This window comes from Salmo salar, chromosome ssa09, assembly GCF_905237065.1.
Source record: "Salmo salar chromosome ssa09, Ssal_v3.1, whole genome shotgun sequence".
NCBI classification, from domain to species: domain Eukaryota; kingdom Metazoa; phylum Chordata; class Actinopteri; order Salmoniformes; family Salmonidae; genus Salmo; species Salmo salar.
The window spans coordinates 21,385,847-21,457,935 of NC_059450.1; the positions used below are offsets into that span (position 1 = coordinate 21,385,847).

At 43.3% G+C, this 72,089-nt stretch overlaps 1 protein-coding gene across 1 annotated transcript; it reads left to right on the top strand.

The window, feature by feature from the left end:
- Positions 1-1,678: 1,678 nt before the first annotated feature.
- On the top strand, positions 1,679-15,630 carry LOC106611047 (transforming growth factor beta-3 proprotein). The gene is made up of 7 exons (XM_014210876.1): positions 1,679-2,482; positions 10,734-10,897; positions 12,164-12,293; positions 12,441-12,548; positions 13,369-13,540; positions 14,006-14,159; positions 14,492-15,630. The coding sequence occupies exons 1-7, from the start codon at positions 2,137-2,139 to the stop codon at positions 14,648-14,650; spliced, it is 1,233 nt and encodes a 410-aa protein (XP_014066351.1). The 5' UTR covers positions 1,679-2,136; the 3' UTR covers positions 14,651-15,630.
- Positions 15,631-72,089: the final 56,459 nt, after the last annotated feature.

A 72,089-nucleotide genomic window follows, 5' to 3' on the forward strand; every position in this document is an offset into this window, starting at 1 on the left:
CACATTACACTAGCTCGACTGGTTATTTGGTGTGCTAGCCAAATGTAACATCACCAGAGCAAACGGGAAATAAACGTTGTCTGATTATTTTGTTTAGTGGATCTGATAGCAATAAGTCAATGTGTGTATATAATTAATGTGTGAATTGTTTTGGTTGGATCAAGAAATAGGAATTTATAAATGTGTTCTAGCTAACCAACCAACCAACCAACTAACTAGCTAGTTAGAAATGATGGCGCTGCAGCACATGATGTAGACTGGGGAACCTGGTTGCGCGTGCCTATAGAACGTGTTATTGTTTCGACCGTTGAAAAGGTTTATAAACACTAGCTAAGGTTACCTAGCAACAATAAAATGGCGGAATGAATGCTATGTAGCTAGCTAGCGCCCAAATTAAATGTAACGTTAGGTAGATAAAGTCAGGCAATTAGCCCAGAAACAATATGGAAACATGCTATGTAGGCTTACATTGTCTTTTTCGTCGTCATAATTTGAGCCAATTATCAGTCAGGAAAAGAGCCCGTATTAACTTTGTTATCCATAGCCTTATATGCCCTGTAGTCTGGCATCGCTGTAAAAGTTTTGGTATAACTTATATGAGTTCATGGCATCTGAACCGCAGTTTATTTTTGTTAGTCAATGGACAGTTGGGCGTATGCCAGCAACTGGAGGTTCAGTATTATTTACTAGATTATTTCCAGTAAATGTTGATTTAAGCCCTTTGGAGTTCCATATATAGAGATACTGATATGGAATCTCTCCCTGCAACTACACCAGTGACTTCATACCACTATATATGTTCATGTCATTCATGACCTAAAAAGAATCATGCTGCGTCTCAATACATTTTAGTGGTAGAGATTTCTGCAATGTAAAATATCCTATCATGCAGTCCCTAGGGAAGCTTGCTGAGTATAGTTTTACATCAAAAGCGACATTGCTGACATTAGATTGTATTAATAATTCGACAAACAACTTTAGCAAAGTTGAAGGACATAGGCACTTGTTGGACATTATGTCTCAGACCCAATAACTCAAACTTTTATTTTATTTACCCTTTATTTATACAGAGAATCCCATTTGAGACCAGGATCTATTTTTCAATGGTGCCCTGTGTTATAACAAACAACAATCCAAACAGAGATAAAACTACATAAAGTTAAAATGATATAGGCCTACAGAGAAACATGATTAGATTTTCAATCACCAACCAATACTGTCAGCATACAGGCTAATTATAAAGGTATGACAGAAGTACGCCTATTCTATCAGTAAATGATATGAAAATCAAGTAATATGCAGTGGTTTGGTTTTCCCCCTCATGTTTTCCACATTAGCTTCACATATCCACTAGGGGGCATACTCTCACTTCTTGAAAATGTACGCTGCTCTTGTGTGACCCGAAACTATTTCATGACCTGAAGTGACAGCGTAGGCTAGTATTTGTATAAATTGAATAAATACTACAAAGTCCAATCGCAAACAAAATACGTTGTTTATTTATCTGTAATACTTGGCACATGGCCTCCAGATAGGCAGACATAATCATAGTGTGAAATGCTTCTCCCCGAAATGTACTTGTGCAATTATGATCTGCAGCCCCTCCTTCCCAAACGTCACAAATACCGTTTACTATAAAATATCAGTGAAAGGACTGCGCGCCCATTGAGTACGAGACTCTGGTTGTGCAAAACGGGCAGGAGCGCGAGGGAGACCGGCACTGACTTAACACCAGCAACAGTTGATGAAAAATAAAAAGCAATGGAGAAAGTTAATTTTGTCATGATGAACTAATGAAGAGAGAAAACGGAAGATGTCAAGGTTGTGACAGAACATATGAAGAACAGAAAGACAACAGGTTGAATGAAAAGGGGTCTCAGATAAGATACAATTTCAAGAATGATCTGGACTATTCTTGGAATGCATAGCGGGTTAGCACCCAGATGACACTAGCCCTATCTTGACAAGATGGGATTCCTCGGGGGAAAACTCGTTGACCACTTTAATGCAAAGATAGAGGGTAACATTTCTCCTGGAATCTAGTCCATATTATTTGGTGTATTTTTCTGTTTCCCGTTTACCATACTTTTAAAAACATTTCATCATATTATTAGCTAAGCAAGGGCAGATAGAAATATGCATTTGGGCAAAGCACTTCTGTTTTTCCTCCTGTTGAACTGTGTGACAATGACTTTGTCACTATCCACTTGCACCACTGTGGACATAGACCACATAAAGAAAAAGAGAGTAGAGGCAATCCGAGGACAGATTCTTAGTAAACTTCGAATGACCAGCCCGCCGCAGACAGTGGGTCCGAATCAGGTACCGTTTCAGGTGCTGGCGCTCTATAACAGTACGAAGGAGCTGATCGAGGAGTTGGGGAGAGACAGACAGCAAAGTTGTGGACAGGATAACACGGAGACTGAATATTACGCCAAAGAGATTTACAAGTTCAATATGATTAATGGACCACCAGAAAACAGTAAGTAATGTTCATGTATCTATTTACGCGTTTTACCCATGCAGGCCATTTTTCTATCATGATCCTACCAAACAGCTGATCGTGTTGCCACCGTGGCTTCTATTATGTTAGGTATCCTACTGATCAAAAGCCTGATTGTTAAATGTAAATAGCCCATTGTTCCATGGTGAAAGTCTAAGCAGTCCAGGTCTGATGATGCGTCATTTCTTAACCTGAATGCCACAGCTGGTGAGCAGCGCATGCATGTAATATCAGTTTAGAGTGACAATTTGTGAAAATAATCGAGAAGCATACCTTTCCAATAAAGAAACAAGACAACTTTTTATGATTTCCCGAAGAAGCCAATTCAGCCATTTTTTTTTTATTCCGCTTTAAAATATAATTCTTCTGACTCCCCTCCAGAGTACAGAGATGTGTGCAATGCAATTTGTCTGTGTTTTATTTATAGAATTTGTCATTGTCTCCCTTTAACTGGTCATATGTTAATTACAGCGGAATGAAATTATAAAAGCACCCGTAGATCTGCAGCATAGGCGAAATACTGCAAACACGTAGAGGAAATGTTATTAACAAATTATACTAAAGAACGCAAGAACACCTTCGCTTGGGGTGTGTTCCATCCGCCTGAGATGAATTGGCCAACACAATTTAAACGCACACTGTAAGCGCCATTCCTCCCTCATATCTCACTCAAAAGCCATGGGAACTCCCAATAGCGCACACTAGATAGCGCACAATAGATGCCATTGGAACAATTTTTTTCTAGGACTCCATCGATTTTAGCTTTCCTCCAACCACTGTTCCAATTACCCTTTCTTTCCCTAGTCCAAATATGCATTTATCTAAAACCTTTTTTGATCAATTGTTTGATTATGTATTGTGTACACTACAGCAAAAAATAAGATATTGGCTCTATTGAAACGTTAAAACACAGCTAATTCAGCTGCAAATTGGCTTGTGCACTAGAGCAAAATTGCTCATCCCAGTTGGCGTTACCTGTATATACCACCCACAACTGATTGTTCCAGTCTAATCAGAGTGAGAGGTTTATTGGAAGCTTGCCTCTATTGCAGTGAGTTTTCTCAGGAAGGGAATTGTTTACTAAGTGGAAGACTTGGAAGCAGGCCTATTCGCTGTTCAGGGGCTGGATCATTGCATCATGTTACTACTTTAAGATCAAGATGGCAGGTGTTTCATGCTATTCAAAGACCGAGCAGAGCTTCTTCTGGCAACAGCTCAGGCCCCTGTGTCAAATCTGTTTCCTGGGTCCCATTAGTGTATCTGACTCTCAAAATAATAACTACTACAACCACCTTGGTCTAGGGGTGTAGGGACTGGTGCTCTTTACTTGTCAATGTTCCAAACAAGACATTATTGGTATTTTTATCTAAACAAGCAAACACCATCAGATCAAATTCATAGCAAGCAATTCACTGTGTTAGTCAGATTTGATGAAATATAACAGAACAGATGACCTGGAATGACATTCACTCTCACCGAATGGGTTGCCAAAAAAAACTAACAAAGCCACACCCCCAATAAGCCACAAATATGACTTAATTGAGGCATATGTCACAGTGCGTCTATGGCTATATACATCATACCACTGCCTATTTCATTTGTTCATTTAGTAAACAAGACAGCTCATAATCCTGTGACTTTATCACAGTCAACACACCTATATTTTGTCTTTAATTAGCTTTAAAAAAGCAACATTTTCTCTCAGCCTCATTGCAAAATGTGTAGAGAATAGCATGAGATTAGCAATAAAGCTGCACATTTTTCTATGTGCCCCATGGCAAAATGTGTACAAAGTTGGCTGCTTTTTAGGGTCCACCCAAATTTCTGCAGTCCCACCCACCAACTAATTTATGGCTACGCCACTGCCTTAGAGTCCGCAAAACAAACAGAGGTCTGATGTGTGAGCTGTGGGCTGCACCAGTCATGGTCAGGAGCCCAAGTCACGTCACCCTGTCAATCATGATCAAAGTAAATAAACAGGGCCTATAGGCTACAGTTGTCACTCATTGGCTATGGAGCTAGACTAATTCTTTTTCATACACTTATGTAAATGTAGCCTACAATGCACTTTTTTGTCCCTGTTTTTTGTTTGTTTAATCGTTTTATTTGTTAATATCCAGATACAGTCTACTCTGGAGGGTGTAAGGGAGGGAGAGAGTTTATCCTCTCATTAACAAGGCCTGCAGTTTGGACGAATAACCACTTTTCTCTTCCCTTCACTTTCCATTATGTCATTTTCATAAGAAGTATCAGTGAGTGTAATGTCTGTCACCAAAATCTAATGTTATTGGTTGCGTACACATATTTTACAGACGTTATCGTGGGTGTAGCGAACTGCTTATGTCCCTAGCTCCATCAGTGCATTAATACCTAACAATACAAAACAATACACAGAAATCTATGCATAGTCACTTCACCCCCACCTACATGTACAAATTACCTCAACTATCCTGTAGCCCCGCACACTGACTCGGTACCGGTACCCCCTGTATATAGCCTCGTTATTGTTACTGTGTTACTTTTTATTAAAACTTTTTATTTTGGTCTTGGTAAATATTTTCTTAACTCTTGTTGAACTGCACTGTTGTTTAAGGGCTTGTAAGGAAGCATTTCACGGTAAAGTCTACACTTGTTGTATTCGGCACATGTGACAAAAAGTTTGATTTGATTTTGAAATCCCCAAAATAAAAAGAAAGGAATTAAGAAATATAGAAATCTTAGAACGAGCAACCACAGTAATACAGTAAGGCATATTTTAAATCCATTTCCATAATATAATGGGTTATACATACACTCTCTTTGGAAAGTGGGAATGTCTTGGATTATTGTCAGTGGTGCTTTTTCACTCTTTTTATTATTCATATACAGGGCTGTGTAAGATGAAGCAGAGATTTTTCCTCCCAGACTCATATGCTTTAATAGCTAGAATAATTTGCCAAAATACTCATTGTACCACTAGTTAGGTATCTCTGAATATAAACAGTGTTTATAAACAGTAAAGCTGTGGATATGACAAGTGCAGATGGGAGCCATTTGGCAAACACTGGTAGAGGAGCCAAACTAACGACACAAGGGCCAAGCATCTCCATAATCCACAGCACCCAGTCCTAGGTTTGGTTTGGGTACTGAACTCCAGTTGTACTGACTCCTCCACATATATTAGCACTCATTCACTGTCTTTATGTTTGCCTTAACATAGTAAGACTGTCCAAAGACAACCATTGAACCATCTAAGAAAACCACCTGTTGGCTCTCATAGCTGAAAATTAGGCAGAGACAGGTTTCTTTAGAAGAAAAGCTTGTAATGAGTGGTCGGTCTGGCATATGGCAATCATTGATTCATCGTTGGGAGGATAGGAGAAGGATGTGGACCGGAGCTGAGGACAGCAGTGTTTCTGATATATGGAATAGTAGAAAAGTGATGTCATCCCAGGCAAACAGACACAGAGTTCTCTGGTCCATTCCGAAAGACGCCGCCCCCCCCCCCAGCCATTTTTCCCTCTTCATCCTTGATCAAGTGGAAAAAAGCTGTCTTACTTCAGCAGAGAACTCCATCACATTATCTCATCTAACGCAGTCAGCCACAGGCTCCATGTGTAGAGACTTACTCAGGACAGGAGGGCCTGGTCCACACTAAAGCATTGTGTTTAACCCTTGTGTAGTCTTAATATTCTGTATACTCCCCTTGTCCTAAGGGTAAAAAATGACTCGCCTTCACTAAACCCCTAAAATAAAGCAGCTTAATTGAATTTTAAACCCCAAATCTATTTTTCATGAAGAAACAACCTGTCATTCATCAAACTTTGTGAATATCTGGGTTTTCCCTCTTCACAACACAGAAAGACTGCATTTAGTCAGTGGACAACCACTCGTTTTTATTACAACACACCTGTCATAATTGTGTTCTTTACTAAAGTAGAGGTTTATTATTATTGCTAAAGGTACTGCATAGGTGTAAACAATGTTTTTAGCAAGAGATAGCACTTGTATAGCCTAAGAAAGTAGCAGAAATGTGCATAAAGTAGTTTTGAATGCATTTTATTGAAGGGAAACAATAAGTCTTGAACTTTTTTGGCAACATAGTGATATATTATTATATACTGTACAATGAGGAATTCAACTACAAAATACTAGTCTTCTCCCATTTTTTTAAACCATTGCCCCACCCACAAGGTGTATAAGCAACAGCAATAAGAATAAAATAGATACAAAAACGTGAAGAACATAAATCAGTCAACTCTAATTAGCACATATAGGACAGTATGCAAGTGTGTGTGCATGGATTTTGCAGATGTATTTCTCACATGTGCAGCACAAAGTATTTGTCCTTTGGGGGAAGAATTGGCATCTCCTCCTCTTGCCTGCCCCAGCTGCAGCCTCGGGTGGATCAGGACAAGATTCAGCCCCCTGAACAGTTTTCACAAGCGCTGCAGAGGCTGCTGTGCGGGGGAGGTGCTCCCTTTGAATGTGTGGGGTTACAAGTGCCTTTCCCAGCTGCTCCAGGAACAACCTCCACTTGTTCCGCTTATCAGTCATCCAGGTAGGGTTGATCTTGTTCCATATCACGAAGGCATTGTATGAGGACACATCAATGATGTTATGGAAGATGACCAGGGGCCAGTGGGCAGTCATCCTCCTGCAGCTGGAAGTTTCAATCACCTTGTCCAGGTTGTCCATGCCTCCTTTTGTTGTGGTTGTAGTCCAGGATGATGGCTGGCTTCCTGTCCTCATGATCACTGATCTCAGCTGTTTTGTGCAGTGTGCTCAGGAGGACCACATTCTTGTTCCTCTTTGGGAGGTAAGAAACTAGAGTGGTGGTGGGGGTGAAGGCAAACTTTGATGAGAAGGTCTCTCTTCCCCCTTGTTGCGAGGAGTGCAGTGGGGAGCTCATGCTTGTTCTTTCTAACTGTGCCAACCATGGTGATCTTCCTCTTCAGGAGCTGCTGGCTGAGTTCAATCAGTAGCACACAATCTCAATTTCTCTTTTTGTGTGTGTGTTGTGTAAATGATTTTAACTGCCGGGTCAAAAATGACCCTAAGACAATCTTTGTACCCTGGTGGTGTTCATATTTCCATGAAAGCTATACAAAGGCGATGTTTCACTTTTTCTAATGTTGGGGTCACTCTAGGAAAAGTCATAAAATTTCAAGTTGAAGAAATATAATTTAGGGGGTTTTCTCTGCCGTTAAACATAGTGGCGGGTCATGTTTTACCCTTAAGACAACACAAGGGTTAAATGATAGTACCACACACAGGTGAGCAAACCTTTGACAGTATATTTCTATGAGCAGGATCAGTACTTCAGTTGCAAGAATTTGGAATTTACTGTTCAGGTTATTACATTTAGTCATCTGGAGTTAGCTATATTATTTTATTGACAGATTAGAAAGCATGATTGGTTACTTATTTTTTTAAGATGGAAACGTTAGTTGAAAAACATTAATATTTATGGCCTTCTGGATAAGCCAGATAAGTCTTATAAGATTAGTTTGATAGGTAATTTAAATGCATTATAATACCAGTTTTTGCAGCGCCGTTGCCATTTTTCACTGATAAACAAGGTCCAGACTCCTCAGCAGCTGACCAGCACCTGCTTTCCATGCTTCCCATTTCCTTTGTTTACCTTCACATAGCTTTGGAGAGACTGACATCATAGCACTGGGAACAGGCTGATTGCTGGGAGCTTCTATGTGATGTCACCTGCCAGGGTAGGGAGGAGCTAGTGTGATGGGGCATCCCAGACACAGGAAGCAGAGGGTGGAGGGGGGCGCAGGGGGAGCAGTGTCTGTCTGGGGTGGAAGCTTTATGAGAAGCTTTAGAGCAGAGATATTTGAAGTCTGTCCCTAGGCCTTCCTATGTGGAGGGTTTCACTACTGTTGCAACCCTTACCTAAGACTCTTCTATTGACCATGTTATTGACCTAGAACCCTCAAACTCAACTCTGGACCTCTAAGCCAGTTCCACTGCATTTCTTCATTGTTCCCCCCTAATCAGGGACTGATTTAAACCTGGGACACCAGGTGTGTGCAATTCATTATCATGTGGATAGAAAACCAGCAGGCTCCGGACTTCGTAGGTTAAGAGTTGAGTACATAAATATATCTGGTCAACTGCTCAACATTTTGACTACATCACACTTCTGTCAAGGTGTTAGTGGATGGTTTCCAACTGGTCCTCAGAAGTCAGCTTTCTCAGCTCCACAGTCCAGACTCCATGGAAGTCATTGCCAACATACTGCCAAAAAAAGAGAGAGGTTACAAAAAGCAGGACCTCAGTTCCAGTCCCTTGGGGAAAGTGGGAGAGGTGTTTGTACCACTTCATGTTAAGTGCCATGAAAACCATGTAGTTACATAGGCAGGTGATTAGTGTAATTACAGTGTAGATATACAATTCTAAATAGTACTTTGTTTGTAGTATGTAACTGTGATACCTGTTTACGGTTTGTTATTACACACACAAAAAACAGTTACTATTTTCACAATGACTCTCGAAAGAACAGTGCACAACCTTGAGAAATGGGGAGGGCTACAATGTAATAAAAGTTTGTCGCATTGATAAATAATCTATTTTGAGGGCCCAGAGAAGCTCTTTGGGGCATGTTTTGGTTGTTCCAGATAGAGTTCAGGTCCAGATTCTGCTGATATCAGCATCCTCACACTGCTGGCCTTAGAACCAGATCTGATAATGGAGAGGAGAGAGACTGTCAATTATCCTGCTGTGTATTTCACTCTAATTATACTAGCTCTCCCCTGCACTCACAGCCATGGAACAAATTACCTTCAGACCCTTGGCAAAAATAAGCCTTAATGCGAAATCCACCTAAAACCATTGCAATGGGAAAAATGAGGTCATCCAAAAGGAAACTAAAGACTTGATTAGAATTTCAAATCTCCTCTCAAAGTGGGGCTTTCCACCTTCTGTGGGGGAGGCAGAGGGACACAGGAGACGAGAGAGAAAGGGTGTGTGGGACAGGCCAAGGGAGTACTGAGCCCTTATAGATTGTGAGGAAGCACAGGACAGATATTTGGCTAGGGGTGAAGAGTCAAGACTGAAAAGGTCACTTGAAAAAAGTGGGGGGGGAAAAAACATTCAATGGAAATATCGGATAATGGCAAAGCCGCAGTGAAATAGGATTACAGGTCATAGGAAGTTTAGGTAGACGTATAAGCTCACAATCCATTATACACAAACATCCTTCTCCATTGTTATAAACAAATCTAGATGTCAACCAAAGGTGCAATGTCCTTGTTAAACACCACAGAGAATCACAGGGTCTCTATTAAAGCTCAGGCTTGGGGTAATAAATTAGCGATGGCTTGGCTGTAAATTAGTGTTTCCACTTTGCTCGTAAAACGCTTGCCGTGTTCTTGTTTTGCTCAACACTGCATGCGCTCGGCCTGTTAAAATAATAAACGATTCAATGGTATTAGGGTTGGGAAAAAAATAAACGCTTCCTTGACTGGCAGTGCAACAGGAAGTATTTCAGAAGAGGGCCATCGAGAAGTGTTCTGTGGCTGTTACTGTAACTACTGTACTACTGAAGCAGAGTTCACTGTCTGCCTTACACAACCACACCACACAGGTTGACAGGACTTGTTCCCCTTCATTACTCAATTGATGGCTAAGAAAACCTTAAGGCGCAACTCTCAGTTATACACTCAGCCCCCCTGACAAACAGTCACCGGAGGACTGTCTATCTCCCTTACAAACAACACATTGATTGAACTCGTGTTCTGTATCTACATGCATGTGATTGCATATGTGCGCTGAGCTGCTTGGTTGGTTGGTTGGTCCAGAGAATGCTTGGCTTCTGTCCTAGCTTTCTGAGCACCTGTTGAGCACCCTGCCATCTTAGACCAGCCTATTCAGTTCCACCAACGCATAGGACATTTGGTTTTCATTTCAGGACTTCAACTTGTTGCTAACTCACACTGCACGAAGTATAAGCAGATGGCCCAAGGCTTAGTTTTATTCACAGGCAATGGTTGAAGAATGGTTAACTGTATTTTTTCTGTTGTGAAGAACATTTGTTTATAGTGTCAAACACTACGAAATGCAGAAGATAGATAAAAGATTGACAAATCATTTTATTTCAAAACAGATTTTAGGCTGTGTACAGAGTGATGACTTTAGTCACAGTCCTGCTGTGTGTAAGCAGGGAGGATTGCATAATTAGAGTGTTTTAAGGTGGCTCACCTTGTCTGTGACACAAGTGTGTTCTGCTCTTCAGATGACCTTCCCTACTGCCCCAAGGGCATCACCTCCAAGGTGTTCCGCTTCAATGTCTCGGCCATGGAGAAGAACTCCACCAACCTCTTCAGAGCCGAGTTCCGAGCCCTTCGTGTCCCCAACTCTAGCGCCAAAAGGAACGAGCAGAGGATTGAGCTCTACCAGGTGTGTGAATGTACTATTTCATTCCCACTGTACTCAAGCATGCAGGGGGGGTCGTGATCCAATTCTCCCACATGGCTCAATGCACATGGGACAGTGTTGGTCTACATGTAGTGTTGGTCTACACCTATTTATACAGGTCCCCTAATTCCTCTCTCCTCTTTTTAAGTGATGATCATTATTCCATGTGCCTCAAGTCAAATGGATTCTGCATAAGTCCATTTGTAAAACTTTAAGAGTGTGCTACAGCAGACTCTGAGAAACTCAAGATTACCATTTTGCTATCTCTCCTTTCACAGCTGTCAATCTCCAAGCTTTTGTCCAACCACCCTTTCTTCAAGTTCCGTTAGATGTTTTCAACAGGGGATTCAGACATCTGCACCTGGATTTGTGTGTTTAAATGATGTGTGTTTGTCCTGGGATTGTGGGGTGTATGTGGGGTGGCAGGGATGGGTCTTTGCTCAGTTTCCTCATTAATCTCCAGTGAGAGACTAGGAGCCATGATCAGGTGCCAACATTTCCTGCCAGGGAGACAAGCATCTCCAGCCCGCATACTGCCTGAGGCGAGCTCTGCTCTGGCCAGGGCCGAGCTCAGCTCAGATTGACTGGGGGAGTAAACGGAGCGGCGCCCCCACACATAGCTTGAAGCTGATTGGCAGGGGCTGGCACTCTCTCGCTGGGTCTCCTGTTCCCACAGGAAGCCAGATTAGATGCTGACAATGTTCAGGAACCTGGTTATCCAGCCTGCTGTGGGACTAGGCGCTGCTGTGGCGCCAAGCCCCCAACTTCACTGGCCTCTCCCTGTTCACAGAAACCTTAGGTGTTGTTTAAAGTGTGGATCTCTACATCCTATGCCTCAGTCCTGCAATTTGAGACGTAGAGTAAAGTACACTTTCATGCTGGTATACAGCACATACTCAGAGATGCTCAGAGATCTGAATCAATGGCGTCTCTAGCACCATATGCAGTGCCTCATCCAGACTAGACCAGTGTAAGGAAACCCAAAATGTTGAGAGCCCAATTGTTTGAAGTGCAGATGGGAGGGACAGCCAGGTTCTCATTGGCAGTAGGGCTACACACAGGCATTAACTTGCAAAATGGGGATATCAACACAGGGAGTCACATTTTCCATGAGGAGAAGACGTTTGGCCCAGGGCATCCTGGAGCGTCTGGCTCAGGCAGAGCTGGCTGGGTTGCCGTCTGGTGTGTGTGTGTGGGAGAGAGAGTGAGCATATGCAGCTGGGTCACTCTCTTACCTCTGGCATGCAGATCCTGCGGCCAGACGACCACATAGCCAAGCAGCGCTACATTGGGGGCAAGAACGCCCTGACCAAAGGAATGCCAGAGTGGGTCTCCTTCGATGTCACAGACACAGTCAGGGAATGGCTCATGTACCGAGGTGAGTGGACTAAAGCCCCAATGTTCCCTGTCTCATACCATATGTTGCATATCAAAGCATGAGCAAAGGGTATTTGGAAACTCAAGTTCATTTGGACAAAGACAAATGGCCTCAAAGTTAAATACCACCTCCTCTTCTTCCCCTCAGAGACCAACCTGGGCCTGGAGATCAGTGTGCACTGCCCCTGCCACACCTTCAACCCCAATGGTGACATCATCGAAAACATCAACGAGGTGCTAGATGTCAAGTTCAAAGGTCAGATGACACGAGATGCCTCATTTTGTATGAAAATCCTTTTGGCTTTTCCACTGCTCTTCACAGCCCCCCTTTCTTTCCGTACGAGCTCTGATGTAGAAAAAGACCCTCTGAAGTCTTATCCAGTGAACATGGGCCTCAATGGTTGATAGTTATTCGGCACTTTTTTTTTATAAGAGAAAGAAAATATCATGGGAATACAATTGGTCTGGTATCTCACTTAGCATTGGGGGCCCCTGGTCCTGGGAACGCTGCCCTGACTGGCTTGGCCACAAGGAATGTGCTTCCACGGCGCTCAGATGCTTGGCCCCGAATTAAGAGGGGCGTCCGTATCCACTGGCAGCGTCTCTCCTAAGTTCTCTACTGCTTTTGCTATCAGGGGAAGATTGGATGAGCAGACACTAACCCAGGGGGAAGACAGAGGGACCAGCTCTGACTGGTGGAGGAGGAGGAGGAGGAGGAGGAGTGGGGCTGAGTGGGTGATGTCTCAAGTCCAGCCTCTCACCAGTGAAGACAATGCTTTTAAAACTTTACAGAAAGTACTATGACTAAAATAGCAGTGATGAATTTAAATTTGGTATAACTGACTCAGACACACTTATGCACAATTCTGTTAATATATTTTGTTTTACATTTGAACTGAACTTTGTTTTCTAATGGACTAGGACTGTACTTCAGCTTGAATTAACCAAATGATCCAATTTTGTCCAATTTGAATATGGAATATTGCAATGGAATGGTCTTGGTCTATGTACCATTTCATCCACTGATGACACTTCCCTCGGAAAATGCCTGACATCCCTGTATCATCCTCCTGCAGGTGTGGAGGGTGACTACGATGAGAGCCGCTGGGACCTGGGCAGCAGACTGAAGAAGCAGAAGGAGCAGCTCTTCCCTCACCTCATCCTCATGATGCTGCCCCCTCACAGGCTAGACGCTCAGTCCTCATCCCGCAGACGCAAGAGAGCACTGGACACCAACTACTGCTTCTCGTAAGTAACCACCTCACTCTAGTAATTCAATCACCATTTTAGAGTGCATGTCATATATTTAGATGAAAACTTGCTGCAGGATGAGTAGAGACATTTGTGTCCAATAGATGAATAGCCCCTAATTACTCCTGTAAGCAATATAGTAGGTCAAGGTGGATCTCAAATGGCAATGTGTCTTCTCTCATTTCTAATTTACTTGGCAGAGGAGCATTACGCATATGAATAAGCTGGTTAATTTGCTGTCAGATAGTCTTTGGAAAGGCAGAGGCATTACAAGTCGAGATCTGTCCCTGTATTAAAGTGTACGACAGTGAAATAAGGACACACCTTCCAGTGGTATTTCTGGGCTTCTCAGACTGCATGCATGTAGTGAAATATACCCAACTTGGAAACAGAGTGTTTCTCCTTCAGGTAATGTATGTAATTTCTTCATAATTATCACTCTCTCTCCCCTGCCTGCTGTAGTAACTATGAGGAGAACTGCTGTGTGCGACCCCTCTACATTGACTTCCGCCAGCATCTGGGCTGGAGGTGGATCCACGAGCCGAAGGGATACTATGCCAACTTCTGCTCCGGGCCCTGCCCTTACCTACGGAGCGCAGACACCACACACAGCTCGGTGAGACACGACTTGTACACCACTAATGACTCATTACCCTGCGCTACAAATATTATTACCACACAAACACTAATTGACACAATGGAATGCAGGCACTTACAAGCATGCATGTTGGCACACCTAAACAGACAACACTCACCTCGACTCTCACAATCTTATACCCTGCGCTTTCCCATGCCAATATGACCAAATACCAACCCATAGTTCATCATCACATTTCCTAGTCTTAGTGCAACTTACATGTCTAACTTATGTTTTATCCAAATGAAATGAAAAACATCGATTTTTGTAGTGATTGTCCCTGGTCTGACATCCCCTCTATCCCTCCGTAGATGCTGAGTCTGTACAACACCCTGAACCCTGAGGCGTCTGCCTCTCCCTGCTGTGTGCCTCAGGACCTGGAGCCCCTCACCATCCTCTACTACGTGGGCCGCACCCCCAAGGTGGAGCAGCTCTCCAACATGATCGTCAAGTCCTGCAAGTGCAGCTAAGGGCCCCAGCCCAGCACACTGGGCTCTGACAGGACCTGCACGGCACTGAGGGAGTGGAGGGTGGCGTGCTGTCTGTCCCACCACCAAGAGTACCTCTGTCCACCCTCATAACACTCTCCACCCTCCTCATTCCTCAGCCGAGCACACGCAGAGGGCCTGCAGAGAGAGACGCAGCCCACCACTCTACCCACAATCCCCAGGCTGTGTGTCCAAATGACTTTCAAATACCACTCCAGACCCAGCAATCTCAACGTCAACATAACTTTTTATTGGCCTTTTACAATGGCTTTTTTCTTTTCAACGTCAAGTGTTTTCCTCATTCTTTTGTCAATATTTCAGCCTTCTGAACTGCCTGTACCTTTGTGCCATATGACCACGGGCATTCAAAGCCAACCTCTGAACAGAGGAAAAGAACAGACGAAAGCTGTTCGAGCCTTGACCACTGCCTACTCGAGGACATACAGTAGTTGCAATCAAAAAGAGACACCCACTGAGAACCTGAACTTACAGTGCAAATGAATACATCAAAGGGGCTAAAGCAAAAGCTCTGTCAGGCTTTTGCTTCCTAAAGAGAACCATCCTTTTTAATGGATGCATAACACAAGGCCTTGACGCACAGAACAGACAGTCTATGCTGGAAACTAGCGCGTTGCGCACCACAGCTCCCTGACATTGTTCATCTAGGACAGATGCTGATGGACTCAAATTACCGGTATCTTAGGAAAAATACAACATGCTGGAAAACAACTTTTATTCAACAACGTATCTTCATGGTTATGTTTACCTCTAATATGCAACAGAATCATGTTTTTAGGGATTTTTTTCTCAAATGAAGCAGACTTTTATGTTGTACAAGACGATAAATGTCACTAAGTGAACGTGTAAATGTTTTTATTGCTATTACTCTTAAACACTTTTTTTTTTAAATAAAAAAATGGTCTTGGAAGAACAGATGTTATTAAATGTTTATCTGAAAGTAATCATAATTTGTGGATATCAGTGTAAATTCAGCATTTAGGCCCAGCTCAACAATACAGCTATTCATATTGAGGTCCTAGTCCTGAAGTGTATTGATAAAAAGTGTTCACTTTCATAGGTGCTATAAACTGATTTGATTGACAACCTTTTTTTAAAATGAAAAATATACACTGAAACCATTTAGAGTACATATAGACACTGGCATGATCAACATATTGCTACCGATATTAATGGACTTGCTTTGAAATGGTCACTATTGGTCACCATACTGTTTGGTCCTTACAGTACAACAGTTGGGGAGACACAGGCAAAAAGCTATTAATAATCCACTAACTTAGTATTACCTTGCAATACATGCACAACCCACTGTTTCTACTCTAGATAACAGCATGCTGTCATAGGTTTCGTACTTGTCAATCAACACCAATCACATTTCTGAATCTAAATGAAATATTGAGAACCATCTGTGTAATGGACAGTACTTCTGCCAAAACGTCACACCTGAATCACATGCAGAAACACAGTCTTCATCATGTTAAAATGAACAATAATCAAAGTATTTTTAGCAAAGCAAAACAGTCAAAAAGTCATCTAAAACAACAAGTTTACGAAATCAAACATCAAACCCTGAGTACGTTCACTACAAAAATATGCTCTGAGCATAGGGGCCATGAGACAGACGTTCAATAGCTTTTTACCTCTCAGGTTGTAAAGGTGCCAACGCACTTTAAATGGTCAACATTGTCATTGCATTACAGCCAGAAACTACTGGGTACTGTGTAGCCTACAGTATCACAAAGTAATACACTATAAAGTTAAAGCCGATTACAGTGCAGGATTACAGTACCGTTCAAACATTTGGGGTCACTTAGAAAATGTCCTTAATTTTGAAAGAAAAGCAAAAAATTTTGTCCATTAAAATAACATAAAATGTATCAGAAATACAGTGTAGACATTGTTAATGTTGTAAATGACTATTCTAGCTGGAAACGGCAGATTTTGAATGGAATATCTACATAGGTGTACAGAGGCCCATTATCAGCAACCATCACTCCTGTGTTCCAATGGCATGTTGTGTTAGCTAATCCAAGCTTATCATTTTATAAGGCGAATTGATCATTGGAAAACCCTTTTGCAATTATGTTAGCACAGCTGAAAACTGTAGAACTGATTAAAGAAGCAATAAAACTGGCCTTCTTTAAACTAGTTGAGTATCTGGAGCATCAGCATTTGTGGGTTCGATTACAGGCTCAAAATGGCCAGAAACAATAAACTTTCTTCTGAAACTCGTCTGTCTATTCTTGTTCTGAGAAATGAAGGCTATTCCATGCGAGAAATTGCCAAGAAACTGAAGATCTCGTACAATGTTGTGTACTACTCCCTTCACAGAAGAGCACAAACTGGCTCTAACCAGAATAGAAATAGAAGTGGGAGGCCCCAATGCACAACTGAGCAAGAAGACAAGTACATTAGAGTGTCTAGTTTGAGAAACAGACGCCTCACAAGTCCTCAACTGGCAGCTTCATTAAATAGTACCCGCAAAACACCAGTCTCAACATCAACAGTGAAGAGGCGACTCCGGGATGCTGTAGATATCCCATTACAAATCAGCCGTTTCCAGCTACGATAGTCATTTACAACAGTCTACACTGTATTTCTGATCAATTTTATGTTATTCTAATGGACAAAAAATGCTTTTCTTTCAAAAACAAGGACATTTCTAAGTGACCCCAAACTCTTGAACGGTAGTGTATATTACTACTGTAAGCCCTAACGCACAAAGAATGGCGAAATAACAGGTGCACATCACTACAGTTCATAGTGGAACATGCCTGGTATATATTGTTCCTGGTGAGCTACCCTCCTGTAGGTTTTAGTATCAACCCCAGTTGGAACTAACCTGATACAACTTTTCAACCAGTTAAATATTAGAACCAGGTGTGCCAGGACGGTATCTCTCAACGAACATGGTTGGAGCCATGCTGTGGAGTACAGATAAACCATGGAGTGTAAAAGTGAGAACTGGAAAGGCAACAATAAAACTCATTCAAACAAATGTCCTGCTAGCCAATATAACAAGTCTTCGTGAAGAGAGGAATCTCTTCAGTATACATGATTGGAAACTGTTTGTGATACTCTCAGATAAATTAATTCATGAGTGAATGGGGGGTGGTTGGTTCCCAAACAACTTCAAAACTGCCTTACCTGACAGGAGTTCCTTTCCTTGCTCATTTCTCAATAATACAAGAGATCATTGAGACAATCTCTAAAATACTGATCAATTGCAGGCGATATCTATTGCCATCCTAAACTTGCCTACATAGCAAACCTGTTTTTAAATGGAGAATGAGGGGAGTGGTGGAGCACTTCTCCCTGGCTGTACAGTAACTGCTATAAAGTATAAAGACTATACTCTGAGATCCAGCATTAGTGCCCATGGGCGCTCTGGTGGGAACAGCTGGGTGTTTGTCTTTCTATAGCATAGACAAAAAGACAGACAGACAGCAGACGGACAGCAAGGGAAGAATGAGGGAGGACAACTGCTGCGATAGGGGTTGTGGAGTGGAGGCCGGGTGGTGGGGAGATACAGAAGGGCACTGGAAAGTATTGGGCTGTGCAACGGATCCCGACCTGCGTCAGGCACAGGGATTTCTGACAGGGCAGGCTATCTTTCATGTTTGCGGCTCCTTCACATACTGTAGTAACAGGCCCTGATGTGATGTCAGACATACTGTCATGCTGTCACAGTGGTGGTATCTGTCTGTTGTTTCCTACCCAGTATGCACCTGTGGTCATATGCAGATACACCTCTGTCGGCAAAGTGGAGTGGCATCGCTCCCATCCTCTCTCTGTCATCTGAGCTTGGTCCTGTAGCCCTGAAACAGTTGGCTGTACACAGAAAGACCTGCAGAGGAAAGAAGATGAACACAATAACTACAGTGGGGTTAACATCTAATGTTGTGATTTCAAGGCCCGCTCTTCATTGTGCTGTAGTTAGAAACTATACTACCGTGGGAGCAGGTCAGGGCAAAAGCTGTGGAAGAATGTACTCCATAGTGATGACTGGTGTATCTTACACTTCAAAAAGGAGCATTTGGAGCCAATTTCAAAGACAAATAGTGTGAGGAGTTGAGCCAAACTTGAAAAGTTCTATATGGAATTTTATGGTTGCAACAGTATGCTAGATGTTTAAATTGTTATAGGGAGAAGAATGAGTCTGAGAACTATTAGAAATATAATAGTCTGAGGTATTGGATATAGAAATATTTGCAAAACATTATAAAGTTTCAAAGGAACGTGCAAAACCAATGGAGAGAAAGAGAGGAATCAGCTGGCACACTGTCCTGGTAGGGCTGTGTTACTTTTCATGGCCAACGCAAGTATCAGTGGACCTGCCCAGGCAGCCACTGGACATCAGCCCCTGTCCTGCTGTCCCATCACCCCTTGCCCTCTTGCATATCACCTGGCCCAGAGCCAGGCATCCAGTATAAAAGGAATTCCAAGTACAGTTGGAGCTGCTGTGTTTGTGCTCCCAAACAGTATTCCCTTTCATTCCCTCTCAGCAGACTGTTTATTTTGGTGCTCTTTTACACTGCGGGGCCTGACGGAGCTGGAAAGCGAAAACATCTCCCCAACTTCCAATCCGATGACATGACTGCTGGAAGCGTCTTCTTCTAGCTCAGCAAAAGAAAGAGAGAAAGGCCAATATTCCCCTTCCATTTCCCCCTGATAGTAGCCTAATGCAGAACAAAACCTAATGAAACAAAAAGCCACAAAACAGATACTAGATTACTGTGAGAAACCAGGACCTGAGAATTTTCTGAATTGAACATGACAACTGGGTAAAAAATATGCCAAGTGAGGAAACTAGTTGAAAAATAAGAATTTGAGTGATGTGTCTTTACTTGGTCGCAGGGTTGGAAATTAACACCGCCACACACCAAATGCGGGTAGATTCTCTCATTGGAGAGTAAGAATGTATATTAAAAACAATTTTTTTTAAAATTAGAATAGGCATTGCTCTGAAACTGAAAAAGAAAGGAAATTCACATGAGTACCACAATGACTATTCCACCAACAGTGGGGGAAAAAAGTATTTGATCCCCTACTGATTTTGTACGTTTGCCCACTGACAAAGAAATGATCAGTCTATAATTTTAATGGTAGGTTTATTTGAACAGTGAGAGACAGAATATATATATATATATATATATATATATATATATTTAAAGAAACGCATATCAGAAATGTTATAAATTGACTTGCATTTTAATAAGTATTTGACCCCCTCTCAATCAGAAAGATTTCTGGCTCCCTTAATGACTTGGAGAAGATCTGCAAAGAGGAGTGGGACAAAATCCCTCCTGAGATGTGTGCAAACCTGGTGGCCAACAACAAGAAACGTCTGACCTCTGTGATTGCCAACAAGGGTTTTGCCACCAAGTACTAAGTCATGTTTTGCAGAGGGGTCAAATACTTATTTCCCTCATTAAAATGCAAATCAATTTATAACATTTTTTACATGCTTTTTTCTGGATTTTTTGGTTGTTATTCTGTCTCTCACTGTTCAAATAAACCTACCATTAAAATTATAGACTGATCATTTCTTTGTCAGTGGGCAAACGTACAAAATCAGCAGGGGATCAAATACTTTTTTCCCTCATTGAATGCTCTACCAAGATTTTCCAGCATGCAGCTTTGACATACAGTAGCTGTGTCGGTATTGGACTTCAAACTACCGTAAATTCCGGACTATAAGCCGCAACTTTTTTCCCAGGCTTTGAACCTCGCGGCTTAAACAATGACGTGGCTAATATATGTATTTTTCCCGCTTTCAATTTTTTTTCTTCCAAAAAAACATTCTGTGAGGTGCTCAGTTTTTTGGCGGCATGAAGCTATCATTAGACTAATGAAATTGCCGAACGGGTTAAGGTCAAACAACTTTTTTGTTTACTGTTTAGATTAAATCGAGCGCTCTCAAACTTCCCATCATTCTGATTACGGTAGTAATTTTGTCACTCTCATCATGGCAAAGACACGGAGAAATGCATATGATGCAGCTTTCAAGTTGAAGGCGATTGATCTGGCTGTTGGAAAAGGAAATAGAGCTGCTGCACGGGAGCTTGGTCTTAATGAGTCGATGATAAGACGTTGGAAACAGCAGCGTGAGGAATTGACTCAGTGCAAAAAGACAACTAAAGCTTACTGCTAATTTAAAAAATGTTGTTACAAGCCGTGTTTCGTTAAAGCCTATTTATTTTTGTTACAAGCCGTGTTTCGTTAAAGCCTATTTATTTTTGTTACAAGCCGTGTTTCGTTAAAGCCTGTGTAAAGTTCATTTGTTTCAATGTACCGGTAGGCACCTGCGGCTTATAGACATGTGTGGCTTATATATGTTCAAAATAATATTTATTTTTAAATTCAGTGGGTGCGGCTTATATTCAGGTGCGCTTAATAGTCCAGAAATTACGGTATACTAACGTTCAAGAGTTTGGGGTCACTTAGAAATGTCCTTGTTTTCCATGAAAACATTAATGAAATGAGTTGCAAAATGAATAGGAAATATAGTCAAGACCTTGACAAGGTTATAAAAAGCAAACAGGAAACAGCTCACCCAGAGGTGGCCCTCCTAGTGGCCGGAGACTTTAATGCAGGGAAACTTAAATCAGTTCAACCTAATTTCTATCAACATGTTAAATGTGCAATCAGAGGGAAAAACATTCTAGATCACCTGTACTCCACACACAGAGACACGTACAAAGCTCTCCCTCGCCCTCCATTTGGTAAATCTGACCCCTATTCTATCCTCCTGATTCCTGCTTACAAACTAAAATTAAAGCAGGAAACACCAGTGACTTGGTCTATAAAAAAGTGGTCAGATGAAACAGATGCTAAACTACAGGACTGTTTTGCTAGCACAGACTGGAACATGTTCCGGGATTCTTCCGATGGTATTGAGGAGTACACCACATCAGTCACTGGCTTTATCAATAAGTGCATCAAGAACGTCGTCCCCACAGTGACTGTACGTACATATCCCAACAAGAAGCCATGGATTACAGGCAACATTCGCACTGAGCTAAAGGGGAGAGCTGCCGCTTTCAAGGTGCGGGACTCATGTGAGGCGGCTGTTTCTCAAACTAGACACTAATGTACTTGTCCTCTTGCTCAGTTGTGCACCGGGGCCTCCCACTCCCTTTTCTATTCTGGTTAGAGACAGTTTGCGCTGTTCTGTGAAGGGAGTAGTACACAGCGTTGTACGATATCTTCAGTTTCTTGGCAATTTCTCGCATGGAATAGCCTTCATTTCTCAGAACAAGAATAGACAGACGAGTTTCAGAAGAAAGTTCATTGTTTCTGGCCATTTTGAGCCTGTAATCGAACCCACAAATGCTGATGTTCCAGATACTCAACTAGTTTATAGAAGGCCAGTTGTCTTGCTTCTTTAATCAGCACAACAGTTTTCAGCTGTGCTAACATAATTGTAAAAGGGTTTTCTAATGATCAATTAGCCTTTAAATGATAAACTTGGATTAGCTAACACAACGTGCAATTGGAACACAGGATTGATGGTTGCTGATAATGGGCCTCTGTACGCCTATGTAGATATTCCATATAAAGTCTGCCGTTTCCAGCTACAATAGTCATTTACAACATTAACAATGTCTACACTGTATTTCCGATCAATTTTATGTTATTTTAATGGACAAAAAAAAATGTTTCTTTCAAAAACAAGGACATTTCTAAGTGACCCCAAACGGTAGTGTATGTTTAGGCAGGTTGCTAAGATTCAAACCTTCTCAAACAGCCTGATTCAAACTCTTAGAGGAGGTGCTTCCACAATAATGTGATTTGTAACGCATACAAGGTAAAGTATTGGATTCTTCACACACCACAGTAAGACATTTTCCCATTACACTACCTTTTCATGCTTTTTTTTATTAAATGAAAGCAAGCGTTGCTTTTATACTTACAAGACCATCAGGCTTGATTGAGTTGTTTTGTGTTGTAGTAATGCGGTACATGCCTGCATTTCCTTAAACCTACGTGTCATTAAATATGTGTCATTGAAAACAAGTACTCATAACAACATCCTTTTTTGGTCAGTAGGTGACCAACATAACAACAGGGGGTGGTGTGTTGGACACAGTAGCTCAGATAGACAGAACCTGCCTGAATTCCTATTTTCTGTAACTGTTAGCTTACCTGTGCAATACTGACATAAGCTCAAAGCCACTTGTGTTTCAATCATGGTCCTGTTTTATCAATTGCTGTGCTGATCAATGGACAGTTCATTCACATTGTCAAAATAATGTGTAGCTTTAAGTTATGTTTGCAATACAGATGGTGACGCAACAATAATATACATTTACATAGGCCTACATCTAAAAATACATATATTATTTGGCTTTATGTATATATACTGAACAAAAATATAAACGCAACATGTAAAGTGTTGGTCCCTTGTTTCATGAGCTGAAAAACGAATCCCATACGCACAACAAACTTATTTTTCTGGCTCCAAAGTGGGTGGGACTATGCCCTCCCAGCCTGAACCACTTCCCAGTCATATGAAATCCATAGATTATGGCCTAATACATTTATTTCAATTGACTGATTTCCTTATATGAACTATAACTCAATAAAATCGTTAAAATTGTTGCATTTTGTGTTTATATTTTTGTTCAGATAGATACGGTATATATACAGTGCCAGTCAAAAGTTTGGACACACCTACTCATTCAAGGGTTTTTCTTTATTTTTACTATTTTCTACATTGTAGAATAATAGTGAAGTCATCAAAATATGAAATAACACATATGGAATAAGGTAGATACCAAAAAAGTGTTAAATATATTTTATATTAGAGATTCTTCAAAGTAATCACCCTTTGCCTTGATGACAGCTTAGCACACTCTTGGCATTCTCTCAACCAGCTTCACCTAGAATGCTTTTCCAACAGTCTTGAAGGAGTTCCCACATATGCTGAGCACTTGTTTGCTACTTTTCCTTCACTCTGCGGTCCAACTCATCCCAAACCATCTCAGTTGGGTTGAGGTTGGGTGATTGTGGAGGCCAGGTCATCTGATGCAGCGCTCCATCACTCTCCTTCTTGGTCAAATAGCCCTTACACAGCCTGGAGGTGTGTTGGGTCATTGTCTTGTTGAAAAACAAATTATAGTCCCACAAAGCGCAAACCAGATGGGATGGAGTATCGCTGCAGAATGCTGTGGTAGCCTTGCTGGTTAAGTGTGCCTTGAATTCTAAATAAATCACAGACAGTGTCACCAGCAAAGCACCCGCACACCATCACACCTCCTCCTCCATGCTTCACGGTGGGAACCACACATGCAGAGATCATCCGTTCACCTACTCTGCGTCTCACAAAGACACAGCGGTTGGAACCAAAAATCTCAAATTTGGACACATTTACACTCGTCTAATGTCCATTGCTCGTGTTTCTTGGCCCAAGCAAGTCTCTTCTTCTTATTGGTGTCCTTTAGTAGTGGTTTCTTTGCAGCAATTCAACTATGAAGGCCTGATTCACACAGTCTCCTCTGAGCAGTTGATGTTGAGACGTCTGTTACTTGAACTCTGTGAAGCATTTATTTAGGCTGCAATTTCTGAGGCTGGTAACTCTAATGAACTTATCCTCTGCAGCAGAGGTAACTCTGGTCTTCCTTTCCTGTGGTGGTCCTCATGAGAGCCAATTTCATCATAGCGCTTAATAGTTTTTGAGACTGCATTTGAAAAAACTTTCAAAGTTCTAGAAATTTTTCGTATTGACTAACCTTCATGTCTTAAATTCATGATGGACTATCGTTTCTCTTATTTGAGCTATTCTTGCCATAATATGGACTTGGTCTTTTACCAAATAGGTCTCTCTTCTGTATACCACCCTTAACTTGTCACAACACAACTGATTGGCTCAAACGCATTAAGGAAAGAAATTACACAAATTCACTTTTCACAAGGTACACCTGTTAATTGAAATTTTTACATTTACATTTACGTCATTTAGCAAACGCTCTTATCCAGAGCGACTTACAAATTGGTGGATTCACCTTATGATCTCCAGTGGAACAGCCACTTACAATAGTACATCTATATCTTTTTTTTGGGGGGGGGGGTTAGAAGGATTACTTTATCCTATCCCAGGTATTCCTTAAAGAGGTGGGGTTTCAGGTGTCTACGGAAGGTGGTGATTGATTCCGCTGTCCTGACGTCGTGAGGGAGCTTGTTCCACCATTGGGGTGCCAGAGCAGTGAACAGTTTTGACTGGGCTGAGCGGGAACTGTGCTTCCGCAGAGGTAGAGGGGCCAGCAGGCCAGAGGTGGATGAACGCAGTGCCCTTGTTTGGGTGTAGGGCCTGATCAGAGCCTGAAGGTACGGAGGTGCCGTTCCCCTCACAGCTCCGTAGGCAAGCACCATGGTCTTGTAGCAGATGCGAGCTTCAACTGGAAGCCAGTGGAGTGTGCGGAGGAGCAGGGTGACGTGAGAGAACTTGGGAAGGTTGAACACCAGACGGGCTGCGGCGTTCTGGATGAGTTGTAGGGGTTTAATGGCACAGGCAGGGAGCCCCGCCAACAGGGAGTTGCAGTAATCCAGACGGGAGATGACAAGTGCCTGGATTAGGACCTGCGCCGCTTCCTGTGTAAGGCAGGGTCGTACTCTGCGAATGTTGTATAGCATGAACCTACAGGATCGGGTCACCGCCTTGATGTTAGTGGAGAACGACAGGGTGTTGTCCAGGGTCACGCCGAGGCTCTTAGCACTCTGGGAGGAGGACACAATGGAGTTGTCCACCGTGATGGCGAGATCATGGAAAGGGCAGTCCTTCCCCGGGAGGAAGAGCAGCTCCGTCTTGCCGAGGTTCAGCTTGAGGTGGTGATCCGTCATCCACACTGATATGTCTGCCAGACATGCAGAGCAATGATAGGAGAGACCATGTGAGGATATGACAGAGCCAAGTGACTTGGTGTATAGCGAGAATAGGAGAGGGCCTAGAACTGAGCCCTGGGGGACACCAGTGGTGAGAGCACGTGGTGCGGAGACGGATTCTCGCCACGCCACCTGGTAGGAGCGACCTGTCAGGTAGGACGCAATCCAAGAGTGAGCCGCGCCGGAGATACCCAACTCGGAGAGGGTGGAGAGGAGGATCTGATGGTTCACAGTATCAAAGGCAGCAGATAGGTCTAGAAGGATGAGAGCAGAGGAGAGAGATTTAGCTTTAGCAGTGCGGAGAGCCTCCGTGACACAGAGAAGAGCAGTCTCAGTTGAATGACCAGCCTTGAAACCTGACTGATTTGGATCAAGAAGGTCATTCTGAGAGAGATAGCAGGAGAGCTGGCCAAGGACGGCACATTTTGGAGAGAAGTTTTGGAGAGAAAAGAAAGAAGGGATACTGGTCTGTAGTTGTTGGCATCGGAGGGATTGAGTGTAGGTTTTTTGAGAAGGGGTGCAACTCTCGCTCTCTTGAAGACGGAAGGGACGTAGCCAGCGGTCAAGGATGAGTTGATGAGCGAGGTGAGGTAAGGGAGAAGGTCTCCGGAAATGGTCTGGAGAAGAGAGGAGGGGATAGGGTCAAGCGGGCAGGTTGTTGGGCGGCCGGCCGTCACAAGACGCAAGATTTAATCTGGAGAGAGAGGGGAGAAAGGTCAAAGCATAGGGTAGGGCAATGTGAGCAGGACAAGCGGGGTCGTTTGACTTAACAAACAAGGATCAGATGTCGTCGACCTTCTTTTCAAAATGGTTGACGAAGTCATCCGCAGAGAGGGGGGGGGGGAGGATTCAGGAGGGAGGAGAAGGTGGCAAAGAGCTTCCTAGGGTTAGAGGCAGATGCTTGGATGTTAGAGTGGTAGAAAGTGGCTTTAGCAGCAGAAACAGAGGAGGAAAATGTAGAGAGGAGGGAGTGAAAAGATGCCAGGTCCGCAGGGAGGCTAGTTTTCCTCCATTTCCGCTCGGCTGCCCGGAGCCCTGTTCTGTGAGCTCGCGATGAGTCGTCAAGCCACGGAGCAGGAGGGGAGGACCGAGCCGGTCGGGAGGATAAGGGACATAGAGAGTCAAAGGATGCAGAAAGGGAGGAGAGGAGGGTTGAGGAGGCAGAATCAGGAGATAGGTTGGAGAAGGTTTGAGCAGAGGGAATAGATGATAGGATGGAAGAGGAGAGAGTAGCAGGAGAGAGAGAGCGAAGGTTGCGACGGCGCAATACCATCTGAGTAGGGGCAGAGTGAGTAGTGTTGGAGGAGAGCGAGAGGGAAAAGGATACAAGGTAGTGATCGGAGACTTGGAGGGGAGTTGCAGTGAGATTAGTAGTAGAACAGCATCTAGTGAAGATGAGGTCAAGCGTATTGCCTGCCTTGTGAGTAGGGGGGGACGGTGAGAGGGTGAGGTCAAAAGAGGAGAGGAAAGAAGGAGGCAGAGAGAAATGAGTCAAAGGTAGACGTAGGGAGGTTAAAGTCACCCAGAACCGTGAGAGGTGAGCCATCCTCAGGGAAGGAACTTATCAAGGCGTCAAGCTCATTGATGAACTCTCCAAGGGAACCTGGAGGGCGATAAATGGTAAGGATGTTAAGCTTGAATGGGCTAGTGATTGTGACAGCATGGAATTCAAAGGAGGAGATAGACAGATGGGTCAGGGGAGAAAGAGAGAATGTCCACTTGGGAGAGATGAGGATTCCAGTGCCACCACCCCGCTGACCAGATGCTCTCGGGTTGATGTTGAGACGTCTGTTACTTGAACTCTGTGAAGCATTTATTTAGGCTGCAATTTCTGAGGCTGGTAACTCTAATGAACTTATCCTCTGCAGCAGAGGTAACTCTGGTCTTCCTTTCCTGTGGTGGTCCTCATGAGAGCCAATTTCATCATAGCGCTTAATAGTTTTTGAGACTGCATTTGAAAAATTTTTTCAAAGTTCTTGAAATTTTTCGTATTGACTAACCTTCATGTCTTAAATTCATGATGGACTATCGTTTCTCTTATTTGAGCTGTTCTTGCCATAATATGGACTTGGTCTTTTACCAAATAGGTCTCTCTTCTGTATACCACCCTTAACTTGTCACAACACAACTGACAGCATGGATTTCAAAGGAGGAGATAGACAGATGGGTCAGGGGAGAAAGAGAGAATGTCCACTTGGGAGAGATGAGGATTCCAGTGCCACCACCCTGCTGACCAGATGCTCTCGGGGTGTGCGAGAACACGTGGTCAGACGAGGAGAGAGCAGTAGGAGTAGCAGTGTTTTCTGTGGTAATCCATGTTTCTGTCAGCGCCAAGAAGTCGAGGGACTGGAGGGTTGCATAGGCTGAGATGAACTCTGCCTTGTTGGCCGCAGACTGGCAGTTCCAGAGGCTGCCGGAGACCTGGAACTCCACGTGGGTCGTGCGCACTGGGACCACTAGGTTAGAGTGGCAGCGGCCACGCGATGTGAAGCGTTTGTATGGCCTGTGCAGAGAGGAGAGAACAGGGATAGACCGACACACAGTTGATAGGCTACAGGAGAGGCTACGCTAATGCAAGGGAGATTGGCATGAAAATTAACTAAACAACTGGGGAAGCGAGAGAGCAGGGCCTCCCTCACTAACAATTCACTGAAACGCTAAAATATAACTTTTCTAGCTACCACTAGAAATTAAAATTGATGTAAACTACAGTGGTTCAATGTTTCCAGGAATAGGCTCAAACTTAGTTTATTCCGCTAGATAACTTGGTACAGTATTCTTCCGTGAAAACCCACCTAGTGCACCGTGTCCTATGATGCCGTAGCTAACTAGCATGCTAGCATCCTATAACACACGGTTAGCACCAATACTTGGTAACAACAAGCTACCAATGGATCATTCGTGTCCGTGTCTAGTTCATAGCGCAGAAGTAATTAAACGTTGGCTAGCTAACACAAAGTCAGTCCTGCTAGCTAAGCAAGTGGACTACACATCTCGAATGTTCAGAAAGTTAAGCTTACGTTGCAAAAATCTTTTTGACTAAAAGTGATACAGCTAGCTGAAATGCATTCCAGGTGACTATCTCATGAAGCTGGTTGAGAGAATGGCAAGAGTGTGCAAAGCTGTCATCAAGGCAAGGGGTGGCAACTTTGAAGAATCTCAAATATAAAATACATTTTGATTTGATGAACACTTTTTTGGTTACTACATGATTCCATATCTGTTATTTCATAGTTTTGATGTCTTCACTATTATTCTATAATGTAGATAATAGTAAAAATAAATAAAAACCCTGGAATGAGTAGGTGTGTCCAAACTTTTGACTGGTACTGTACCTGCCATGGTGGCTGGTGGATCAACAAGTTAATTTCCAACCCTGCTGGGTTCACTTAGAATTGTCTTTAAGTGCAAAGTGCCAGCAAAGCAAAACTAACAAAAAACCTGGCTAGCTAAGCAAAAAAAAAAGCTATTGCTCTTGACATGATCGGTTTCTCAGTAAAATGACACAAGTGCAGCATTCATTTCCTTCTCAAACAGAATGCAATAAATCTCCCTTCAGCTGCCTTCTGTGGCGCACCACCCACTTCAGGAGAGATAGATCTTACACATTTGGGGCCAATTAGTAAAAATATTTTCATAAGCTTTGATAGGTCCTCATTTGTGGAGCACGCACAAGAGAGCGGTGGTTGAGAGAGAGAGAAGAGAAAGTGAGGAAGAGAGAGAAAGAGAGTGAGAGTGAGTGTGCGATTAATATTGGCTGACAGCTGACCAGAGAGAATGCTGTCTGTTTGGACCCAGTCTAACTCCCTGTCAGAGTGGATCAGAGGAGGCCAGTCATCTCATTACAAACGGACACTGGGCAGGCAGTGTTCCTAAGCTCCACTAAAGCTATGTCCACTCGAAAAAACAAAGGGCAGAAATCCAGCAATACCAGCGCTTGCCTCGGGACTGCTCCATTCTCAATGCATGGCTAAACCTGGTCCAGGGCTGGCTTGTTAAGCGGTTTGGGACTGAAGTTTTTTTGTCCTTTCTCTCCCTAGCTAACTGCTTTCACGTTGTATGTGAGGAGCCAAGCATCTCCCCCACCCTGGTGCCGTAAATGAGGAAAAAAGGCATTCATGAAATTCAGGAGCTGCTCCCCACGGATCCAGTTACAGTTATCGATGAGTTTCTAAGATGTTTGTTAACCTATGCCAACCTTCATACTTTGAAGAGAGAAAGAAATGTTCTGGTTTACAGAGGCACACATTTTTGGGTTGGTGCATAGATGCTGTCTTTTTCCAGCTTCGTTTGGACAGATGCAGGCTGATCTGGGTTTCTCTGGGTCGCCTCAAGTGTGACGCTCACATGATGAATGGTGTGATACGCTAATGCTAACGTATAGAAGGACTATGGAAAAAGGCCCTGATCGGACAAACAGATGTGCATCCGGAAAAACTGCTTAATATCACCATTACTGCAATAAACTCAAAGAGTTGCACCAGTCCCTTTCTCAGGCTCCAGGATGGAAAGAGTTGAGCAACTGCAGAATGAGAAGGCGGTACACACACACAACTTACTGGAATTATGGAAATCAAATGCAGGGTCTGTTGACTGCAATTTAAAATTAATAATGCTTTTCAAAATAATAATATGTCATTTAGCAGACGCTTTTATCCAAAGTGAATTAGTCATGTGTGCATACATTTTACGTATCTAAGCAATAAGGCCCGAGGAGGTGTGGTATACGGCCAATATACCACGGGTAAAGGCTGTTCTTAGGCACGCTGCTAAGTGTGCCTGGATACAGGCCTTAGCCTTGGTATATTTGCCATATAACACAAACCTTTGAGGTTCCTTATTGCTATTACAAACTGGCTACCAACTTAATTAGACCAGTAAATAGTAATTGTTTGTCATACCCATGGTATACAGTCTGATATGGCTGTCAGCCAAATCAGCATTCAGGGCTCGAACCACCCGGTTTTGAATATGAATATATAGCAGCAATAAAATAACAGGAGACAATGTTGAGCAATGAATACCACAATGAATACCGCAATGACGCCACAATGAGTACAACAATGAATACCACAATGAAGACCACAATGCATCTACCATAAACAAGGTGTTTTCCTATGGAAGGCATGCTCAGTCTTGTGTGTGATTTCTGGGGCACAACTGGCCAAGGATTTAGGTGGCTGGGCAGCGATTAGGATGGGAAGCACGGCCAACAGCTGGGAATGCCCAAACTATTTCTATTTCCCACCATTACAAAAGAAAGATGGCCATCACACTAATGCTCCTTTCTCCGCCAGCAGTCATGTGACCTCTACAGTTAGAGATACATGGAGCCTATCTGATCAAACAGCAGATCATCAGACTAGTAGAAACCTAATTCAATATTTACAGACGGTCAGAGACGCCGCCTGTAAATCTTTTGAAACAGACCCGTCAGGCCTGGAATTGTGTACACTGGGAAGAGCCTTGCAATAGCCATAATCTGGTGTGAAGCAGTCAGGCCAAACGGGATAAAAACATCCAAATTGTGTTTCTCAGTCCTCGATGAAGAAATTACGTTTTCCTCAACACGAACGCTCCAACAGAACACATAGCTTAACGAATATAAAGAAGAGGAAGGGAAGTGCTACTAAGGCACACAATAGTACATGTTGGTAGACAGAAGGTGCACTTTGGTAAGAGGGGTGAATTGGTCATCAAAAAGAAAGGAGAACCAAGGCTGCAGCCAAAATGCATCGGATTTTAAAAACTTTGTTTCTATTGAACATGCCATACAAATAAAGGCATTTTAATGAATTATATGAAGAGTGCCTTGGTCCTCCTTTCTTTTTGAGAAGGGTTGTAGGTTTAGCCAATACGGTTGTGGTGTCAGCTGTGCCATTTGTGTAATTACCTGTGTTTTTTAAATAGAAAAGTCATGAGGACAGGAGATGATTGTGGACTACATGAAAAAGAGGACCGAGCACACCCCCATTCTCATCGATGGGGCTGTGGTGGAGTAGGTTGAGAGCTTCAAGTTCCTTGGTGTCCACATCAACAACAAACTAACATGGTCCAAGCACACCAAGACAGTTGTGAAGAGGGCACAACAAAACCTATTCCCCCTCAGGAGACTGAAAAGATTTGGCATGGGTTCTCAGATCTTCAAAAGGTTCTACAGCTGCACCATCAAGAGCATCCTGACGGATTGTATCACTGCCTGGTATGGCAACTGCTCGGCCTCCGACCGCAAGGCACTACAGAGGGTAATGCGTATGGCCCAGTACATCACTGGAGCCAAGCTTCCTGCCATCCAAGACCTCTATAGTAGGTGGTGTCAGAGGAAGGCCCTAAAAATGGTCAAAGACCCCAGCCATCCCAGTCATACACTGTTCTCTCTGCTACCGCACGGCAAGTGGTACCAGAGCGCCAAGTCTAGTTCCAAGAGGCTTCTAAACAGCTTCTACCCCCAAGTCATATGGCTTCTGAACATCTAATGAAATGGCTACCCAGAATATTTTCTCTGCTCCCCCTTTCTTTTACACTGCTGCTACTCTCTGTTATTATCTATGCATAGTTACTTTTTTTTTTAGGTATTTTTCTTGAAACTGCATTGTTGGTTAAGGGCTTGTAAAAACACATTTCACTGTAAGGTGAAACCTGTTGTATTTGGCGCATGTGACAATTAAATTTGATTTGAGGTCCCATTGTGGCTGATACTGTATGTTTCATGAAACCAAGGACCAATGGAACTTCTATCCAGCAAGTACTACCAATCTGTACATGGCACTGCATCTCACAACACTGGCTCTCACAGAAGCAGACTACACAGAGAGAATGTGTGTACAGCTTCTCAGACTAAATCAATATGGGTGGAAGAATGGTGTAAAGCAGGGGCTAACAAGCCTGTAACTCTATACATTAAATCTGTTAAGCATTTTTGGGGGAACAATAAATAACCTTAGCTGGTATTAACCTCTCACCCCATAACATTGGCTTGCCAAAGCAGCATTAACAAGGTAATGAGGGCACACACTGCTTCCTTGTAGGGGCTGCACAGTTGTTCCTTCATACCATTATGCAACCACAAATAAGACTAGCCCATTAAAGTGTGGCATAACTATACAGGAAGAAACCCTTTAATATTTGGAGAAAGCTTGACCTTCTTCACATATCACTTTCTTTGTCAACAGTCTCACTTCGCTGTCATAAAGTGTACATCGGCCAGCGCCACAGCACGGAAGGGCTCAAATGCTGAACATGTATCCCATCATGGAGTATGCACCCACAGTTGGAAGTTTAGTAAATAACTGTAATGCCTTGTAAGATGCTTGTTCCTTGAGAGTGGCTTGAGTGGATTTCTTCAGATAGACAATGAATTACAGGAACATGGTTGCCTGTGGATGTGTTTCTTTGTATATGGAGAAAGTGAGTGTTTCTTTATGTTATCTGGACGTTTTACTGAGGGGGGATTAGTGTTCATTTACAAACAGAGTTTTGGCAGCATGATGTGTTTATAGTATCAAGTCTTTCCTACAGCTGACTCTAATAGGCAGTGTAAGCAGCAACCAGTCCGACATTAATGGTGCTGCTGTGATTGTCACCCTATTAAGAATGCCATTCGACAGCCTGGGTTTCTGTAGCTACAGTGGCAAAACTCGTCAACCCTTAAACAAAATACCAAACACACATTTATTTGTGTCACAAATCGTGCCTTTCAAATTTGTAACTGAAGTCATACCCAGTCTGAGACCATACTGTACAGCCTGTAAGTTGGTAACCATGACAGGCCAATAGACACTTGAAGGTCCTCCCCTGCTGTATGTCACAGCTAGCAATTTGGTTAGTATATGGGTGAAGTTTGGAATTTGATTGACATTGTCCATAGCCATAGAGACAAGCGTTGATGCTTTGGTGTCCTCTTAGGATATCTCACAGAGGCAGTCATTGCTGCGAAACTAGTGTGTGGTCCCATTCGCGTTCTTTTGATCTTCTCTCTCATCAGTTAACATTTAATGAGACAGAAACAAGTGCTGACAAGTCTGTCCAATCAGTGGCTGAACTGAGTTTGCATTTCCTCATGATGTTCTGCTCTGATTGCCTGGCAGCTTGGTGGTGGGTCCAGTGAATGGGCTGTTCTCTTCTCACATCTCAGCCCTTGGACCGAGAGAGGAGACGGTTTGGCTGCTCCAACATATAAATCCACTCCCCTCTTTATTTGACTCCCAAACACAACTGCTAATCTTTATCCTTGTTAGTCACCGTTGTCAAACAAACCTAAAACTGCATGTCATTCAGATCCTAGATTCAATAACAAAGACTAACTGAGTTCATCAATTTATGTATCGTCTTGGGGGAAAGCAGGCAGGGGCATCGTTTTGAGACAAGTATCTTAATGTAATGTGTTTTTGAGTTCAGCAGTTGGCTTTTGGAAGGGTGTTGTGAAGATGAAATAACCTTGAACATTTCTAATACCTACAGTATTACAGAGATTCATTATGAGTTGGACAAGCTAAGGCTAAAGTGGAACAGGTTTCAGGTGTTTTTCAACCAAGGTATTGAGTTGCTCCTGAAATTAATTTAAAATGAAAGGAAACAAATGATTATATATTTTCTGCGAACAATCATCTCATCTCTTTCAGACAGAGGTTAGCTTTCTATCTGTCATTCTTTCTTCCCACTCTTCTTTCTTTCGTTGTTTCCACCAGTGCATTTTTGGTCTTGAAGCATTCGTTTTTCCCACACTCTCCCCTGTCACACAGGCCGACCACAAAAATGCAGGACAGTGGAGAGTGTGAGGGGGCTCTGGAATTCTGCATGCAGAGGGTAAACACAGAAACTTCCAGGAAGACACACACAGAGGAGCAAACAGTGCACCTACCCTGCCCTAACCTATCATCCCTCTGCCCTTAACTCTTCACTGGCCTCCCCTCTGACCGTGCTGTTTGTCCAGGAGAGCTCTCCTCACACATAACACAGCCACATCCCATGTGGCAACATAACACAGCCACATCCCATGTGGCAGCATAACACAGCCACATCCCTCTGACCTCTCCTGCTCCCTGGCTGGCCTCAGCCGCCACATCCCTCTGGCCTCTCCTGCTCCCTGGCTGGCCTCAGTCGCCACATCCCTCTGGTCTCTCCTGCTCCCTGGCTGGCCTCAGCCGCCACATCCCTCTGGCCTATCCTGCTCCCTGGCTGGCCTCAGCCGCCACATCCCTCTGGCCTCTCCTGCTCCCTGGCTGGCCTCAGCCACCACATCCCTCTGGCCTCTCCTGCTCCCTGGCTGGCCTCAGCCACCACATCCCTCTGGCCTCTCCTGCTCCCTGGCTGGCCTCAGCCACCACATCCCTCTGGCCTCTCCTGCTCCCTGGCTGGCCTCAGCCACCACATCCCTCTGGCCTCTCCTGCTCCCTGGCTGGCCTCAGCCACCACATCCCTCTGGCCTCTCCTGCTCCCTGGCTGGCCTCAGCCACCACATCCCTCTGGCCTCTCCTGCTCCCTGGCTGGCCTCAGCCGCCACATCAAAGCTGCCTCAGACGGCCACTCAGGCTTTGTGTCATTACCTAAATCCTTGTAACCCTGATAAAAAGGAATCAACACGGATCCTCTGATACAGATAGAAAGACAAGTGGCATGCACACGTGCCCACCCACCCACACAGTAGGACCAGACACATAGAGCAATGGCTTTACCATACAGTTCTATAAATATGCATACTTAGCAAAAAAAGACAACATCTAATGCCCAGGTCCTTATAAATCTCACTGATGCTAATACCAGAGTAGCACACAGCAGGACCAGGGGGGGGTCTCTGCAGAATGACAGAGTTAGGACCGCTGCGCCTCACAGGGGCTGGAGCCCTGTCCTCACACTGGGAGAGAGGAGCCCTCCACTAAAGCCATGTGCTTTAAACAAGCAGCCCTATCGCCGAGGTCTGCCATCGTTGTGTAATTTGGCCAGATGTTGGGTAATAAAGTCATACTGCAGCGTGGGAAACAGATGGCAGTTTCAGGCTCCGCTCCGTTTTCTCGCTCCCTAACTTTTCTTTCTTTCTCTATTTTTCCTCCTCTCTTCTTCTGTTAATCTCCAAACAAAACAGGGTTTAAATGGCGCTCATAAATAGGGCCCTGCAGTTGAACCGCAATGTGTTTACTGAGCAGGCACAAATCAGGCCTGTGATGAGGTTGTTTACTGAACAGGCAGATACAGCCTGAAGCCAAGGGACTGGGACCGTACGCTTCACGCTTCAAGTAGTCTAACTCTCATTACCCTCACCACCACCTCCTCTTAAACTCTCTACTGCTGCTGGACCCTGGTTCACCCCTCCAGCACAGCAATAGTCCTCTAGACCCACTAGCCATCACATATACTGCATATTCATGGTCCAGTCAATGTGGTAATAATGAACTCCTTAGTGATAGAGTATTGAACAGCAGCATCCCAGTGCTGTACTGTTGTGTGGTGTAGCGTGGTGTGGTGTGGAGGCAGTTCTAGCTCCAGGTCTTACTTGTTGAGGCTCTGGTTGGCTGGGGCCGAGGGGCCGTCACATGATAGGGTGGCATCATGGCCTGAGCAGCCAACATGGTCTAGGGAGCAAAAAAAAACAACTTTTAGCTTCAGATTCAGTGTCCAGTAAGTTATAAGGACATGACAGTTAGGAGGATTTACAGAATAGGGCATATTATGTACACTATATCTACAAAAGTTGCTGACAGGTGTATAAAATCAAGCACACAGCCATGAAATCTCAATAGTCAAACATTGAAGTAGAATGGCCCATACTACAGAGCTCAGTGACATTCAACATGCACCGTCATAGGATGCCACCTTCCCAACAAGTCAGTTTGTCACATTTCTGCCCTGCTAGAGCTGCCCCAGTCAACTGTAAGTGCTGTTATTGTGAAGTGGAAACGTCTAGAAACAACAACGACCAGCCGTGAAGTGGTATGGCACACTTGCTCACAGAATGGGATCACCGACTGCTGAAGCCCATAGTACGTAAAAATCATTTGTCCTCGGTTACAACCCTCACTACTGAGTTCCAAACTGCCTCTGGAAGCAACGTCAACACAAGAACTGTTCGTCGGGAACTTCATGAAATGGGTTTCCATTGGCCAAAAAGCCAACACACAAGCCGAAATCACCACGCACAATGCAAAGCGTCGGCTGGAGTGGTGTAAAGTCCGTCGCCTTTGGACTCTGGAGCAGTGGAAATGCGTTCTCTGGAGTGATGAATCACGTTTAGAGCTGTTGCGGTAACCATATTACCGCCACACCGGCGGTCACGAGTCATGAAGGCAGTCAAATTCCACGTGATAGTTTAGTCACGGTAATTAGGTGTCATGACTCTCCTGTGAGGATCCGAAGATCAGGTTTACAATGGATCTGACTTCCACCAGACCCTCTCACCTGCAGAGGAGAGGAGGGATTGATGTGGGGGTTTTATGACACCTCACGGCCGGTCGTAAATTGTATGCAGCAGAGGACTCTTTTTTTGGTCTTCAGTAGGGGTGATTGGAATCTCTTTGTTACAGAGACGTTTTGCCGCCCAAAAACTCTAACGTCCAAAAGTGAACACCAGGACAATATTTTTAACATCCAAATATGGAGAATGATGAGAGATGGAATATGGGAAATGAATGTCTATTTTGTGATGTCATTAAAAATGGTATAAAAATGATATTACAAAAATATTGTAACTTGAAGAGTACACACTGTATGTCAGGTTTTCATCCTTTACGTTGTGTAGGAAATACCAGGGATGAAGAGAATATTTTTGTTAAGAGAGGAATGTGATTTTAGTTTTCTAATGAGATCATTGTTTTGATGATACTTTGCACAGTAAGTAGCCATGCCAGAGGGAGCTCAGAGAGCGTGTCAGCATGACGGTAACGCCCCCTTTTTACAGGAGTGTATAAAGGATGAATTGAGAATTAACATATCAGACTAGAAGGACTCAAGCTGCAGCTTAGCATTGGTTACAACCCTGAAAATCAACACGAGCTGAAGACGACAAAGTAGCCTCTCTAACAATCAAGGTTACCGTTGAGTAGCTGTTCTAATTACTGTATCTAAGAAAGTCAATTTAAGTAAGACCATCCTGTTACTCTCTTCAAAACATTGTTGACAATACTGCTCTCATCACCACATTGGGGATCATCGACCTGGCTGATTAGCTGTATTCAGAGGACCACTCTTCCAGAATGGGTGAAAGCAAACACCATCCTGTTATTCTGCTAAAGACTACAAGACAAGGCATTAAAGCCACGGACAACTAAGAAGAAGGACATTGTGACCTCTTGTGGACAATTAGAGCCTTACACTTAGAGTTTGGGAGAAGGCCCAATGGTACCCTTTTCATGAAGGCCTGGGTCCAACAGAGATACACGACAAATGAAGACATTCAAACACGTAAATACATTCATTAGTTCTTTAGCCCAAATGGGCGGCGGTTCGGGGCAGAGTATTATGATTACTGTGAGCATAGTTCCAAGTGTATAAGTTTGTATCTCTTTCTTTCTCCCTTTGTTCCTCTCTACTCCTCCCTCTTTTGATAAACAAGCAGTCATGTTGTTGTTAGTCTGCTAGGGACCAGTTTCCATCGTATTACGTTTCTAATCAATAACCTATACCGTGTGTGTATCCTGTGTTATCCTTTAGTTAGTTAGTAAATAAACAATTAAATCAATTTGTGTGGTACAGAATGACCAGTAGAGCTGGGGTTTGAGCAAATGCAAGAAGTATGCAACGTTCAGAATTATGAGACTGATATGAGGTAATGATTAATAAATTACTTATCAATATATATGTCTTATATATCATCTAGAGTTTAATTTGGGAGATGGTAACTCGTTAACCTGTTGGGTCTAGGGGGCAGCATTTGCACGTCTGGATAAAAAAAATGTACCCGATTTAATCTGGTTACTAATCCTACCCAGTAACTAGAATATGCATATACTTATTATATATGGATAGAAAACACTCTAAAGTTTCCAAAACTGTTTGAATGGTGTCTGTGAGTATAACAGAACTCATTTGGCAGGCAAAACCCTGAGACATTTTCTGACAGGAAGTGGATACCTGATGTGTTGTATTGACTTTAAACCTATCCCATTGAAAAACACAGGGGTTTAGGAATATTTTGGCACTTCCTATTGCTTCCACTAGATGTCACCAGCCTTTACAAAGTGTTTTGAGTCTTCTGGAGGGAGATCTGACCGAACAAGAGCCATGGAACGGTGATGTCCCATTAGACACCTGGCGCGCTACTTCATGTTGGGTACCCTCGTTCCAATATGTTATAAAAGAGTATGCATTCGTCCACCTTGAATATTATTCATGTTCTGGTTAAAAAGGCCCTAATGATTTATGCTATACAACGTTTGACATGTTTGAACGAACGGAAATATATTTTTTCCCCTCGTTCATGACGAGAAGTCCGGCTGGCTTACATCATGTGCTAACGAGACGGAGATTTTTGGACATAAATGATGAGATTTTTTGAACAAAACTACATTCGTTATGGACCTGTGATACCTGGAAGTGACATCTGATGAAGAGAATCAAAGGTAATGGATTATTTACATAGTATTTTCGATTTTAGATCTCCCCAACATGACGTCTAGTCTGTATCGCAACGCGTATTTTTCTGGGCGCAGTGCTCAGATTATTGCAAAGTGTGATTTCCCAGTAAGGTTATTTTTAAATCTGGCAAGTTGATTGCGTTCAAGAGATGTAAATCTATAATTCTTTAAATGACAATATAATATTTTACCAATGTTTTCTAATTTTAATTATTTAATTTCTGACGCTGACTTGACTGCCGGTTATTGGAGGGAAACGATTTCCTCAACATCAATGCCATAGTAAAACGCTGTTTTTGTATATAAATATGAACTTGATAGAACTAAAAATGCATGCATTGTCTAACATAATGTCCTAGGAGTGTCATCTGATGGAGATTGTAAAAGGTTAGTGCATCATTTTAGCTGGTTTTATGGTTTTGGTGACCCTGTCTTTGACTTGACAAAACATTACACACAACTCTTGTAAATGTACTGTCCTAACATACTCTAAATTTATGCTTTCGCCGTAAAACCTTTTTGAAATCGTAAAACGTGGTTAGATTAAGGAGATGTTTATCTTTCAAATGGTGTAACATAGTTGTATTTTTGAAAAATTTGAATTTTGACATTTATTTGGATTCAAATTTGCCGCTCTTGAAATGCACCTGCTGTTGATGGAGTGCACCACGGGTGGCACGCTAGCGTCCCACCTAGCCCCAAGAGGTTTAAACAACTTCTTCCGTGGTGCCCCAAATCCTAATGTGTTAATTGTTACATGATTAATTGAATCGAGTAACAATTAAACATAGTTAGTTGATTCGATACTTAACAGTCATCAGATTAATGAAAGTCAAGTCACAGGCTTCTCCAAGCTCTGATGCTGCTGATGGTCATTAGTAGGCTACCAAACTTGCTAACTGCCTGGTACTCATCACTCTATTGTCCCTCTAATCACTCTGACATAAATGCAAATAAGTTCAAAAATCTAATTAAACACTTCATGAGAGACTGAGTTCATGTTGCGCAACATTTCTATAGGCTATGCAATTGCGCGAGAAAATGGCCTCTACTACAAAGAGGAGGATCCCATCAGCTTTCTATAGGTTAGGCCTACTATATTTATTTCTCAACTTTCCTAATATTAAGCCCATTGTTTATCTTTACAACAGGAGTATGGCTTACCTGGTTGGCATGAAAATGAACCATGGGAAAAGCATCCTCCATTCACTATTTAAGTGCATAGATGACATGTATTTTTTCCTGCTGTTCCTGTTTTGAGATTGGACCATTATCATGCACCTTTCTAAATCAAAACAAATTTCACACATATATTATTTAGTATTGTCACAAGTGTAGAGAGGAGTAGGCAGGAGGCTGTCGCAGGTTTAGAACTACTGAATTTATTAAAGCACTATATACTGTATATATATATATATATATAAAAGTGGGACGAAACCCAAAGTGCAAAATAATAAAGTACTCAGGAAATAGTAGGAGAGATTCCTCTCAGGAAAACAAGCAACCTTTACAATGACCGACAAAGACAAATGACAGAGGGAGTATATATACAGTGATAGAGTGGGGATTGGAACCAGGTGTGTGTAATGATGACGAGACAAGTCTGGGGTTGATGAGTGAAGGGCGTTTGCCAGCAGCAGGTTTGGCAGCAGCTAGAAGGCCAGCGACACCGAACGCCTGAGCTGGACAGGAGGGAGAGCCAAAGTGAAGGCTGGTGTGACAAGTATATGTAAAGACAAAATCAAGAATAGTCTGATTGGTGAACATATTAGCCTATCACCGGTGAATTATATATCACTTGTGAATGATGCCCAGCATAAGAATCTGCCTTTTATTTTGTGCGGCTTTTTCGAATCATAGTCGCACACTTCATGTAGCCTAGCCCATAGGCCTATATGTTTTGATAAGGTTTGTATCACAACTAAGCACATTAATCCGCTTTACAATGGGTTTAGAGCCTAACTGGCATACATGAGCAGCGTGTGAGTTTCAAGTTTGGGGAAGATAATTTTCACCACAAAAATGCATTCGTGCTTATAGCCTACTACCATCTGTGCATTGCTGTGCTTATAATGTGAAGAAATAGCCTAATAGCTTAGCAACATTTTAAGCAAAATGTTCTGATCTGTTGCATCAGCCACATTTCGTCAGAAAAAAATTGGGGATGCTAGTGGTTGTATTAATTTGGGATCTATTGCATCCCACAACTGTCCCAGACTATGTTTGGAATATTTATTTCTCGCAAAGAATAGAATAGGTTGACTTTTGTACTATGGGAGAAAGTAGATTGACATAGGCTAGTGCTTTTGCTGTTCGTTAGGCCTACTCATCTTGTTGGCTGACGAAAAGTGAATGTGGACAGTTCTTCAAATATCTTCAATACGCACCTCGGAATTGGATAAGGACGCACACAGATGGGTCCCCGATGTGTCTGTCTTCACTTGTAGCCTGTGAGAAAGACCTGATCACGTGATGGACAGCCATGTGAGTGAGAGTTGCTTTGGAGCGTGCAGCACTCAGGCCACTGACTGCAAAAGGCATGGATTACGGCCACAAAGGGGATGCCGCCTTGAAATTCGAGGCATTATCAAGTGCTTGTCAAATTGTGAATGAGAGACTGATGTAGTGTGTACATCCTGCGCAAAAAAACAAAGCAGAGCTCATGCCTTTCAAGCAACTTTTTTCAAATCATCATTAGAGTCTCATCATGCAGCCTTACAATATATTAAACATCTAAACATATAGCCCAACATTTGTATAACAAATAAAGTTACATTGACAACTCTAAATTAAGCATATAGGAGTACCTAAACACAGAATAGCCACATGTGCGCTGAATAAAATATTAATATTTTATTCAGCTTTGTTCAATTGTATTCTTCACAATATAAAATAATGCCACGGAATTCTAAGCAAATCTTGTCTGCTAAATGAACTAGTGTAGCCCATAGCCAGCTCAGGACCTAACATCAGGACAACTCAGAGTATGCTGTTCTTCTGAAATAGACCACATTTTCTTCATATCATGTTTCTCTAGACCTGTCTAAAATAAATAATGGATTTATTGTGAAGGTGTAGGCTATATTACATGGATTTATTAGACTTTTTAAAATGTAGATGTTCCAAAGGTCTGCCTCAGTGGCTTGAAGCCAGGAGATGCTAAATGTGTTTGTTAATTAACGGTCAATTACCGTGAGAACGACAGTTATTTGCTTGACAATCCCCGGCTGACAAAATTTTGCGACCGCCACAGCCCTAATCACGCTTCACCATCTGCCAGTCTGACGGCTGAATCTGGGTTTGGCGGATGCCAGGAGAATGCTACCTGCCCGAATGTATAGTGCACACTGTAAAAATTTGGTGGAGGAGGAATAATGGTCTGGGGCTGTTTTTCATGATTTGGGCAAGGCCCCTTAGTTAACGCTACAGCATACAGTGACATTCTAGACAATTCTGTGCTTCCAACTTTGTGGCAACAGTTTGGGGAAGGCCCTTTCCTGTTTCAGCATGACAATGCCCCTGTGCACAAAGCGAGGTCCATACAGAAGTGGTTTGTCAAGATCAGTGTGGAAGAACTTGACTGGCCTGCACATAGCCCTGACCTCAACCTCATCGAACACCTTTGGGATGAATTGGAATGCCGACTACGAGCTAAGCCTAATCACCAAACATCAGTGCCTGACCTCACTAATGCTCTTGTGGCTAAATGGAAGCAAGTCCCCGCAGTAATGTTTCAACATCTAGAGGATAGCCTTCCCAGAAGAGTGGAGGCTGTTATAGCAGTAAAGGGGGACCAACTCTATGTTAATGCCCATGATTTTGGAATAAGATGTTCGACAAGCAGGTGTCAACATACTTTAGGTGGTTAGGGACACTACATGACCTAACTAAATCAGGGATGGGAAAACCTATCAAAATTGTAAATGTTCGCAGTACAACAATAAAAGGATCAGACTTTGATTTCAGTACAAAAAAAGTTCTGCCTTCCAGGTCACATAAGGTAAAATATCACAGATCTAAAAGACCACTACATCAATTAGCTTTGAAAGTGTCATCCTTTATCAAAACACGCTCTACATATTTTGAAGTTGGACGCAGTGCAACACATAGTTGTTTAGACAAGACTTCTCTTTAATGACTTCTAGAGACCAGGTAAACAACATGTTCTTCCTGACAATATTTAAGAGCTATCTTTGCTTGTGTTGCTGGGGAATGCATCACGGACATTCCTCACCACATCTCATGTCTATGCTATTTTCTATGCCACTTTATATATCTATCTAACAACCTAATGGTTTTCCAGTTTCCCAGCGTAGGATTTCAAAGGGCCGGCAGCTTGACAGGGAATATTTTGATGTAATTTCTGTGTTGATAAATGAGAAGCAGAATTTCCAGGTTGGAGGGTCTGTGGTTGTGGAGCAGTTGAGCAGGGCCAGGGAGGGCACCTTTCTTTGGCTGCCAGGTGGCCCCAGGCCAAGCCTGTGGAGGAGCCGCACAGTCTGCACCCAGTAACTGGAACACGGAGTAGATCACCGGAACAGCACATACGCACACACACAGCTCCCCTCGACACACACACATTTTTGTGTTCAGTTAAGCCAAATACTTAAATAAATTATCCCGTAAGGCCACAAGGCAGCGGAGGTGAGTGCAGGGATGTGGAGAGCATTTGTTTCAATAAGACCAAAACCCTTGATGGTTTTTCACATCATTACAGAGCAGGGTCAAGGCATTGACTTATTTTCTGACCAATTGAGGGACACCGTCTGGGAAGGAGGGTTTACTGGGCAATTCAACTCTGAGCCCAAGACACGAATGAGCTTTAAGGCCATGGAACACATGGAAAAGCTACAGGATTGTAGGGCATCTGTTAGTATAGACTCCCATTCAGGCCAAGCTGGCAAGAGTGACTGAGGATCAGGGAGAGGAGATTAAAAGGAGGGTAACCTGATTGGGAGTGACTCAAGGCGCACAGTAACCCCTCCCATGAGCTCAGTAAAGGGCTCATGGGAGGGGTTACTCGAGGTCAGAACAACAGGTTGGGTCTCTCTATCTCTCAATGCTGTGCCCTTCATGGCATATGATTACACACAGCAATTAATGCTGCAAACCATTTCCTGCAATTTAGCATCGCAATCAGGGTTATAGATGGGCCCTGCTCCTCCCCAGTCCCTACCTGGTAATGGTGGATGGATGGATGGATGGATGGATGGATGGATGGATGGATGGATGGATGGATGGATGCTGTGTGGCTGGCTGTGGGTGGGTGTGGCTTGGTGAACTGGTAAACTGTGCTCAATCAGAGAGCTGCTGATTGGAGTGGATTGAAGGGGAATGGACAAGGGCTGGGGGGATCACTTTCACAGAGAGCCTTGTGTAACACAGCCAGTCTGGGCCAAGAAAAATATCACCTCAATTGCATTAATTAGACCCAACCTGGACCCCAAAATGATTTGAGAGCAACTGCATTAAAAACATTTTAAAATTAATGCGCACATCCAATCATCCCACCCCGAAAGCTGACGTCTCTCCCCAGCCTCCACGTCCATACAACGACTACAATAAATGCTGCAAGAAGAATAAACACACATTTCCTGTTTGTGTCACGGTTGTCGTAGGTTAAAGCGGACCAAGACGCAGCGGGGAAATGTGCACTCATCTTCTTTTTATTTAACAGACAAAGAAGGTAAACCAAAATAAACACCTACGCAACAAAAACACAACGACTAATAACAGGCCGGTAAGGAACAGAGCTATACACAGCACAATCTCCCACAAAACACTAAAACAAACACATACCTATATATAGGACTCTCAATCAGAGGCAACTAGAAAACACCTGCCTCCAATTGAGAGTCCAATCCCCAATAAACTAAACATAGAAATATAAAGAACTAGACTAAACATAGAAATACATTAACATAGACCAGTGCCCAAAACCCGGAATAATAAATCAAATACACCACTAAACACACAACCACCCCGAACCACATAAAACAAATACCCTCTGCCACGTCCTGACCAAACTACAATAACAAAATAACCCCTATTACTGGTCAGGACGTGACAGTTTGCTTTGAAAGGATCCACTTTCAAAGCAAACGTACAGAAAAACCAAGAACCTATCTGTTTTCTCAGTGTCAAAATAACTGTCAAGTAACCCAAAGCTCTCAGTTTAATCTCCGTCAGCAAATTGCAGAAATCACATCTGTCATGATGACTAGTCAAGCATGACTAATAGGTTTTGTAACTATGATGGTTTCGAATAGGGTTGTAATGCGAACCAAAATAAATGTAGAATCTGATATGAACTGTGAATGATGGTATTAGACTTCTTATTCGCTGTCGAATCAGTGGCGTGGCCCCACCAGAGCCCTTGTGGACAGCCAGCCTTGATTACTCACCTTCCAATATAAGCACAGCCAGCAGTAGACTCAGCAGAACAAATAGTTCTCTTGGTGTGAAAATTCATGTTTGCTTTCAAGGAACGAGCTCCCTGTGAGGATGTTCCCACTGGACACCATTTTGTTCGGCGGTTGGAGGAGAAATTCCCAGAATAGCTTTGCGAACGCTAACTTCAAGGCTTTTCTCCACGAGTGATGGGGGGCCTTTTTACAGAACTTTTGGACAGTATCCTCATTGCTTAACAAAAACAAGCAGTTGATATTGCCCAGACAAAAAGAGATGAGGGTTTTCCTGATTTATAATCCAATAGTAATCAAATGCCCAGCTAAGTGTTTACATCTATGCTTTATTTGAGTAAGAGTGAAACATCAAGGGAGGAAAGGGGAGAAATTGCAACTTCTAATGTTTCTCTGAACCCCAATCAGAGAAAATCACAAAAAGTCTCTAAAATGGTTTTGGCACAAAGCTGAACACAGGTTCCAAGGATTGGATTGTGTGCAGCTTTCAGCCCAGTCAGAGAAGGAGAGTTTCTAATGCATGCTCACCACACTTTATATAGTCTAGCAGGGTTTATAATCTGGGTCTACCTGAACATGAGGTTTTCCATGCTCAGCCTGTGGTTTACAGAAGGACAAGGTCTCATTTTGTTGGGCTGAATAGTCCCAAGGCAACCAGAACTACACTTTTCTCTCTCATAGCTTAAGCCACGAATAGCAGTAATCTTTCTCTCTAAACTCCACAACCTGAGTTACTCTATCATCCAGTCCGTGATGTTGTGGTCTGCAGCTCACTGACCTGGTGGAGGGTGTGTCTCTGGCCCAACAGTTGGAGGGACTGGAACTTCTGCTGCTGCATGATAGCGAACTGGAGCTGGTATCTGCCTGGAGTGGGATGCTGCTGGGGGCTGACACCTCTCACCAGGTTGTAGAGTCTCTTGGTTTCCTCATCCCAAAGACCCTCCTCATCTCGCAAATGCCTGGGGCTATGGGAGCAGAGGAAATTAGATCAAAGATAGTTCCAAAGTTCATGTGTACTGTATGCTTGACAAATTAAGAGTGCTTTTTCTGATGCAAAAAGTTAGGCTCAGACAGCAGTGGAACAGAAAAACCACTGCTGTGGGTTAGTCAAGTGAGTATTTAGGCCTTCTACCATCTTCTCATTGCCAGTCACTTGACCATGCAACCAAGACTGAAATGTGGTATTAGCTCATTAACTGGCCTATTTCTCTCCACATATTGAGTAGTAAGACGGTGAATGAGAGGTAAAGGGGACAGGACAGCGTGTGGCACCCCAGCCACTGCACCCAGATGTCTTCCTGTCAAAACTGACCAATCACAAAAGCAAAGCCGAGAGTAGACCCGTGGCAAACATGGTGCTCATTGAAAACATTGAAACCTCTCCCGCCTCAGGACTCTCAACGCATCACGTTCCATCCGCATCACAAAGCCACAACCTGGAAAGCCAACCTTTGAACGGCTCCACGCATTTCTAACTGGATTACCTCTCATTAGTACTAAGCCTTTTGTATTTTTGGCAATGGGGGAGTCAGGGTTCGCCTCCCAAGTTTACGGCAGAGTCTGTGACAATGAAAAGCACCCCTTCAGCCAAAAAAATGATGCCCTAAAGAGCAAGGAGCTAAGAGAAAAACATGTAAAGGAAGAAAGAGAGAGATTGAGGAAGAGATAAAGAAATAGAAGCCCTAAGTGTCTCATTTCACACAAAAAAGTGAAGAGTTCCTGGAAATTCCTCCCATAAGATGTAATACCATTTGCATACAGTAAGAGTTAAAGAAAATATTATCAGACTTGAAATATCACAATTCGACAAGACATTTTTAGAACAGAACTGAGATAAGGTCTAAAATTAGAATTCAATTAATCTTGAATAACAACATGCGCTGCGATTAAATAATCCAGTGTCGCTCACAAAGGCTACATTAAAAATATTCCTTTCGGGCGTAACCAAACAAAGACACAAGGGATCTGAAAGTCATGTGAACGAGCTATCCGCCCATGCATTTCTCATTTCACATAATGGCATGTATATTGCAAAAAGAACTGGTGCAATCCAGAGCCATTCAAACTTGTTTTCCCCTCTGCTGCTATCAAAAGGTCTGTCTATAAACCCTTTAAGACCACAGATTGTAGATGACCACAAGACAACAACAAAATCCTGATGGATGGTTTTATCTCCATTCATTATTATTGAAGTATTTTCCCCCAAAACTATTCCAAGTGCTGTATGCTTCCGTTAGTCTTTATCACTATCGCTCCACTTGAGCTACATGGGAGGCCAAATCACACATCCCCAGAGTCCCACATCAGGAACCTCAGTTCCTGGCTATTCAATTCAAACACAATAAATAACAAATAGGGAAGGGAAAAAGCAGCCACATCTGAGTTTCCCATTACTGGTACAGTACAGTACAGTACATGTGTGATGCTTTAGCAGCCTGGGGCCTGCACTGCCTGGTCTGCCTGTAACATGGGGGTGTCAGTATGATCCCTGCTGCACTCACCGTACTGTAATATGCTGATATGACTTACAATAACACAGCAATGCGAGCTGAGCACATGTGCAGCATCAATCTAACTCAGCACTGAATGTGGGAAAGAGGCCGTTCTGAAATGACATCATGCTGCTGCAGCCCACCATACCTCTAAGACCTGGTCTGGTCTAGCTGGCCAACATGGACATCATGCTGCTGCAGCCCACCATACCTCTAAGACCTGGTCTGGTCTAGCTGGCCAACATAGACATCATGCTGCTGCAGCCCACCATACCTCTAAGACCTGGTCTGGTCTAGCTGGCCAACATGGACATCATCAGGCTCAGTGGTATTTCCAGAACGTATTTATTTTCTCTTCCCTGTCCTTCGCCTAGTGGGGTATGATAGCTATGGAACACGGAGTACTAGAGCCTATAATGTTGAGAAGCACAGAGCTTGTGGATGGGTTCAGAGTGGTAGTGTGCATCAGCCCATCTCTGATGCGTGTGACTGACATTGAGGTTTAGATGGAGGGAGAGAGGGGTTTAGTCCATGCTGCCTGCTGAGAGGGGCAGGGTGTCTATGTCGACTCATTAGCATGGCCGCCTTATGCCAGGGTGGATTTTCACTCTCCCCTACTTCAGGGGATGCCTCACTCCCGGCACTACATCTGGGTCCAATTGAGGTTTTTATTAAAATGAGGAAGACATCAAACCATTTTTGCTGTGCATTTTTTTTACCCAGTTCATTTTTAAGGTTCTCTTGAGTTTTCTGGTGAGCCGAATTGGCTCTGCAAATGGACAGTCACACAATGTACTGGAATGAAATGCCCCTACAACGTTCAACCAAGTAAAACAACAGTCTGACAAAATATTGAGCAAAACCAAAAATACCAGTATGTGTGTTGCGGTGACCAGGGTCTTAGATGTCCTTGGGTACTGCAGAACCAGAGATGGTGGCCCTGTGGTTATTTGGATATCAAGGAGGAGATGGAGTTGAGTGTACACTCTTAGAAAAAAAGATGCTATCTTGAACCTAAAATGTGTCTTCGGCTGTCCCCATAGAAGAAACCTTTTTGGTTCTAGGTAGAACCCTTTCTGGTTTAAGGAGGAACCCTTTTGGGTTCCATGTAGAACCCTCTGTGGAAAGAGTTCTTCATGGAACCCAAAAGGGTTCTGCCTGGAACCAAAAAGGGTTATTCTATGGGGACAGCCGAAGAACCCTTTTGGAACCCTTTTTTTCAAAGAGTGTAGAGGTTGGGTGCCAAAGTAGAGAGAGACACACATTAGTGTTCTCCTCACTGAGGGGAGTAGAATGCACCAACCATGACGTATTCCAAACCAAAATACACAATAATCACGGTGCTCCATCACAATTTTAAACCACAACTATTACCAATCCAGAAAAGTACCCAATAACTTACTGGAAATGAATTCTTACCTGAGCCAAGAGTCTGATCCAAGATCGGGTAAAATTACCAGAACACATCAGAGGCTGTAGACAATCTGTCCTTCTTTTACTGCATATGCTGGTGGTAAACGAGCAAAAGAGAGCTAACAAGACACCATGCACCTATTGGTCATTCAACCCGATGTTGGAGATTTTCAGGTCAATATAATGCCTGGGAGAAATCAAACATCATTTTACACAACTATGTGGTCGGGAATATTCAAAAACTGGGAAGTCAAGCGTTTCTCCTGACAGCAGAGTTGTGAGTGGTGCGGTGGGTAATACATAGTAGAGGGATGATGGTGTTTATGAATGTGAGTATAGCCAGCAGCCCCTTGCCCCAGGCTGTCAGCAGACTGGAGTGGAGAAGAGTGGGGAAGCAGCGTCTCTCTCTATGTTTCTCAGAGTGCTGAGGCAGCATACCTGGCAGATCCTGGCAACGTGTCGGCACAACAAAGGGCCCAGCTACTCTTTGAAACCCATCATGCTTCACCCCTGTGGTTGCTGCTTAAAGAGCCAGCGTGCTTAACGGTTTCAGTATGTTTGGCACAGACCACAGGCCCCAGTTGTAGGGGGCTCAGGAAATCCTACATTAAAGAAACAGCACTCAAAGTCGAAATCAAGGTAATTTATCCTAATATCTAATCAACAATGTTATACCGCATTCTAAGATCCCTGCGCCAAATTTACTGTTGCGGGTAAAAGGGGGAAAAATAGGGTTTTGTGTTGGTGCTCAGTGGGTACCAAATGGAAAGTTACAGAGAGAAAGTGATAGCATGTTCTTATCAGAGAACTTTTTTACCCGAGCTGTCCAGTGACGAGGTGAAGAATCTCATCAAAATCTCTTATGAAATATTGACCGCAGAGCTCATAAATGGCAACTTACTGTAGTGCACTCAAGAACAGTCTTTTATATGTTTTTTTATGAGAGGATTTCCAGTTAAAAAGCAGAATAGTCCTCACATGAACTGGGATCAAAATAGAGTCAAAATGTGTAAAAGGTGGACAAAAGGAGAAAGTAGATCAGATAAAAAGGACTGACAATAGAAAGAAGGATAATCCATGAAGGTCAATTGATAATTAGGCAACATTTAAAATGTGAAATGTAAAAGTGAACTTGTCTCTCTCTATACAAATACTCTTTGAGATAAATTATATTAAACCCATCTTCCTTCGTTTGTGGAAATAAAAACATTTTAAAAAGGGAAAAGGGCCAGACATTCCAGGAATTCCCTGACAGTTCCATACATAAGGGCGGGCTGGACTGGAAAAACAGAGATCAGGGCCAAACTGTCTGAGACAGTGTCACTCACATATCACTGTAAAAATAGAGCGCAACCATGTATGCTTAACCCTTGCTCAGCCTCCTCTTCCAGAAGCAGCATCCAGCAGGTTGAACCGCCCCGGAACTCACGTGACACAGTCTGGCACACATATTCACGTGTCCATGTGCTCACTTTCTCTCCCTCTCTTTCTCTTCTCAGTCTCCCTCTCTGCAGTCTGCACTGTCCCAATGTGAGGGGAGAGCATGGTTACGGAGGAGGGCTGGAGCAGACGGGCTCTGTGGCTGACTTATTGTTGACTCTGACCCCCTCTTATTCAATGCAATGTATTAGGCTGCCAGGATGCTTCACACACACCAGGCAGCTATCTGTCAACTCCTCTGCTAGCCCCTTAAAAGCTAAATTAAAACGGCTAACAAAATGTTTATTTTCATGTTACATGTCTAATTAAAATTCCCCACTAAGCCCAGAAGTGTTGGAAGTTGAAAATACTTTCCCAAAGACTATCCGTCTTCAATATAAAGGTTCTTCAGAGACCATCAAACCTGCCTTAAGGTTTTATTGACTGCGATCAAATAGTCTGCCACAAACTAAAGCGCCTATAAAATTGTCCAAAGTCGATTATACAGAAAATCCTCAAAATGTTAATTTTCACCTACGTGAATGACGCTCTCAGAATGGTCACACTAAAAACCTCTCAAGGGGTTGAGCACAGCTCTTGTGAACCTCTCACTGGCAAGCACTATCAGGGAGACCAAGAGAAAGGCACCCGCATTAGGAATAGCCTAGAACTTAGAAAAGCACACCCTAGACACACACTTGGAGAGCCCTCTCCAAAATGACTGATGTGATCCGAGCTGCTTCTGTAAAAACAGATGACACATGGGGGTAAAAAAAATGTGGCATTTCCTTTAGACCAATACAGTGCATTCTATTGATGGCAGTGATGCATTAAATCAAAATTAGTGTTCAAGTCACTGATCAGAGATGTTCCAAGAAATGGAAGGGTTGCAATCATCCATCACAATAAAGGCTTAAGCCTGTCGAGAGAAAGAGAGCACAATATTTCTAATGCCCCAGCAGTTTGGAATATAAGTTACCTTTGACCATCAGACCAACATAAAAGAGTAAATATGTAGTCTAGTAGAAAACCAAAAATGTTTTTTAAAGCATTGCATGCATCTTTAAATCTCATGTTCGTAGCGGCATACAGTGGAGCCGACATGTTTTTAGGATTTCCACACATGGGGCAAATTTTTTAGCAGTGCATTTTATAAACGCATTTCATGCAATTCTACGTAATTTACACGATAGAATACAATAACAACAATAACAATAGCATATTATTGTTTTCATACCACACAGGAGGTCAAATGCAGGCTACCGTGCAACTCTCTATTCAGGTAAGATGTCATTTTGGAACTTTATTTAAAAAGACATTTGTATTTATAATAATTTGTTTTAACATTCTTGTATATCATTGTTATTGTAGGCTTATTTATTCATCTAAACCACTTCTTTAAATATGCAAAATGTGTTTTGTAGAGACATTTTTGTTGGCTAAATTAAGTTCAATCTGTCTTTTTAATTGTGTGCCCCTATTTAGTTGAAGATAGGTTCTAAAGTAGGCCTTTTGTAAATTAAATAGGCCTTTTGAAAAATAAATATCATTATGTCACAACAGTCTTCAAGAATGGACCAAGGCGCAGCGGGAATGTGGATACTCATAGTTTTAATCAACTCAAGTAAGGCATCCACAGGAAAAACCAATAAACAAGACAGCAACAGTTTTGCAGGCTATCAAACGCAGTGCAAAAACAACTACCCACAACCCCAAAGAAAAACACACACTACTATATAGGACTCCCAATCAAAGGCAACTCAACACACCTGCCTTCAATTGGGAGTCCAATCACCAACACAACACTTAACACACAAAACCTTGCCACGTCCTGACCAAAACTAATACAATTGTTCCCTCTGCTGGTCAGGACGTGACACATTACTGTCATTTGTTGGGTACAATATGCACTAGCCCTTCTTTGTAATTGCTGCAATTGAAAACCCTAGTCATTGGAGACTCCATTACCTGCAATATTAGATTTAAAACGAATCATCCAGCGATCATACACTGTTTGCCAGGGGGCAGGGCTACCAACGTTAAGGCTAATCTGAAGATGGTGCTGGCTAAAGCTAAAATTGGCGAGTGTAGAGATTATAGGGATATTGTTATCCACGTCGGCACCAACAATGTTAGAAGGAAACAGTCAGAGGTCACCAAGCGCAACATAGCTTCAGCGTGTAAATCAGCTAGAAAGATGTGTCGACATCGAGTAATTGTCTCTGGCCCCCTCCCAGTTAGGGGGAGTGATGAACTCTACAGCAGAGTCTCACAACTCAATCGCTGGTTGAAAACTGTTGTCTGCCCCACCCAAAAGATAGAATTTGTAGATAATTGGCCCTCTTTCTGGGACTCACCCACAAACAGGACCAAGCCTGGCCTGTTGAGGAGTGACGGACTCCATCCTAGCTGAAGGGGTGCTCTCATCTTATCTACGAACATAGACAGGGCTCTAAGTCCCCTAGCTCCACAATGAGATAGGGTGCAGGCCAGCCTGCCAGCTTAGTGGAGTCTGCCACTAGCACAGTCAGTGTAGTCAGCGCAGCTATCCCAATTGAGACCGTGTCTGTGGCTAGATCTAGATTGGGCAAAACTAAACATGGCGGTGTTCGCCTTAGCAATCTCACTGGAATAAAGAGCTCCTCCATTCCTGTCATTATTGAAAGAGATTGTGTTATCTCACATCTCAAAATAGGGCTACTTAATGTTAGATCCCTCACTTCCAAGGCAGTTATAGTCAATGAACTATTCACTGATCATAACCTTGATGTGATTGGCCTGACTGAAACATGGCTTAAGCCTGATGAATTTACTGTGTTAAATGAGGCCTCTCCTCCTGGTTACACTAGTGACCATACCCCCCGCCATCCCGCAAAGGCGGAGGTGTTGCTAACATTTACAATAGCAAATCATTTAAAAAAAAGACGTTTCGTCTTTTGAGCTTCTAGTCATGAAATCTATGCAGACTACTCAATCACTTTTTAAAGCTACTGTTTACAGGCTCATATACAGCGTCCCTCACGAAGTTCCCTGAATTCCTATCGGACTTTGTAGTCATGGCAGATAATATTCAAATTTTTGGTGACTTTATTATTCACATGGAAATGTCCACAGACCCACTACAAAGGGCTTTCTGAGCCATCCTACGACTCAAGGGGGTTTTGTCCAACATGTCTCCGGACCTACTCACTGCCACAGTCATACTCTGGACCTAGTTTTGTCCCGTGGAATAAATGTTGTGGATCTTAATGTTTTTCCTCATAATCCTGGACTATCGGACCACCATTTTATTACGTTTGCAATCGCAACAAATAATCTGCTCAGACCCCAACCAAGGATCATCAAAATCCGTGCTATAAATTCTCAGACAACCCAAAGATTCCTAGATGCCCTTCCAGACTCCCTCCACAGGACGTCAGAGTACAAAAATCAGTTAACCACCTAACTGAGGAACTCAAGTTAACCTTGCGTAAATCCCTGGATGCAGTCGCACCCCTAAAAACAAAAAACATTTGTCATAAGAAACTAGCTCCCTGGTATACAGAAAACACCCGTGCTCTGAAGCAAGCTTCCAGAAAATTGGAACGGAAATGGCGCTACACCAAACTGGAAGTCTTCCGACTAGCTTGGAAAGACAGTACCGTGCAGTATCGAAGAGCCCTCACTGCTGCTCGACCATCATATTTTTCCAACTTAATTGAAGAAAATAAGAACAATCCAAAATACATTTTTTTATACTGTCGCAAAGCTAACTAAAAAGCAGCATTCCCCAAGAGAGGATGGCTTTCCCTTCAGCAGTGAAAAATTCATTAACTTCTTTGAGGAAGAAAATATGATCATGAGAAAGCAAATTAAGGGCTCCTCTTTAAATCTGCGTATTCCTCCAAAGCTCAGTTGTCTTGAGTCTGCACAACTCTGCAAGGACCTGGGATCAAGGGAGACGCTCAAGTTTTTTAATACTATATCTCTTGACACATTGATGAAAAATAATCATGGCCTCTAAACCGTCAACCTGCATACTGGACCCTATTCCAACTAAACTACTGAAAGAGCTGCTTCCTGTGCTTGGCACTCCTATGTTGAACATAATAAACGGCTCACTATCCACCGGATGTGTACCAAACTCACTAAAAGTGGCAGTAATAAAGCCTCTCTTGAAAAAGCCAAACCTTGACACAGAAAATATTAAAAACTATCGGCCTATATCGAATCTACCATTCCTCTCAAAAAAAATTGAAAAAGCTGTTGCACAGCAACTCACTGCCTTCCTGAAGACAAACAACGTATACGAAACGCTTCAGTCTGGTTTTAGACCCCATCATAGCACTGAGACTGCACTTGTGAAGGTGGTAAATGACCTTTTAATGGCGTCAGACCGAGGCTCTGCATCGGTCCTCGTGCTCCTAGACCTTAGTGCTGCTTTTGATACCATCGATCACCACATTCTTTTGGAGAGATTGGAAACCCAAATTGGTCTACACGGACAAACTCTGGCCTGGTTTAGATCTTATCTGTCGTAAAGATATCAGTTTGTCTCTGTGGATGGTTTGTCCTCTGACAAATCAACTGTAAATTTCGGTGTTCCTCAAGGCTCCGTTTTAGGACTACTATTGTTTTCACTATATATTTTACCTCTTGGTGATGTCATTCGGAAACATAATGTTAGCTTTCACTGCTATGTGAATGACACACAGCTTTACATTGATGAAACACAGTGAAGCCCCAAAATTGCCCTCCCTGGAAGCCTGTGTTTCAGACATAAGGAATTGGATGGCGGCAAATGTCTTACTTTTAAACTCGGACAAAACAGAGATGCTTGTTCTAGGTCCCAAAAAACAAAGAGATCTTCTGTTGAATCTGACAATTAATCTTGATGGTCGTACAGTTGTCTCAAATAAAACTGAAGGACCTCGGCGTTACTCTGGACCCTGATCTCTCTTTTCACAAACATAACAAGACTTTCAAGGACAGCTTTTTTCCATCTATGTAACATTGCAAAAATCTGAAACTTTCTGTCCAAAAATTATGCAGAAAAATGTATCCATTCTTTTGTCACTTCTAGGTTAGACTACTGCAATGCTCTACTTTCCGGCTACCCGGATAAAGCACTAAATAAACTTCAGTTTAACTTCAGTTAAACACGGCTGCTAGAATCTTGACTAGAACCATTTTTTTTTATCATATTACTCTAGTGCTAGCCTCTCTGCACTGGCTTCCTGTTAAGGCAAGGGCTGATTTCAAGGTTTTACTGCTAACCTACAAAGCATTACATGGGCTTGCTCCTACCCATCTTTCCAATTTGGTCCTGCCGTACATACCTACACATATGCTACGGTCACAAGACGCAGGCCTCCTTGCTGTCCCTAGAATTTCTAAGCAAACAGCTGGAGGCAGGGCTTTCTCCTATAGAGCTCCATTTTTATGGAATGGTCTGCCTACCCATGTGAGAGGCGCAGACTCAGTCTCAACCTTTAAGTCTTTACTGAAGACTTATCTCTTCAGTAGGTCCTATGATTGAGTGTAGTATGGCCCAGGAGTGTGAAGGTGAACGGAAAGGCACTGGAGCAACGAACCGCCCTTGCTGTCTCCACCTGGCCGGTTCCCTCTCTCCACTGGGATTCTCTGCCTCAAACCCTATTACAGGGGCTGAGTCACTGGCTTACTGGTGCTTTTCCATTCCATCCCTAGGAGGGGTGCGTCACTTGAGAAGGTTGAGTCACTGACGTGATCTTCCTGTCCGGGTTGCCCCCCCCCCCTTTGATTGTGCCGTGGGGGAGATCTTTGTGGGCTATAGTCGGCCTTGTCTCAGGATGGTAAGTTTGGCTGAAGATATCCCTCTAGTGGTGTGGGGGCTGTGCTTTGGCAAAGTGGGTGGGGTTATATCCTGCTTGTTTGGCCCTGTCTGGCGGTATCCTCGGTGTCTCCTGACTCCTCCTGTCTCAGCCTCCAGCATTTATGCTGCAGTAATTTATGTATCGGGGGGCTAAGGTCAGTCTGTTATATCTGGAGTATTTCTCCTGTCTTATCCGGTGTCCTGTGTGAATTTAAGTATGCTCTCTCTAATTCTCTCACTCTTTTTTTTCTCTCTTGGAGGACCTGAGCCCTAGGACCATGCCTCAGGACTACCTGGCCTGATGACTCCTTGCTGTCCCCAGTCCACCTGGTCGTGCTGCTGATCCAGTTTCAACTGTTCTGCCTGCGGCTCTGGAACCCTGACCTGTTCACCGGACGTGCTACCTGTCCCAGACCTGCTGTTTTCAACTCTCTAGAGACAGCAGGAGCGGTAGAGATACTCTGAATGATCGGCTATGAAAAGCCAACTGACATTTACTCCTGAGGTGCTGACCTGTTGCACTCTCTACAACCACTGTGATTATTATTATTATTTCACCCTGCTGGTGGTCATCTATGAACATTTGAAACATCTTGGCCATGTTCCTTTATAATCTCCACCCGGCACAGCCAGAAGAGGACTGGCCACCCCTCATAGCCTGGTTCCCCTCTAGGTTTCTTCCTAGGTTCTGGCCTTTCTAGGGAGTTTTTTCTAGCCACCGTGCTTCTACACCTGCATTGCTTGCTGTTTGGGGTTTTAGGCCGGGTTTCTGCACTGCACTTTGGGACATCAGCTGATGTAAGAAGGGCTTTATAAATACATTTGATTGATTGATATAGCCTGTTAACTTTTGTGAAGGTTTAAACCAGTTTGCAAGTGTTTTGTTTAATTCTGTTGAGCTATTTTTTGGGCCAAATTAAGTCCCAACTGTAATGTGTTTGCCGTGATATAAACTACATGACCAAAAGTATGTGGACACTTGCTTGTCGAACATCTCAACCCAAAATCATGGGCATTAATATGGAGTTGATACCCCCTTAGCTGCTATAACAGCCTCCACTCTTCTGGGAAGGCTTTCCACTAGATGTTAGAACATTGTTACAGGGACTTGCTTCCATTAAATCAAAAGAGCATTAGTGAGGTCAGGCACTGCTGTTGGGCGATTAGGCCTGGCTCGCAGTCGGCGTTCCAATTAATCCCGAAGGTGTTCGATGGGGTTAAGGTCAGGGCTTTGTGCAGGCCAGTCAAGTTCTTCCACACCGATCTCAACACACCATTTCTTCCCCAAACTGTTGCCACAAAGTCGGAAGCACAAAATTGTCTACAATGCCATTGTATGCTGTAGCATTAAGATTTCCCTTCACTGGAACTAAGGGGCCTAGCTCGAACCATGAAAAAAAGCCCCAGAACCTTATTCCTCCTCCAACAAACTTTACAGTTGGCACTATGCATTGGACAGAAAGCGTTCTCCTGACATCCGCCAAACCCAGATTCGTCCGTCGGACTGCCAGAAGGTGAAGCATGATTCATCACTCCAATGAATACGTTTCCACTGCTCCAGAGTCCAATAGTGGCAAGCTTTTCACCACTCCAGCTGACACTTGGCATTGCGCAAGGTGATCTTAGGCTTGTGAGCGGCTGCTTGGCCATGGAAACCCATTTCATGAAGCTCCCAATGAACAGTTATTGTGCTGACATTGCTTCCAGAGGCAGTTTGGAACTCGGTAGTGAGTATTGTAGCCGAGGACAGACAATTTTTACAGGCTAGTACATAGCGCTTTGCATTCAGCCCATAGAGTTACATTTTTGTCTCATCAGACCACAGAATAGATGGTCTTTTGCGCTCAGTCATTCACATGCCTTTTTGCAAACTCCAGACGTGCTGCCATGTGCCTTTTTCTCAGGAGTGGCTTCCGTCTGGCATAAAGCCCAGATTGGTTATTTTTTTATTATTGTCTACATTGACTTGAACACGATCAAACATCTCTGGAGAGACCTGAAAATAGATGTGCTGCAACGCTCCCCATCCAACCTGACAGAGCTTGAGAGGATCTGCAGAGAAAATTTCTAAAACCTGTTTTTGCTTCGTCATTATGGGTTATTGTGTGCAGATTGATGAGGGGAAAAAAATCAATGTAATCAATTTAGGAATAAGGCTGTAAAACCTAACAAAATCTGAAAAAAGTCAAGGGGTCTGAATACTTTCCGAAGGCACTGTATATAGTGTAGGCTACAAAATAAACTTTCCAGTGACACTGACTCACCCAATGATGAAGAGGAAGCATAGGCTAGTCACCAGTGGTGGCCGATGCGCTCGTGCCAATATCTCAAGATAAGCTACTTTGAAAAACAGTGATGTTCGTTCATGATCACTCAAAAGCTTCTACAGACAGATTAGTCTTCTCTTTTCAGCAGTAGGCATTTGCTTTCCAAACGGAAGGCCTGTGTTTTTTCTCGTGATTGTATTTAGAAATTTGTGAAAGGCAAACTGACAGCTGCAACCAACCATAGAAATATAATACATAGATGGCAGTCCCCAGTCAAGTCAGGACTGGCAGTCATTGCTAGTGTACCACTGAGTTTAACAGTCAAATTGCCAGGGTTAGAGGTTCCAAAATCCTTGTATGGATTATATCTATGGCCACAATACAACAAGCTGTTCTATATTTGGCACGTGTGCTGCCCAAATTGTGGCCTTCCCGACTGTAAGTGTAGTAAAAATGTATCCACATATATTGTTTAGAAGCTATTGATACAAGTAAATTATGCTCTATGGTGTAGTATATTGAAATATTTTATTTGTCTATTCAGTCAGGAGTAAAATATTTTTTTATAGCCTAATTTTGGCAAAATTATTTACATTTATCAGGGGGTGCTGCAGCACCAGCACTCCTACTTCCCGTGGCTATGCAGCACAGAGTAAACTACAGGAGCAGGTCTGTAAAAACAGAGCTGACTATTCTTTATGAGGCCCCCACTGCCTCAGCACCACTCTAAACCTGCTGCTCTGTGTGACTGTATACAACTGCCCAGCATCTCAGACTCCAGTCTCTCTGAGAAGAGGAATGGCTGTTTACCTTGGCAGTGGAGCTCGTTGAGATTGTGAAGAACCATTCCATCTCCACAGCCTTTGGGGAGGGCAAATACCACTGGTGAAGCACAATGGTAATGCTGCCCAAAGCAACACAAAAGGTCTCAGGAAAAGAGGTGAAGTGAATGACAAATGGACAACTGGCTGCATATGAGTTTTTTTTATTTAACTAGGCAAGTCAGTTAAGAACAAATTCTTACTTACAATGACGGTCTACCTCGGACAAACCCTAACCCGAACGACACTGGGCCAACTGTGCGCTGCCCTATGGGACTCCCAATCGCGGCCGGGTGTGATACAGCCTGGAATCGAACCAGGGTCTATAGTGACGCCTCGATCACTGAGATGCAGTGCCTTTGACCGTTGTGGTGCCACTCGGGAGGTTGGTGGCACCTTAATTGGAGAGTATGGGCTTGTGGTAATGGCTGGAGCGGAGTAAAACGGTATCCAATACATGGTTTCCATGTGTTTGATGCAATTCCATTTGCTCCGTTCCAGACATTTTTATGAGCCGTCCTCCCCTCAGCGGCTGGTATGCTGGTGACGAGTGGAGAAATTATTTTACTATTCAAATAGTATCATGAATTATTGTCGGATATCCAAAAGACATAGTTTTTAACCTGAGCATTGTTGTGTGAGGGAGAGGCTGGCGCTCTATTGCTGCAGCTGCAGAGTGGAAGCGAGCAGATGGCGGCAGAGAGCGAGATGCTACTCGGCTACAACCAAGACCAGCTAACTTGTAGCAGCCACAATGTTATTTATCATTCCATATAACAGTACATGTCTTGACTGGAGTAGCCTAGATAAGCTAACCAGCTATAGCTACCTAGGCTAATTGAGGCCACACTGTGCTTTCTCCCTAACCCATTCAGATAAAACAACAGCGTACCTGTTGGTTGCTCTTTCTAGCCTACTCCTCATTTCGCAAACTTTTAAGTCCGTAATTTTATTCCATCTAGCATTGCATTAGTGAACTCTCACTCCACTTGCTACACATTGAGCCGCTTTGATTGATTGGCCAACATAAACAACAAGCTACACATGTGAAGGCTATGGTGCGCACGTCATAAAAACTACATTGAAAAGCTTGCTGTTTTTATTAAATCAATGGCAAAGAATGTTTGTTTTCCTCAATTTGTGGGTGTGGTCGAGGGGAATTCATTATTATGTGAATATCGACTCGGACTATAGATGCGGTAAAGAGTCAATGAAACGCTGACGTTCAACAAATCTGATCTAACAAAGTGGATATTTGTCAAATTCATTATTTATGTATTGTAACAGGTCCACAATGTGGTTACTTAAGTCCGATTTGGATATATTTAGCTATTTTCACTGCATAATAATTTCAGCAACAAAAAAAACATCCTCTCACTGTCAACTGTGTTCATTTTCAGCAAACTTAACATGTGTAAATATTTGTATGAACATAAGATTCAACAACTGAGACATAAACTGAACAAGTTCCACAGACATGTGACTAACAGAAATTGAATAATGTGTCCCTGAACAAAGGGGGGTCAAAATCAAAAGTAACAGTCAGTATCTGGTGTGGCCACCAGCTGCATTAAGTACTGCAGTGCACCAGATTTGCCAGTTCTTGCTGTGAGATGTTACCCCAGTCTTCCACCAAGGCACCTGCAAGTTCCCGGACATTTCTGGGGGGAATGGCCCTAGCCCTCACCCTCCAATCCAACAGGTCCCAGACGTGCTCAATGGGATTTAGATCCGGGCTCTTCGCTGGCCATGGCAGAACACTGACATTCCTGTCTTGCAGGAAATCACACACAGAATGAGCAGTATGGCTGGTGGCATTGTCATGCTGGAGGGTCATGTCAGGATGAGCCTGCAGGAAGGGTGCCACATGAGGGAGGAGGATGTCTTCCCTGTAACGCACAGCGTTGAGATTGCCTGCAATGACAACAAGCTCAGTCCGATGATGCTGTGACACACCGCCCCAGACCATGACGGACCCTCCACCTCCAAATCGATCCCGCTGCAGAGTACAGGCCTCGGTGTAACGCTTATTCCTTCGACAATAAACGTGAATCAGACCATCACCCCTGGTGAGACAAAACAGCGACTTATCAGTGAATAGCACTTTTTGCCAGTCCTGTCTGGTCCAGCGATGGTGGGTTTGTGCCCATAGGCGACGTTGTTGCTGGTGATGTCTGGTGAGGACCTGCCTTACAACAGACCTACAAGCCCTCAGTCCAGCCTCTCTCAGCCTATTGCGGACAGTCTGAGCACTGATGGCGGCATTGTACATTCTTGGTGTAACTCGGGCAGTTGTTGTTGCCATCCTGTACCTGTCCCGCAGGTGTGATGTTCGGATGTACCGATCTTGTGCAGGTGTTGTTACACGTGGTCTGCCACTGCGAGGACGATCAGCTGTCCATCCTGTCGCCCTGTAGCGCTGTCTTAGGCGTCTCACAATACGGACGTTGCAATTTATTGCCCTGGCCACATCTGCAGTCCTCATGCCTCCTTGCAGCATGCCTAAGGCACGTTCACGCAGACGAGCAGGGACCCTGGGCATCTTTCTTTTGGTGTTTTTCAGAGTCAGTAGAACGGCCTCTTTAGTGTCCTTCGTTTTCATAACTGACTTTAATTGCCTACCGTCTGTAAGCTGTTAGTGTCTTAATGACTGTCCCACAGGTGCATGTTCATTACTTGTTTATGGTTCATTGAACAAGCATGGAAAACAGTGTTTAAACCCTTTACAATGAAGATCTGTGAAGTTATTTGGATTTTTATGAATTATCTTTGAAAGACAGAGTCCTGAAAAAGGGACGTTTCTTTTTTTGCTGAGTTTATGTAGGACTTGTCCCTTTGCAGGTTTAGAAGAAGTCACTGCTAAATCTAATTCCCATCATATAAGCTGGTTAGCAAAGCTAGCATACAGAAATCATTGATGGTAGTCAGTCGTTTTTTTAACTGTAATGCAGTTGATTGGTAACGATGACATGAACATGTATTGGGGTTGACATCCATCCAAGCATTATACTCTGATATTTACCTCAACATACTGTGAAATACACATATAAACAATAGCCTAAATGTAGGCACATTTTTCTGAGGGAAAATCCATGGCAATTCCATTGTTTTGGTTGAGTTCGATTGATCTTTTTACCACATCTGTGGACATAAGTGATGGTCTAAGGCAGGTATTCCCCAGGGATAAGTGAAATGCGGTCAGGGGTACACCAAATAAAAATGTGTTTCACATTTTTTTTGTCACATTTTCAAACAGTCCATTTAGATTTTCCAACGGGGCTATACATTTGGGTGAGTTTTTTTCCCTCGCCTTAATAGCCTCGTTTCACTGCCAAAAATAACAAAATTAAACCATCTAGAGTTCAGCGAAATAACAACACAATGTCAAATATAGGTAGCCTTGTGAAATAATTAACATCCAATCACATTAACCATTACTCAATCGCAGGAATTCCACTAACGGTCCGGTCCGTATGTAGCTCAACAATGTATTGATGGTTAAAGAAACTAAGGTCTGCGTTTATAGAGACACATACCAGCTCTACTGGTAGTACTGCTACTACCAGCAGTACTACACCTGCACCTGTCGACGACACAAGCTGTTCTGCTTCCACGAGCACATCCAATGCTAGCATCAGTAATTCTAGCCCAACTAGCATGGACACTGAGAGTTGTGAATCTGATGCAGCCAAAGAGCTACTGCCCCCTTACCCGGGAAAGCACCAAACAGACAAGGACGTTGGACCATCGAAGAGGCGGAAATATGATGAGAACTACATTGATTTGGGGTTCACTTATATTGGGAGTAGCGCCTTTCCTCAGCCACAGTGTGTTATACAGTTGGAAGTTTACATACACCTTAGCCAAATACATTTAAACTCAGTTTTTCACAATTCCTGACATGTATATCTAGTAAAAATTCCCTGTCTTAGGTCAGTTAGGATCACCTCTTTATTTTAAGAATGTGAAATTATTTATTTCAGCTTTTATTTCTTTCATCACATTCCCAGTGGGTCAGGAGTTTACATACACTCAATTAGTATTTGGTAGCATTGCCTTTAAATTGTTTAACTTGGGTCAAACGTTTCAGGTAGCCTTCCCCAAGCTTCCCACAATACAGTGAAGGAAAAAAGTATTTGATCCCCTGCTGATTTTGTACGTTTGCCCACTGACAAAGAAATGATCAGTCTATAATTTTAATGGTAGGTTTATTTGAACAGTGAGAGACAGAATAACAACAAACAAATCCAGAAAAACGCATGTCAAAAATGTTATAAATTGATTTGCATTTTAATGAGGGAAATAAGTATTTGACCCCTCTGAAAAACATGACTTAGTACTTGGTGGCAAAACCCTTGTTGGCAATCACAGAGGTCTGACGTTTCCTGTAGTTGGCGACCAGGTTTGCACACATCTCAGGAGGGATTTTGTCCCACTCCTCTTTGCAGATCTGTGTTATGTTTTTTTCATCTTTTTTTGTATATATTTCAATCTCTTGATCCATTTTTAAATTAAATATACCTCCGGCAACCCGCCTCACCCAATGTGATACGGATCTGCTATTTTTAGACCTTATAGCTAGAACCTCCATCAGAAGCTAGCCATCAGAGCTAACCAGCTAATTAGCTACTAGCTATTTAGTCATTGTTAGCCACTGCTAGCGGCCTTTACCTTTAGCTCAGACACCAGCCGCTTTTAGCCTGGATAATACCTGCCAGTCTGCACAGCTCGATATCAATCCTGAGCATATCGGACTGCTTTTCCCCACTACATCACCGGATTCCTGCCGTAAGCTCTGGACCATTACACCGGATCATAGCTGGCTAGCTGCTACCGAGTGGCCCAAACCCGAAGCTAGCCTTGAGTCAGGCCCATCTCCCGGCCTGCTCACTCGGCTACACAGCTGATTCCTCCCGGACTCTTCACTAACACGACTAGAAGCCACTACATCACCGGATTCCTGCCATAAGCCCTGGATCTTTGCACCGGACGCACCGGAGTGGCTAATGCCCTTGTCCTGAAGCTAGCACCAGTTAGCCTCGAGCCAGGCGCATCTCCCTGCTAGCAAACAAAATTACTCCAGCTACAATAACTCTTTTGCCAATTGGCCTGGATCCTTTGTTGACACCCAGCCCCTCCGATCCATCATGACTGGTCTGCCGACGTAATTCCGTCTGATGTGCCCTCAACCGGCCTTTGCCGGATGTCGGTGACGCCCTTGTTCCGAAGCTAGCACTAGTTAGCCTCGAGCCAGGTGCATCTCCCAGCTAGCGTAGTAACGACTACCTAACGGCTTCCCTGTTTCATCTATTGCTGTTCACTGGACCCAATGATCACTTGGCTACATAGCTGATGCCTGCTGGACTGTTCATTAATCACGGTACTCCATTTTGTTTATTTTGTTTATCTGTCGGCCACAGCCTCGAACTCAGGCCCTGTGTGTAGTTAACAGACCCTCTCTGCCCATTCATCACAATTTTACCTGTTGTTGTTGTCTTAGCTGATTAACTGTTGTTGTCTTACCCGTTTGTTGTCTTAGCTAGCTCTCCCAATCAACACTTGTGATTGCTTTATGCCTCGCTTTATGTCTCTCTCTAATATCAATATGCCTGGTATACTGTTGTTATCAGTGTTTTATTTTACTGCGGAGCCCCTAGTCCCACTCAACATGCCTCAGATAGCTCTTTTGTCCCACCTCCCACACATGCGGTGACCTCACCTGGCATAACTAGTGCCTCCAGAGATGCAACCTCTCTTATCGTCACTCAATGGCTAGGTTTACCTCCACCGTACCCGCACCGTACCATACCTGTCTGTACATTGTGCCCTGAATCTATCCTACCACGCCCATAAATCTGCTCCTTTGATTCTCTGTTCCCAACACACTAGACGACCAGTTCTGATAGCCTTTAGCCGTACCCTCATCCTACCCCTCCTCTGTTCCTCGGGTGATGTAGAGGTTAACCCAGGCCCTGTGTGTCCCCAGGTGCTCTCATTTGTTGACTTCTGTAACCATAAAAGCCTTGGTTTCATGCATGTTAACATCAGAAGCCTCCTCCCTAAGTTCGTTTTCACTCACTGCTTTAGCACACTCCGCCAACCCTGATGTCCTTGCAGTGTCTGAATCCTGGCTTAGGAAGGCCACCAAAAATTCTGACATTTCCATCACCAACTACAACATTTTCCATCGAGATAGAACTGCCAAAGGAGGAGGAGTTGCAATCTACTGCAGAGAGAGCCTGCAAAGTTCTGTCATACGTTCCAGGTCTTTGCCCAAACAGTTTGAGCTTCTAATTAAAAAAAAAAATCTCTCCAGAAATTAGTCTCTCACTGTTGCCACCTGTTAAAGACCCCCCTCTGCTCCCAGCTGTGCCCTGGACACCATATGTGAATTGATTGCCCCCCATCTATCTTCAGAGTTCGTTCTGTTAGATGACCTAAACTGGGATATGCTTAACACCCTGGCCATCCTACAATCGAAGCTAGATGCTCTCAATCTCACACAAATTGTCAAGGAACTCAACAGGTACAACCCCAAATCCATAAACATGTGCACCCTCATAGATATTATCCTGACCAACTTGCCCTCCAAATACACCTCTGCTGTTTTCAATCAGGATCTCAGTGATCACTGCCTCATTGCCTGCATCCGTTATGGGTCCACGGTCAAACGACCACCCCTCATCACTGTCAAACGCTCGCTAAAACACTTCTGCGAGCAGGCTGTTCTAATCGACCTGGCCCGGGTATCCTGGAAGGATTTTGACCTCATCCCATCAGTAGAGGATGCCTGGTTGTTCTTTAAAAGCAATTTCCTCACCATCTTAAAACCTCTTGGGGCTAGGGGGCAGTATTTTCACGGCAGGATGAAAAACGTACCCAATTTAAACAGGTTACTACTCTGGCCCAGAAAATAGAATATGCATATTAGTAGTAGATTTGGATAGAAAACACTCTGAAGTTTCAAAAACTGTTTGAATGGTGTCTGTGAGTATAACAGAACTCATATGGCAGGCAAAAACCTGAGAAAAATTGAATCAGGAAGTGGGAGAAATTACAAATGTAGTTTTTCTTTTGAATCCCTTGAAAAACTACAGTGACATAGGATTTACATTGCACCTCATAACTCTTCCATTGGCTGTCAACAATCTTTAGGAACTGGTTTCATCCGTCACCTGTTACCGGGCAGGAAATTATGGCTCAGTCAATCAGTGGCCAGTCTGAGGACAGGTGTCTCGTGACGCGCGTGCACGTGCACGTGACTTCGCTGTTCATTATTTTTCTTCTGGGATGAATACCTATTGCCCGGTTGTAAAATTATCGCAATTTTACGTAAAAAAATACCCTAAAGGATTGATTGTAAACATCGTTTGACGTGTTTCTACAAGCGGTAATGGAACTTTGAACATTTCGTCTATGGATTTCCGTCCACGCCACATGACATTGTAAAGTGTTCTGGATGGGTCAACAAAACGGACGTATTTGGACATAAATGATGGACTTTGCAGAACAAATGAACATTTCTTGTGGAAGTGGGACCCCTTCCGAGTGCATTCCGCCGAAGATCGCAAAGGTAAGAAAATATTTCGAACATATTTTTAGAGATTTGTCGACGCCGTGGTTGTAGGGTAACTGTATAGCTTAGCATTGAAAGCTAAGTTCTGTACTCAGAATATTGAACAATGTGCTTTTTCCGTAAAGTTATTTTGAAATCTGACAAAGTGGTTGCATAAAGGAGTAGATTATCTCTAATTCTTTAAATAATTGTTATAAATTTTGTCAACGTTTATGTGTTCTTCTGTAAATGAATGTGCCTATTCATCAGAGGTTATGGGGAGAAAACATTTTCTGAACGTCACGCGCCAATGTAAAAATTGGGTTTTTGGATATAAATATGAACTTGATCGAACAAAAAATGCATGTATTGTCTAACATGATGTCCTAGGAGTGTCATCTGATGAAGATTGTCAAAGGTTAGTGCTTAATTTTAGCTGTATATCTGGTTTTGTGACTGCTATCCGTGCTTGGAAAATGGCTTTTTTTTATTTTTTTTTTTTTGCTAAGGTGCTATGCTAAAATAATCTAATGTTTGCTTTCACCGTAAAGCCTTTTTGAAATCGGACAATGTGATTTTATCTCGAAGGGGTCGTCAAGAGGTTAAATAAGCATGCCCCTTTCAAAAAATGTAGAACTAAGAACAGATATAGCCCTTGGTTCACTCCAGACCTGACTGCCCTCGACCAGCACAAAAACATCCTGTGGCATACTGCACTAGCATCGAATAGTCCCCGCGATATGCAACTTTTCAGGGAAGTCAGGAACCAATACACACAGTCAGTTATGAAAGCAAAGGTTAGCTTTTTCAAGCAGCAATTTGCATCCTGTAGCTCTAACTCCAAAAAGTTTTGGGACACTGTAAAGTCCATGGAGAATAAGAGCACCTCCTCCCAGTTGCCTATTGCACTGAGGCTAGGAAACACTGTCACCACAGACAAATCCACAATAATCGAGAATTTCAATAAGCATTTCTCTACGGCTGGCCATGCTTTCCTTCTGGCTACCCCAACCCCGGCCAACAGCTCCGCACCCCCCACAGCTACTTGCCCAAGCCTCCCCAGCTTCTCCTTCACCCAAATCCAGATAGCAGATGTTCTGAAAGAGCTGCAAACCTGGACCCGTACAAATCAACTGGGCGAGACAATCTGGACCTTCTCTTTCTAAAATTATCCGCCGCCATTGTTGCAACCCCTATTACTAGTCTGTTCAACCTCTCTTTCATATCGTCCGAGATTCATAAAGATTGGAAAGCTGCCGCGGTCATCCGCCTCTTTAAAGGGGGTGACACTCTAGACCCAAACTGTTACAGACCTATATCCATCCTGCCCTGCCTTTCTAAAGTCTTCCAAAGCCAAGTTAACAAACAGATCACTGACCATTTCGAATCCCACCGTACCTTTTCTGCTGTGCAATCCGGTTTCCGAGCTGGTCACGGGTGCATCAATAAAAGACAGTACTGTGCAGCCGTCTTCATCAACCTGGCCAAGGCTTTCGACTCTGTCAATTATCGTATTCTTATCGGCAGAGCCAACAGCCTTGGTTTTTCAAATGACTGCCTCGCCTGGTTCACCAACTACTTCTCAGAAAGAGTTCAGTTTGTCAAATCGGAGGGCCTGTTGTCCGGACCGCTGGCAGTCTCTATGGGGGTACCACAGGGTTCAATTCTCAGGCCGACTCTTTTCTGTGTATATATCAACGATGTCGCTCTTGCTGCGGGTGATTCCTTGATCCACCTCTACGCAGATGACACCATTCTGTATACATCTGGCCCTTCTTTGGACACTGTGTTAACTAACCTCCAAACGAGCTTCAATGCCATACAACACTCCTTCCGTGGCCTCCAACTACTCTTAAAATGCTAGTAAAACTAAATGCATGCTCTTCAACCAATCGCTGCCCGCACCCGCCTGCCCGACTAGCATCACTACTCTGGACGGTTCTGACTTAGAATATGTGGACAACTACAAATACCTAGGTGTCTGGTTAGACTGTAAACTCTCCTTCCAGACTCACATTAAGCATCTCCAATCCAAAATTAAATCTAGAATTGGCTTCCTATTTCGCAACAAAGCCTCCTTCACTCACGCTGCCAAACATACCCTCGTAAAACTGACTATCCTACCAATCCTCGACTTCGGTGATGTCATGTACAAAATAGCCTCCAACACTCAGCAAACTGGATGCAGTCTATCACAGTGCCATCCGTTTTGTCACCAAAGCCCCATATACCACCCACCACTGCGACCTGTATGCTCTCGTCAGCTGGCCCTCGCTACATATTCGTCGCCAAACCCACTGGCTCCAGGTCATCTATAAGTCTTTGCTAGGGAAAGCTCCACCTTATCTCAGCTCACTGTTCACCATCGCAACACCCACCCATAGCACGCACTCCAGCAGGTATATCTCACTGGTCATCCCCAAAGCCAACACCTACCTTTGGCCGCTTTTCCTCCAGTTCTCTGCTGCCAATGACTGGAATGGATTGCAAAAATCGCTGAAGTTGGAGACTTATATCTTCCTCACTAACTTTAAGCATCAGCTATCTGAGTAAGTTACCGATCGCTGCAGCTGTACACAGCCCATCTGTAAATAGCCCATCCAACTACCTACCTCATCCCCATATTGTTTTTATTTACTTTTCTTTGCTCTTTTGCATACCAGTATTTCTACTTGCACATCATCATCTGCACATCTATCACTCCAATGTTAATTTACGAAATTGTAATTACTTCGCTACTATGGCCTATTTATTGCCTTACCTCCTTACTTCATTTGCACACACTGTATATAGATTTTTCTATTGTGTTATTGACTGTACTTTTCTTTATCCCACGTGTAACTCTGTGTTGTTGTTTTTTGTCACACTGCTTTGCTTTATCTTGGCCAGGTCGCAGTTGTAAATGAGAACTTGTTCTCAACTGGCCTACCTGGTTAAACGAACGTGAAATGAAAAAAATAAAACAATTCACAATTTTCGATTAACAAATAAGGTTTTATATGTAAGATGGCTAAATAAAGAGCAAAATTATTGATTATCATTATATTATTATTTGTGCCCTGGTCCTATAAGAGCTCTTTGTCACTTCCCACAAGTCGGTTGTGACAAAAACTCACACTCATTCTTTTGCTTGATAAATGTATCGTATAGTGTGTGTGTGGCAGGCTTACAACGATGGCAAAAAACAATATTTGAGAGTGCGCTGACCCTGGTGTTAGAGGGGGTACACAGCTGGAGGTAGAATGTTTGAGAATTTCCTACACGTGGTTCAGTATAACTGCATTGCGGGTTGCACCTGAGCATCTTGTGATTCTTTAGGAAGGTGTCTGTTAAATAGGTTGGATGTGTTTGACTAACCCAGTAGTGCTGCTGATTGGGCCTGTGCCTGAGTTGACCACCCTGACAGGCCGCTGGACCACAGCTCCATGTCGCACCGCGCGGGTCAGGGTGATAGTCCCTCTGCTCAGCACCCTGTTAGTCAAATTCAGATTGGTCAGCTGCAGGGACAAGAGAACACACAGTGACAATGCATCAGAAACTGTATTCATCATTGGCACAATAACTCCTACATTGTGAACATTTGTGGTTAAACATGTCTGCCAGGAATCTCTCCAGAGAAAAATGGTTAAACCTGAACTGTCAATACATGGTTTTATTCAGTATGCAAGCAGATACCGGTAATATAATCCGCTTGAGTTACCTGTCTTCCTATTATGGTACTGCAGACACTAGGACTCTCTCTTTTTTCTTACTTGACTCATACCCACTAGTGTCTGCTCTCTGGGGTGCAGCAGCAGCGGTCTCATTTCTCCCACCCCAGCTGTGTAAAATGTACACAGTGCATCAGGGAGCTAGTCTCCGGTCTCCACTCCACATCCCTTACCCCCCACCCCCTGAGAGGGACACTGGTCATTACTCACCAGCCAAATCTGTTTACAACAATAACAGCACAATTTGCAGTGACGTGCTACAGTATCCCTCCCCATTTCATTATAGCATGCTCCAGCACATCTGACTAAATGGGGCTGCTGCACTCTCCCTACATACTGTACTGTCTATACTGCCCTGGGAGCCATTAAAAGACAGGCCTGGAATTTGGTGGAAATGAATACTTATACAGATTTCGATGGCCCTCCTCTGTCTCCTGCCCTCCAGCCTAGAGTGCAGAACCAGAGGGGCTCATGAAAATGGACTAGGGGAAAAAAAGAGACTGGTGAAAAAAAAGACAAATTATGAATCTGTTTCCTGATGAGCTCAGTTTAGGGTGACGGTTTATATTTTATTTGGAGGAAAACATTTTTATTTCTCATGCGTGATTGTGATTCTGCAAAGTGGGAAAAAAAAGTACTTTTGCCCACCTTTTTTAGAAATGACAGGGCTGTTTATTTTCTCTGGGTTTTAATCCGAGTTCTGGGTAGGTGAACTAATTGTTTGGCTAGTTGTCTTGCCAGGGAAAGGGAAATCTCAAACATTCCTAAATGACAGGTGTTTAAATGAATGCAAGAGCTGACAGAACACAGCCAGTCGGGGTGCTTTTCAGGGCCCGATACAGTTTATTTTCAACCCTCAAGGATTTGGTGGGAATCTATAATATACTGTCAACCGATGTCAATGGTGTGCTAGGATGCCAATTCGGTGTTTATTTTCAGTAAATCCATAATACATTTTATTAATATAAGTTTGAATCCATGACATCTGTAAATTCCAACACTTCCTAATCAACCGTGAATAA

Coding starts and splice junctions, on each gene's coding strand:
- LOC106611047 (XM_014210876.1), top strand. CDS start 2,137: ATGCATTTGGGCAAAGCACTTCTGTTTTTCCTCCTGTTGAACTGTGTG. Junction 12,549..13,368: donor GCTAGATGTCAAGTTCAAAG/GTCAGATGACAC, acceptor ATCCTCCTGCAG/GTGTGGAGGGTGACTACGAT. Junction 14,160..14,491: donor CAGACACCACACACAGCTCG/GTGAGACACGAC, acceptor ATCCCTCCGTAG/ATGCTGAGTCTGTACAACAC.